General features: G+C 42.2%; 5 protein-coding genes and 1 pseudogene across 7 annotated transcripts; 1 reads left to right on the top strand and 5 right to left on the bottom strand.

Moving 5' to 3' along the window:
* Positions 1-8,732: 8,732 nt before the first annotated feature.
* On the bottom strand, positions 8,733-14,895 carry LOC142098612 (uncharacterized). The gene is made up of 4 exons (XM_075181448.1): positions 14,566-14,895; positions 12,720-12,842; positions 11,994-12,338; positions 8,733-9,863 (listed from the first exon to the last, which is right to left on the bottom strand). The coding sequence occupies exons 2-4, from the start codon at positions 12,805-12,807 to the stop codon at positions 9,661-9,663; spliced, it is 636 nt and encodes a 211-aa protein (XP_075037549.1). The 5' UTR covers positions 12,808-12,842; positions 14,566-14,895; the 3' UTR covers positions 8,733-9,660.
* A 131-nt stretch (positions 14,896-15,026) lies between these two features.
* Positions 15,027-27,766, top strand: LOC142097310 (NFATC2-interacting protein-like). Of its 2 annotated transcripts, XM_075179039.1 has the most exons (10): positions 15,027-15,105; positions 16,436-16,657; positions 20,706-20,816; positions 21,709-21,796; positions 22,527-22,638; positions 22,718-22,795; positions 24,552-24,714; positions 25,010-25,154; positions 26,598-26,716; positions 26,942-27,766. In XM_075179039.1, exons 1-10 carry the CDS (start codon positions 15,079-15,081, stop codon positions 27,095-27,097), a joined length of 1,221 nt encoding a protein of 406 aa, XP_075035140.1. In that variant the 5' UTR covers positions 15,027-15,078; the 3' UTR covers positions 27,098-27,766. The 2 variants fall into 2 exon arrangements, with proteins under 2 accessions (XP_075035140.1, XP_075035141.1); XM_075179040.1 differs by lacking the exons at positions 15,027-15,105; positions 16,436-16,657 and adding an exon at positions 18,980-19,032.
* Positions 27,767-33,585: 5,819 nt separating this feature from the next.
* LOC142098611 (arylamine N-acetyltransferase, pineal gland isozyme NAT-3-like) lies at positions 33,586-36,358 on the bottom strand. The gene is made up of 2 exons (XM_075181447.1): positions 36,175-36,358; positions 33,586-34,589 (listed from the first exon to the last, which is right to left on the bottom strand). Exon 2 carries the CDS (start codon positions 34,572-34,574, stop codon positions 33,759-33,761), a length of 816 nt encoding a protein of 271 aa, XP_075037548.1. The 5' UTR covers positions 34,575-34,589; positions 36,175-36,358; the 3' UTR covers positions 33,586-33,758.
* A 3,724-nt stretch (positions 36,359-40,082) lies between these two features.
* LOC142097309 (arylamine N-acetyltransferase, pineal gland isozyme NAT-3-like) lies at positions 40,083-48,642 on the bottom strand. Of its 2 annotated transcripts, none has more exons than XM_075179038.1 (2): positions 48,572-48,642; positions 40,083-41,057 (listed from the first exon to the last, which is right to left on the bottom strand). In XM_075179038.1, the coding sequence occupies exon 2, from the start codon at positions 41,040-41,042 to the stop codon at positions 40,227-40,229; it is 816 nt and encodes a 271-aa protein (XP_075035139.1). In that variant the 5' UTR covers positions 41,043-41,057; positions 48,572-48,642; the 3' UTR covers positions 40,083-40,226. The 2 variants fall into 2 exon arrangements, with proteins under 2 accessions (XP_075035139.1, XP_075035136.1); XM_075179035.1 differs by lacking the exon at positions 48,572-48,642 and adding an exon at positions 44,000-44,104.
* On the bottom strand, positions 45,245-48,622 carry LOC142098445 (arylamine N-acetyltransferase, pineal gland isozyme NAT-3-like; annotated as a pseudogene).
* Positions 48,643-51,129: 2,487 nt separating the features above from the next.
* LOC142098609 (arylamine N-acetyltransferase, pineal gland isozyme NAT-3-like) lies at positions 51,130-53,398 on the bottom strand. The gene is made up of 2 exons (XM_075181446.1): positions 53,323-53,398; positions 51,130-52,061 (listed from the first exon to the last, which is right to left on the bottom strand). Exon 2 carries the CDS (start codon positions 52,044-52,046, stop codon positions 51,201-51,203), a length of 846 nt encoding a protein of 281 aa, XP_075037547.1. The 5' UTR covers positions 52,047-52,061; positions 53,323-53,398; the 3' UTR covers positions 51,130-51,200.
* Between the last annotated feature and the right edge of the window lie 468 nt (positions 53,399-53,866).

Genomic DNA, 53,866 nt, shown 5'->3' with positions numbered 1-53,866 from the left:
TCTAGAGGCGGGTTTTTCCAACTTGCCTCTCTACCTAAGGCTCGCACTGACACCTGTACAGTGCAACTTCTTTGCCGTGTTACTGACTCCTGAGCTGCTCCCTGTATGTTCCTTTTTCCTGATCTCCTGTGTACCAAACTCTACCTGTCTGACCCAGATCTGCCTGATCTCCTGTTTACCGTACCTGGCCTGTTTGTCCGAGTGCTGCCTGATCTCCTGTGTACGAACTTGCCTGTCTGACGATTCTCCACCTGATCTCCCGTTTACCAGTTCCCAGCGAGTTCCTGTTTACGCTGCACCTCAAAGGTACTTCTCCCTTATATTTTCCCTGTTGTTACATGCCAAGGCAGTCCAGGGGGCCGTAACCTGCGAGTTCTGCGCAGTAAAGCCCATCCTGCCTTGCGGTAGTTCTTGGTGAAAACCAGGGAACTCGATAGCGCCCCTGGTCTGCTAGTGCCAATTGGGATTGACACAGGTTTCCTTAAGATTGCAACAATTGTTTTAGAAAGATTGAGTTTGAGTTGGCAAGAAGACATCCAAGATGTGATGGCAGAAAGACAGTTAGTAACGCGGTCTAACACAGATGGCGATATATCCGGAGAGGATAAATAAATTTGGATATCATCAACATAGAGATGTTACTGAAATCCAAAGGAGATTATTAGTTTTCCAAGAGTAGTGGTATAGATAGAGAAGAGAAGAGAACCTAGAACTGAGCCTTTTGTTACTCCAATTGGCAAAGGAAGCTGAGAGAAGGTGGATTCAAATAAACTAACACTGAAAAAGAGCTATTGGACAGGTAGAATGAGAACCAGGATAGGACAGTGTCTTGAAGGCCTTTTAGCGTTTTTTATGAGAAAAAAGTGGTCAACAGTGTTGAATGCAGCAGAGAGATCCAGGAGAATTAGAAGAGAGTAATGGCCTTTAGATTTTTCAGTGATCAAATCATTGACAACCTTTGTCAGTGCAGTCTCTGTGGAGTGTTGGGAAAGAAAGTCTAGAGAAGTTTGGAGGGGCACAGGAGCTGAGAAATGGGGCGGTAATTTGAGAGAGAGTTAGGGTCAGATTTTTTTTTCAGAATAGGAGTAATCAATGCGTGCTTGAATAATGATGGAAAGATACCAGTAGAGAGAGAGCGAGACTACAGATTTCAGTTAAGGTTGGGATGAGCACAGGAGACTGAGATCTACTGATTTCTGAGGGTATGGGATCAAGAGGACAGGAGGTAGAGTAGGAAGAAAAGAAGAGAGTAGGTACTTCATCTTCATTTGTGGGATCAAAGGAAGAGAGGGTGTCAGGAAGAAATTGAGCTGATTGTTTGTCGTGGAAGAAGATACCATTTCAAGTCCGATCTTGTCAATCTTCTCCTTGAAATAGGAAGCAAGATCCTGGGCACTGATAGCAGTCTGAGGGTTTAGGGTGGGAGGATTGAGATTTAAATGCATTTGGGGATAGAAGCCTGAGCAGAGATGAGAGATTGGAAATATGTTTGTTTAGCAGTTTCCAGAGGCTTTCAATAGGAGCGGTAGATAGCAATATATGTAAGGAAATCACTAGAAGTATGATATTTACACCAATGACGTTGTGCATTGCAACACAGAATATGAAGAGTAGATGGAGTTACTTGATCAAGGCCTGTTGCAAGGGTTTGGTAAAAAATGTGGTGCTACCATATCAGGAGAGGAAAATGTAGAAACTGGGGATAGAAGCTGTTAAAGAGTGGCGGAAAACTGTTGAAGATTAATAGAGTTAAGATTTCTGCAGGTATGAGGAGGCGTGATAGATCTTGACAGCATAGAGGTTAAAGTACTGGGAGGAGAGCTTGTAGCTGATAAGGTGATGATCTAAGAGAAGAAAAGGTGTGTTAAGGAAATCAGAAACATAGTCTAGAGAAAACAAGATCATCCCAAACTGTTCAGAGGAGCCAATCCACTGGGAAACGCCAAGAGAGAAAGTTAGAGAGAGCGTAGCACAAGAAAAATCTGCATTACCAATGAGGATGTTAAAATCATCCATGGTGATGGTGGGGATGTCAGAAGATAAGAAATGAGGGAGCCAGGCAGAGATATCGTCAAGAAATTGTTGGTATGGTCCAGGAGTGATAGATCTAGAGCAATTCATATAGAGAATGGGTTGAAAATTTGAATAGCATGTACTTCCAAAGATGTGAATGTAAGTGATGGGACATTTGTTATCACTGTGAAATGTTGGGAAAGAAGTAGACCTCCTTGTCTGCCTCCAGGTCTGGGGGTGTGGGTGAAGTGGAGGCCACCATGTGAAAGTGCTGCAGGTGAGGCAGCGTCTGATCAGGTGAGCCGTGATTCTTTTATTGCCAGAAGGTTGAGATTGTTCGAGAGGCAGGTGTTGTGTATGGATTTAAGTTTGTAACAAACAGAGCGAGCGTTCCAAAGGGCACATTTACAGGACTTTGGAAGAGATGGGTGGAAGGTGATGTATTTGACGTTAGCTGGATTTCTCTAGTGTTCTGTAGTGTAGTGACCTCCCCAACCTATTATATAAAGTATATTATAATAGGATCTCTTTGTGGAACTTAAAAATCAGGTCTAATGTACTAATTGTTGAATCTTATCTGTACATGTTGGCTATTTTTCAAAATAAACAGTTAAAAAAAAATCAGGTCTTCCATATAGAATGAAATATAATGCAATGATATGGAAAAGGGGAACCTTCACTTTTTTTTATTACAGAATTGATTTTAAGAAGCTTTTTCTTTTATTTCTTCACAACTAAATTACTATATTTTAATATATGAATTTACCAATATTTAGCTCTGATGTTTGAGAGGGGATTGGAGGAACTGTGTTAAAGCATTCAAATAAAGTGCATGTTTCAATATTAACAGAAAGTTGGTTACCTTTTTATTATTAGGAATCAGATTGTCTCCATATATGAATACTTTCTTTGACCTGTCGTCCAACGCCGTCTTGATGGTTTTCCATGACACTCAGGCCTTCCTGTCGCTTTCATAGTGAGACACATCATTTTGTTTTAATAGAAGAGAGAATTGTCAAAAATAGCAGAAATAAAATAGTTTCCATGATTCGTGCCAAAGTTACCATCACCCAGTTATAATAACCACACACACTTTTTGTTCTCCTAAATAGTGGGATGTGTGTACTTTTATGCGCAGTCTGGTACATTTAATTAAGGTAAAATATGCGTGCGCACACAGCTTTTCTCTTTGACCAAATACACCTATTTTACCGCATGGTGCACATATAGGTTTGTGGATTGTGCCCAGAAAGTCAATCTGCTCCCACTTTTCACCCATAGGGCAAAAAAGCACAAACATCTATTCAAAGTCCAAAATACTAAAACTTTAGGACAACACACTTTGTTCATTTAAACTTTTTCGACTTTTCACCTAAAATACTGCTCAGATTCACCTCATTTACGTCTTGAATGAATCATGTAAGCGAGGGGACATAGGGTCTTAATTTAACGTCTCCGCCACCTCCGAAGATGTGTAAATATGTCAAACAGAAGAGAGACAATTGAAAAGTCCCGTTATATGTGTCTTCTCCACCATTAGAAACTCATTTAAATAATCTCATCAGGCAAATTAAAAATCTTGTTTTTACCTGCGGACCTGGCTTGTACTCTGCAAAGAATTCCCGGATAGGTCCCGCTTCTGTCATCGTAAGATGCCCACCATGGCACCCCACAGCCATCACCACCTTGCCAAGCAGACGGCAATTTCCCTACTTTTTACACATTTTTAAATGATTTCCTTTGTGTATAGAAAATAAAGGTAGGGCCTGTTAGGTTTTATTTGATTATTTTTGTTTAACCAAAGGGCAGGGATTAATGAATTAATCTTGGGAACTTTTCTTTGTTGTCGTTTGTTTTCAAACACAGCTGGTTTAATTAACTCCCTGTCCATTTTGCCGGTGCCAAGAGAGTCCTGTCTGGCACAATGAAGCCCAGCGGCAGACTACTGGTTTCTCCCATGCCGGTGAACTCCTAGAATTATATTGCTATATACATATATGGGCCTGAAATGGGCTGATTAGTTCATTGGGTTATGTTTTCTATTAGCAGCCTAGACATATCGGACCTGTGAGGAAGGAGGGCTGAACACATTCTACAGATTCTCCTTTGATTGGTGGCAGTAAGTGATGGCGGCCTGAAGGTTCCAACAAGACAAATCACCAAAGTTCAAGTCATTGGTTAAGATTGGGCCCAAAATAAGACTAGGAAGCTGTGTCCTGAGATCTTCTGGCTGTGGCTATTCTTGCATTGAGGACTATAGACATAAACTAGATACTGGCGACTTTCAGGACCCCATGCAGCCTGCTTGTGACTCACAAGGGCCATTACTGGTCTTCCCTAAAACAGACTCAAACCCCTACAATCTATTTTGCATGCTGCAGCAAGATTGATTTTCCTTGCAAATCGTTATTCCTCTGTTGGATCACTCTGTATGTCTCTACACTGGCTGCCTGTTTTCTACCGCATCCAATATAAAATACTTTTACTAACCTACAAGGCCATCAACAAAGCTGCACCAACATACATCTCCTCTCTTGTCTAAAAATATGTCCCAACTCAGCAACTCCGTTCTGCACAAGATCTGCGTCTCTCATCCACCCTCATTACATCCTCCCATTCCTGGTTACAGAACTTTTTTCAGGCTGCACCCAATCTATGGAATTCTCTCCCTCGCACAATAAGACTTTCCTCTGGTCTACAAACTTTCAAGCGTTCTCTGAAAACCCACCTCTTCAGACAAGCTTATAATATTCCTCAACCACCCTCTTAACCTCACTACATTACCCTATTACCACCCGTTACACAATTTCACACAAGACAACTACCTCTTGACCAACATTGTTATGTGACAGGATCATTTAGCTTATGAGTCACTTTTACCTTTGCAGTCTGGCTGGGCCGAAATGCAAAATGTAGACTTAACCTCATGTGTCAATCTCCCATTGTCCCATAGATTGTAAGCTTGCGAGCAGGGCCCTCCCACCTCTTTGTCTGTTTTACCCAGTTTGTTTATTAGTTTACTATATTTGTCCCCAACTGTAAAGCGCTATGGAATAAGTTGGCGCTATATAAATAAATGATGATGATGATACACGTGATCCTTTTTTGTGAGGTACCAAATTCTAAAAGAGGCCCTGAGTGTAAAACTGTACTCACCAAGGCATTTCCTTCTTCATTTACCACACTACCACAGCTAAAATAAAATTATCTGTAAATCATGAGCACTGTATATGGTGACATCACTTCTTCATCTGCCAGAGTTTTTGGAGAAAGCCCTATGACCAAGTGTCTGATGATGTGAATTGCATCATGGTCCCTCCATCATTCTTGCATCAACACATCCACCGAAATGACCCCTTGGGACTCGACATGCACACATCAGTACACTTTTTGGTGAAAAAAAACTCTACGCTTATGTTCGGACAGCAAAACATGTCGAACTCTAAATAAGGTCCATTGTGTTCTAAAAGGAACGTGACACATGTATACTGTCAGGTAGGTACTTCCAGCAAGGGATCTATTGATCCAAGCCCCGTGTCTTGTCATACGCAGCCCACATGGAAGCAAGTGCAATAAAATTGTCACCACATCATTTTCTGGCAGTGTCCTCCCAGCCTTCTATATTATTTCTGTAAGTTTGTATGTTCTCTCTGTGCTTGCGTGGGTTTCCTCCGGGTGCTCCGATTTCCTCCCACACTCACAAAAACATACTAGTAGGTTAATTGTCTGCTATCAAATTGTCCTTAGTCTCTCTCGGTCTGTGTGTGTGTATGTTGGGGGATTTAGACTGTAAGCTCCAATGGGGCAGGGACTGATGTGAGTTCTCTGTACAGCGCTGCAGAATTAGAGGAAATAAATAGATAATAATATTCATAACTGGTCTGTGTCATTAAGGAAAACAAGGCAAAAAGAAAAGGGCACTCAGAAGTCTTATCTATATAAAACAAGTTTACAGTAATATAGTAGTAAAGTTTGTAAACATGTTTTATAGAGATAAGACCTCTGAGTGCCCCACTACACACATTTTTTTTCTCCTCTGTAAAATTTTAGCAACTCCCTCTCGGGCTGATAACATTCCTTCATTCCTTTCCTTGAACTTCCTCACATCCCCCTCCTGGCTCAGCTCTGCTGTTTACATTACAATTACTTCCCACTTCATAAACAACGGGAGAGCCAGGATACAGGGGGCTGCAGGAAAGGGAACTTTCACTGTCCCTGCAATAAATCAATGTGTGCAGCAAACAACTGTAGCAGTGATCACATTCTGTGCTGCCAAACACAAACCTCCTAATATTTGAAAACATTTACTACAAAATATTGATAGATAATAATCAATATGGCAATATATTAAGTAATATAATAGGCCTTAATTGTTGTATCAAATGTATTCTTCGTAGAAGTTGCACCACGTGACTTTTGGTGAGATACGGGGTGTAGCTAGTTTTATGCCTTTTCAGCAAAGCGTGACCAGGGATATTAGCCGGATAAGCAGAAACATTTGGTAAACTCCAACACATGATATAACGACAGGTATAGGTGACAGCTGGTCTATGGTAATGGATAGCTACTAGTTTTAATTTCAGATTTATAGACACATGCCCTTACACCTATTGGAACTAATGATAAGAAGATAATTATTTGAAATATGTAAAGAAATTACTTCGTCTGACGGGACAGGTATGCTTTCCTGGAGCTCGGTGCTACGCAGCCTGTCTCCATGTGTTGGAGGGTCGACGTGAGGATGGTTCTCCAACTGGACCACTGGTGTCTCCCTGCAGCTCTTGTTGTGTCTGTGGTCATGTTGGGGCCTGCCGAGCTCCTGCTTGACATGGTTGTCTGGAGCCTCTCGTGGACAGTCTTCCTCTGGGACAAAGGACTTCTCTGGTTCTCAGTTGCAGCCAGACTCCCTTTCATCTTTGATTCAGACAAATGAAGACCTACGCTATGTTCTATACCAACACACACACCATCTGAAGCCAGGTGGCTCAGCTCTTTTACCTGTTCCTTACTGAATCAGGCTGCCTTTTTTGTGGCAGCTTGTGTGCTGGTTCCTTACAGAGAGGTGCTGGTGCGTCATTGTTCTACCATAATGAAGCAATTTGCTAAACAGCTTCTTTTTTAACATGGGCCTGTGACCTGTTTATTTATTTCTGTGTTCCAGGCCTGCATCATATTGATGACAGTCCCTAGTGCAGGGGCGGTACACCTGTCAAACCGTAACGCAGGTGTCCTAAGGCGAGCTCAGGCAGGACAGAAACCTCCCGTGGAGCAGAAAGGCAAAAGCTCCACAGGAGGTTTCTGTCCTCCCTGAGCTCGCCTTAGGGCACCTGCGTTACGGTTCACATGGGTGCGTTATTATGCAATGAGGTAATGACACACACCACCACCACCACCACCACCACCACCACCACCACCACCACCACCACCACCACCACCCCCCCTGTGAGCCTGCCATCAATCACATTGTTCTTTAAATCTCACATGAATGCACTTAATGAGAAAATGCTGCACAATGTATAGGAGAGTATATGTGCTACTTCAGATATCATGCATTGTGGATTTTCCTCACCAACAGTACAGAATTAATAGTCAACGTGGAAATATTCAGCGCAGTTGCTGCATTTGTTCCCAACTCTGAACCACCCACAATCTGTTTACTGAATTCCTTCCAGACAACTGTCACTGTGCAAGATACATATAGTGCACGTGTGAAGTCAGTATTGTTCTTAGAAACTTGGGTGCTACAGGTCTTCTGTGATGAACATGCTCTATCCAGTCTAGTTAGTGCCTTTATGAGTATGCATATTAATTAGCAATGCTGAAACTATACGAACCAATCACAAAGTATATACACAGGTACTTTTGAAACTCTGCCAAAAAAGTCTATGCGCTAGATTTACCAAGCTGTGGGTTTGAAAAAGTGGGGATGTTGCCTATAGCAACCAATCAGATTCTAGCTTTCATTTATTTAGTACTTTCTACAAAATGAAAGCTAGAATCTGATTGGTTGCTATAGGCAACATCCCCACTTTTTCAAACCCACAGCTTAGTAAATCTAGCCCTAGGACTCAAGACACATTATTTAAGAAAATAAATATCACACAACATATTGTTAAATTAAATACTTTTCATCCTTGTGGGAAACTATCGGCCAGATACTCGTGCAAAACTGGAATGTATGGCTGCTTGACATTTTTTTTTTGTTTAATTATTAGTATTGTCAATTTTAGTATTGTTGCTATTTATTCTTTTATTTTTTGTTAATGATGGTTTCCTACTAAAAAGGATTTTATTATTTACATACATTGTGGCACAGTACAGAGTATTACAGCGCACTATAGTATAGTGCTCTGTAGGATGCAAGAGGAACTGCAGGCTTAATATTGTAGAACTGGGAGTTCTGTTATTTACTGTGCATCAGGCAACATTAGTACTCTAGGACTGGCTAGATCAGAGATGACTGATACTAATCAGCTAACATATTGCAATATGCATGAACCAACCTGACTTGACTCATATTGACCACATATGTCAGCCTCCCCCAAGAACCAGAGAGAAGGAATGTGACAATGACAGCTATTTATCAACACTGCTCATAGGCACAAGTTAGCTATTATCCGCCTCGTGCAATTTAAGCAATGAAAGAATAAAGTTAGGCATGGTATGGTTTTAGTGCAGATTTTCAGCTTTGAGCAAAGCAAATATTCCATTGTCTAGTTTTAGTGGTGCCTATGTACGCCGGCATCCACAGTTTATTCATAACTTCATTTACACCTACAGTCATTGCTGCCATAACAGAGATAGACCATGCAAACTGCAGCATAAAAAAAAAAGAAGAAAATAGCCAAAATTAAATGTATGTTCTACGACAAAAATACAGACTAATTTGGATGCCAGAACAGATTAGAAGGAGTGGAGGCAATCATTTTGTGGACCGTACCAATATTCATGCATACACCACCAACCCATTATCAGCTAGGAGCTGGCAACATCAATTAAATATTTTCAACTACACACATTTATAGATGTAAAGACCAATATTCTCAACATTTATTTATGAAATGCCAGAATACATTCCCAGCGCTTTACAATTGGAGACAAACACTGTAATTAAACAAGATTCTGCATTAACAGACATTTAGGAGGCTCCTGCTTACAATCTATAGGACAATACAAGTTTTACACACGAGTGTAAGTGCTACAGATTGCATATTGGTCCAGCTAGATTGCAATAAGAAGAGTGCTTAGAGAGGGCTGTATGATCCAGTCACACAGCAATGTCAGTGTGGGGGTCAAAGGGTTCAGAATAGAAAAAGAAAATGGAAGTAAAGAGGATTCAGGAATTTGATAAGCTGCCTGAAGTGGGGAGTTTTCAGGAAAGCAAGGGAGGAAATTCCAATGAGTGGGTGCAGCTCACAAAGCAGCTGTAACCGGGAATAGGAGCAGGTAATGTGTGGATGAAACAGATCTTGTGCAGAACAGGGATGTTTTACACATTGAACTATATTGGTTGTAGAATTGCCCACAAAATCCGGTGACGGCCCACACTCAAAATAATGCTGTAAACTCTAAATGTCTTAAAGTTGACCCGTCCACTGGACCAACGTATAAGCCTATTACAGGCAGTGTGTGGCATACCCTCTGCCGTCAGAAAGTGGAGAAGAGATCGGTGAAGCCGGAGAAGAACCGCGTGATCCGTATCCTGTACGACCTCTGCTCTGCGCCTCCACTACAGCTTTCCAGTTTCTCGTACTCTACCCACTGCTTATATACCAACCCGTGCAACACCAGCAGGGTGGCGAGGAAGACTCCTAAAGGGCAGCAGGCGACCAGCCGGTCGTAGTTTGTGGCTGAAAATAAAGCAGAAGAGGAGACATGAATTATAACAACGTATTATAAAGTACCAGCTAGGTAACACTGTACAACAGGAACGGGTCAATGCTTTGAAAAAAATATGTGAAATATTACATTTGAGTGTACTGCGTCGCAGCTGTCCGCACAATACACCGTGAGACATACTTTGTACAATACATGACATAGGGTACAAGACATCCTACACTATACATCAAGTACAGCACTAACCATGCATCTCACTTGGGTCTCCCTCCCCTCACCCCCCCTGACAAAGTTACGCAACACATCCTGGGCGGGGCCTGCATTCCAGAGGCAGACTGCTTGGCCAAACCCCTTTTGTACACATAATGGGGCATCCTGCTTATTAACAGCCCTGGTTAAGAGGTATTCATCAATATTTGCAAAAATTTTGAATACGTTCCCATGTGACCATTTTGCAAAATAAAAAGTTTTGCAAAGCAACTGTCCCAGGGAGTAGTTCCCCTACATGTAGGTTCAGGATTGTACAAGCTTATAGGAAGGAATCAGACAAGACATACAGGACGTTTCCTCTGCAAACTTGTCTGATGTGTGGCACGGGATCTGACCAGCTGTGTAGGGGAATCTATAGCGTATTTATATAGCCACACAAGAGCCACAGGTCAGCCCAGTGCAAAACGTGCCAGATTTTAATGTATTATCTAAACCTGACACACACGACCGTGCTATAAGTTCCATAGAAATATCTCATTAATATGCATGCCAGATGGAGAAGTAAGATGTAATGGGGAAGTTAAGTAGAGTAATAGTGGTCATATAAAGTCTTTACCCAGTATAGTACAGCTTTTATCTGTGGAATCCCCCATCCAATATATTGCACTTGGCCCTGAAGCCTTTCCCCCAGACTCGCTGCATTATTTTCTTCAAGGAAACCATTTTAAAGACTTTAAACGCTGCAATGGACACTACATACTGCTAGTAAGGACTGTACCATCACCCCAATAAAATCATTGTTAGGTTGCAGCAACGCCCCCCAGTGTGAGGGGTCATATGATCATTATGAGGCTCTCTGGGCCAGTACAGGAAACGTGCACACAGGTCAGACAGGGCAGAAAGACACAGGCAAGTGATGTGAATATAGGTATGAACTCCTGTAAATATCTGTATAATAGCCAAGTTCTGATGTCATCACATCAGTGTTCAGTAGGAATAGTGCATCCCCTACTGGAGGTTTATAGATATTAGAAGCCCTCTTGGATAACCAGGACCTGTATAAGCATTGGCCTCAGTCATTGCACCTTTACATGGTCACAGCGAAATGGTTCAATACAATATGTGGCTTAAAATCATTGATATTCCCAACATGTTAAATAATGCAAAAATAAAGGAAAATGGGCCGCAGTACAGAAAGTCTCTAGTACAGGTTGGGTGTATGAACTATATATCATAGATTCTGCAAACTTCTTTCATCAGTGTGACAGGAGCAACACATCACTACTCTGTGCTGCTGAGGACCCTGCTCCTTCCACTATATAACTGTCAGTCTGTGGCTTCCTGCTGCCTCCATTCCCCTCCTCACATCATGTCACTGCCCTTGTCACATGTAACCCTGCCCTCACTAACACATCCCTCATCTCCTGATATACTCTGTGCTGCTGAGGACCCTGCTCCTTCCACTATATAACTGTCAGTCTGTGGCTTCCTGCTGCCTCCATTCCCCTCCTCACATCATGTCACTGCCCTTGTCACATGTAACCCTGCCCTCACTAAGAGACAAGATCAGCACACACTGAAATACTCTGTGCTGCTGAGAACATTCAATTATCTGACATGCTATAAGTTGCCATATCTTTGCCTGCTTCAGACCTAGGGAAATACAGATGAACAATAGATGAAGATTGATATAAAAAAATAAATAAATAAATACTCAGAATGTAGTCAAATAGAAAAGAAAATCATTATATAAGTGTATTAAGAGCGGTCTATAGCTAGACGGGTACCCTGTCCAGTAGTGGTTACAGTGTATGGTACTGTGTGCAACACGATCACTCCATTATATTAGAATAGATATGGCAATCAGTGATTTATTGCATTTAAAGGGAAAGTTCAACCCGAACCAAATCCATTGGGCTGTGGTTTGGAGTTACCTTGGATGGTGAGATACGTTCCTTTTCCTCTGCACTCCTTGGATACCCCACTGTCTTGGATGGTAACACAACAGATGTACACCCCCGAATCCTGCCTTCTCAGATCGTTCATTACAATCCCTGCATCCTCAAGGTTTTTGAAAGCCTCAATGTCCACATGAAACCGGACTGAGTACTTGTAATTCGGGTAGATTTCTAACTCTCTCTTATTCCGGCCCATTTTAATCCACCTGAGCGAAGGTTTCTGCTTGAGAAGAGACTCATCGAAGCTGCAGTTTAGTTTCACGGAGCCTTTGCGTTCTATAGTGAGGTCATCAGACTGCCATACCAGCCGGTCCGGAGCGCCTGGGGGTCAGAAATCAGCCCTATTAATATCAGTTACTTAGAACAATTTCACTCTTCACACAACACGAAGACAGGACCATAGTGTAGCCCAAGATCAACCACACAAAGCCACCACAGACCCCTTCTTAGAGAAACACATGGCACTAGTGGAATAAGCCAATGAAAGCAGCAGGGTAGACAAGCAGCAGAAACTTTACTGTTATTTCTATCCGTAAAAGTATTTATGGGCCTTCAACCTTTTAAAGTTGACCCTTCAAACCACTTTAGTCTTTTAAAAACAGATATTCAGGAACCTACAATGAGAGAGGGAGAGCGGAGGATTTCTGGCAGAAGTCTTCTCATTAATAACAGATTACTGACATCAAGTGATTACTTTCTTACCTCTCGAGGTGTTTATGAAGAAGAGGAGGGTTAGGAGAAGAGCTGCAGACATCTTGGTGGACTTTGGAGCCCAATCCAAGGCGATCATTGAACCGAAGCCCCCGGCTGAGCGTTTCTCCCAGGCTGCGACTAAGGAGGAAGCAGGTAATGTCATCTCACTTCTGTCTACAGAGCACCTTACAGGGAACCAAAACCAACACTTCCTGTTCCAGATATTAATATCTATATGGAATAAGACGCAAAACATTTATGAAATGCGGGGTCGGTGCATACTAAGCAAAGCTTCCACCTACTGCACCTCCTCCCCCCCATACTTTTTGAAAAATAAAAATAACTCTTACCACCTCCTGGCCAGCAAAGCTGCAGCCTGGATACACTGATGTCTGATGCAGAACGCTGTCCCAAGGGCACACAATCATTTAGCCTCATCATAACAACCCCTTAAAACATCATTAACCATTTTAGTTATCAACTTCCTCATCCCCATAATTAATCCCTGCTGCCTGTCAAGAGAAGCCAGCAGCATGGAGGTAGGGACCATGCTCCCTGTGTGGAGCCATTAGCCCTGAGCTTTTTCTTACACTGAGGAGCAGCAGACCACAGAACTTCAGCGACATCCCCAAAAGTCTGGAGCCCTAGCAGCTGGCTAATGCTTACGCCAGATCTGATGAGACGTGTTGCCAGCAGACCTATTCTCCTAGAAAGTAGGTCACAGGTGATCAGAGTAGGGAGTAAGTATATGGTGCTCTGTACAGCACAAACGTGAAAAGGTTACATTTCATATAATGCTTCTAATAAAGTTATTTTAGTACAGCAGGGATTTTCACTTTGAGATGAGCAAGTTATAGGCTTATACTCCCCTCCTGCAAGTTTACCTTTCTTTAATCTATTTGAAATCTGTGTGTAACCACCATGTATTTCAAACATCAGACAATTTGGTTTATTTCTGTGGTGTATGTAGGTCTGAGTAAATACTCTGACCGCTTAGGAACAGCCAGAGCTGAACCGTTTACTTCTGTGGTCAGAGGACATTATAGTAATACATTTCTTAGAAAAACAATCCGAACATCTACCGCCGCCAAGCTATAAAGTAGTCCGCATATATATCGCTTTCCATTGCTGTGGGATGTGGTACAAAGCGGCCCACCGGACACAGCTAAGGCAGACCACACAGCAACGGTGACTTATCCCAAACATTGTGCTCTTATGTGCAACCAACAGACACAAAGCAATGCATGTAGTGAGAGATGCAGGAGAGCAAGGTACAGGCAAATTAACCCCTTCAGGGTAAAATCTGCTAAGTAAATGGGAATTCTAAAGAAAAAAAAAAAAAGGCAAAAAAATTAATTTGCAGTCAAATTTTACATTTTTTTTTTTTTTTTTTTTAGTTCTATAGTAAGTGATAGGTCATATACATATCGGGGTACTGTACAAACTGGCAGCATAGACTTAGTAGTTTGCACAGAGAAAAAAAACTTCCCTTGTGAGAAGCAGAAGTACAGGGTGTTGGATGGCAGTGCTCCCATACACTTCCCACTATTGCTACTCACAGTGTTTGATAAGAGGTTTCCAAAGTCCCTGCAAACATCAGTTGCTAAACTACTATCATCCCTCCCCCCAAAGTGATCCCTGATAACAGAGTAACAGCAGTGGAGATTAAGCACTGGTTTATAAAGCTTGGTTTCCTGGACTAGGTTAGTTACATTCTCAAGATAAACAAACTAATAAATACTATGTTGCAGAACTAGAATAGAACACTGATTCCAGCTGCCATTTAACCCTTGCCTGCATCAAATGAATCTTTACATTGTAAATTACAGAGTCACAAAGACAACAAAATACTGACCTCCTGCCTAATGCAGCTCCTGTCTACCACCCTCCACTTCTTACATTGTAGCACACTTTCAGTTCCTGCTATTTCTTCCCACACAGAGCTGTGGGTCTTGTGGTCCATGTTTGTGCACCTGATTACCAATCTGACCTGCTACATGCTTTTATATAGGTTATCAATGGATCTGGTCAGTCTGCATTGCTCACATATGCACTACCAGCACCTGTGATTAATCCGAGAGATCACGAAACCCCCCTCTCACCTGGAACTGACCCTCAATACCATTGGCCCTATACAAATGTACAATGATAGAGGTGACTCCGTTCCAGCATAAAGCTGATCCAGCCAGGCCTGGTTTTCCAGACTGCTGGGGAGTGGGGGGAGTGGGGGGAGTGGGGGGGGGGGGAGGGGGGAGGGGGTGGCTCTCTGATTCAGCCAATCACAGTCAGTGATTCTAATGTGAGAGTTTATAAAGGGGTCAGAGACAGACAAGAGGGTCAATGCAGGAGGTCTGGGAATGAGAGAGAAATGGCTAAAAGGAAGCAGAGGAAACCAGTGAGTAAATGCAGAGGATTGTTATAAAGAAATAGTTAGATTCAGTGTGTGCTCTTGTTAGGGCTTCTGCTTGGTTAATGCAGCAGAATCTGGTCTAAAAAAAAAAATTGCATCTAATTGTCTTTGTTAATCTATGAATGTGTTGGCATGTTACTCTGTACTGTACAGTGAAGGGGTTATAATACAAACAAATTATGTATAGTTCCAAGAAACAGAAGATAAAGATGATCCTGTCCTAGTGAGCTGACAATCTAAGCGGTACAGGGAACAATTGATATATAATGTAGCGGAATACAAGTGCAGATTTTGATGGGGGAAGTGTATGTGGCTACTGTAAGGTAGATAGAAGCATTATCAGCTGCTATTAATAAGGCAGTGATTGGCTATAGTTGGTGTGGTACAGTTAGAATGAGCAGAGACCATGGACGATGTAGATGTATTAAATAAACTAGTAAATCTAGATTTTTAAAGGCATTCAGCTCCTGGCATCTGTTACTGTCCTTCACCATTTACATTAAGTAAACTTTCTTCCCCCTCTGGTTCTGGAAAATGCTTTTGATTTTTGCATGGGCGCCCCTGTGGTTATTCACTAGATCAAAATAGCTGCGTTCCTAATAATGCCCTCAAAACAGCCAATATTATTATTATTATGCCAATAATGCACCACCCGGCTTTGCTTTGAGCTGTCAACACTCCCAGGCATGGAATTATTGTCCGCTAATGCCATATTTGTATGGGTTTATTACTATTAGAGGCTAAGCTTTCTGTTTACAAATAACCTCTGGTTGGACAGAGGGCACAGGCTCCAAATCAGACCGGCTCAATCCTCCGCCTTATATAATCCTATCCGGCTGAAGCTGGTACCATTTAGAGTCACATTACACCTACACATGGCTAAGTAAAATGTATGCGTTACCGCTGGTTGGCCTTTTTCAAGAGCAGCACCAGTGGTTAACGCCATCCCGTCACTACCGTGGTACAGGGAGAACATCCCTGTAGTCATCAGGTAATGAGTTATTGTGGCTGATGCCCACTATGTGTTGGCTGATGCCCACTGTGTGTTGGCTGATGCCCACTATGTGTTGGCTGATGCCCAAGCCTTCTGGGCATTATTGGAAAATTTGCGTTCAGAGCTGCCAACAATAAGCCAGCCTATAATTAGTTTAAATTTGTTGAAGACTGGTATTTACATCCCTACTGACACAGTGCCTATGCTGTTGCCATCTTGCCCAGCAATGCCCATGCACGTTCCCATAAACCTCTGTGTGCGCCATTCATGTTCATGCCTTGTTATACAGTAAAGACTGATTAATCTCTCTTCTGTTACCAGCTACGAAGGACACAACCCCAGGATGTTATGGTTACCGATGTAAAACAAGAGGTAGAGGAGATCACCATTGTGGGTGATGACACTTCAGGAACACTGACCGAGACTGCTGTGGAAGATCAACTGGTAGAAGCTGCCCAGGAACCGCATGGCTGTGTGACCGAGCCGGTGCTGAACGTGGCGTCCAGTACCTGCATAGAGACCCTATCTCACAGGTACGAGGCGGTAGGTAAATGAGGATCCTTTCCTGCTAGTTACACCCAAGGTGTATGTCTCATCCATGTCTTCATGACAAAGGTCTTGCTCATCTCATGGGATTTGATATCACAATATCGTTGGTTTGATAGTTCCTGTAGAAACTGCTCATCTGCAGCGGAATCCTATTGTCTCTGTATTGTAGCTATGAATTCCAGCGACCTTCTATAGCTATGTACCTAATACACAGTCTGATCTGATGCTGGTGGTTTATGTGACCAGACTGTTCACAATCTGCAGGACTCCCTGTACGTATCTGGTGTAACTGGTTTCCATAGAATAGCAGGACGCTCCCCCCAATCCAGTTATATTCACCCTTTTAAATTCTGTGAAGTCACGACACAACACTGCTAATTATTTAATTGGAATGGCTGCCATAAATGTCAACATAACATGTAATGGAGTTAGAGGAAGCTTTTTTGGGATTTCTAAGGAAAAGCTCAAACTCTTATGAGCCATTTTCTTTGGAAAACTGGAGTTAGAAATTTAAATCTTGAGTCTGCAATTGGCTACCTACGCTCCCTGTAAGGTGTGAGCCCAGCACACGGGTCACCCAGAAGGAGCGGCCCAGTACTCTCCCGCACCAGGTTTTTACCTGCTAAGCAGTCTGTTTACATCTAACTTGTAGATGTAATCTGCTGAACAGTGCGTGCAAACTATCATAAACCACAGTGATGCCCAAGACATTTGTGTAGCTGGATCTGTAATAACCTCAACTTCTGTTTTTGTTTTTTTATCTTTTGCTACAAATATCAGTTACTTGTATGAGCTGCACATCCATTTACATGACCCAAGGTCTTTGCTCCTTATCTGTGCCTAGCATATACTAGACAGCCTAATCTCTGTACATGCAAGGTGTAGACCTTAGGCGTTGTCTGCCTCCTCTGTCTAGTTATCACATAGATTAAGCTGACCACAGGCACTGATATTGCCTCCAATATTGGGCAATTGGCTTCATATTGTAAAATGCGTGAGTTTCAATAATTTTATCGGAGTGTATAGGAACCTTTCCTGGCACGTTGGTAAATGAGGTCAGAAGATCACTATGGACTTCTGTGCGGATATCTTCAAAACACCAAATTAAGCCGGACGTGTAATTGCCACTAACCCTGAGCACCAAATGGCTGAATCTCATCCAATCTTGTCCATTACCTTGTAGATAAATGTCTACCACTGTATAAATATGCCCCACAAATGTTTCTAAATCATACTGTGCACTTTCCCTGTTGCCTTGTATAGGAGATATGACTTCCCTCACACAATGCAACTTCCCTGATAAAAAGTGATCTCATGAGGTATGTAATTCTCAAACATTTCCAGACTGGGCCACAAAAATGGAAGTAGTGTCAGACATGGGTGTCCAGAGACTGCGGTAAACAGAAGTGAGGTGTAGATGTCGGCAGATTCATTTTGGCAAGTGGGAAAATGAATACCATAAACATCTGTCAGGAAATTCTATGAGCTCCCAGAACATGAAGGGTGACCCAAGCCCGATTCAGAATATCTTTCTATAACCCATCAGTGTGAGCTAACTGCAATGCAGCCCTGCAGTGTGTATTTAATGCCCAGCTGTTCATGGCAGACCCAGCATCCCTATCCATGTAATGCCTATAAAATAGAATGGGCTACAAACCACTTCCAGTCATGCAAGGGTTAACCTGACTGCAATACACTGTCTGAAATGGCTGATAAATGAAATATGCACAGATCAAATGCAAAGACGATATCACCTCTATTTCTGAATGGCAGTGTGTTGGGAGTTATGATTTGCCTGCAGATAATTACCTTGGGTTTTTTTTAAGTGCATAAATATCAACATATTGCAACAAATAAAACTAAATCTGAATGTTTGAAAAGCAAGTAACTTAAATGCAGCTAATTTTTTTAATTTATAAAAAAGATAATCACCGTGGTATACAGTAAACTGATCGCAGGAGTTTTCCATGTTTCCTTTTGCATTCCTGTAATGCTCATGCATACATAATGATGGATAATCTCAGTACTGTGGGGGTCCTTTACTCATTATATTATAAACTGCCCTGTTACTGTTCTACTGGGTAAAAACAAAGGGGGGGTCAGAGTTACAGCAGCCCCCACCCCCATTACCCTGATCCTGCATTACACAGCCCCAGGCTCTCCTGCTATCTGTGCATGCTGCTTCCTGTCCCCAAGACTACAACTCCCGGCATGCGCTCCGGCCAGGGAGGCGTGTCTAGCACAGAGCGGCCAATAGACGTCCCGTTGCGGCCGGATGCCTGTGAGTGGCAGCTGGCTCAGCCAGTGAGCGGGGGAGCGGGAGGGGACTATAAGAGGAAGAGATGGCGGATGGAGCAGTTGTAGTTGCTGTGAGTATGTGACTTATATGGGGGTGTTGGGTAATAACTCCTACAGGGGCAGAGCCTGGGGGTATAATACCCCAGGTGGAGGCAGATTTCTTGCATGGCCCAGGGGAACTGTACAGATAGTCACAGTAATGGAGGCTTTGGGCTGACTTCTGGCTCTCCAGGTGTTGTGTAACTACTGGCAATACTCTGCCATCAAATACATGCTGGGACTTGTAGTTCCACAGCACACTGAGAGCCCAAGGTAGCCTAAACTTGGCAGTCCACATTTCCTACCTCTGTTTGTCCCCAATTGTAAAGCGCTACGGAACATGTTGGCGCTATATAAAGAAATGATGATATTGTGGGAAATGCGCAGGTATGAAGAGTTGGAGGTGCCTCAATGGCACCATTCATGCCAAGTGGGTAATGAAATACGTACGATGACGCTAATTTTATCATAAGGACGCTGGGCTCTCTGTGGTTACTGAGGTGTGCTTCGCTTGCATGATTTGCGTCATCATGGCATACCCCCGCCCAACTTTCAGTTAGGTAAGGGTCGGCCTGGGAGAAGTGCATGCTCTACCGGGAGGTCTCTATCCTAATTCAGGAGTCTCACTGGCATTCTGGGAGAATATTGACTATTGGCCAAGAATACCCCCCCAAATCCCCCTGCCTCACTTCTTCCTATGTGCCTCTTCTGATTCTAATGTATAAAATAAATACTTCTGTTGACTTTGCATGTGGTGGATGCCATTGAAATGCTCTGTGTAGATAACATGAACTGTACGATAAAAGCTAGAGCATTATCTGCTTTACCATGTTCCATCATCTGCCCGTGTGTATCCCACCGCCATCTTTTCAATAGAAATCTAACTCTAGTCTCCATTCTCCAGCTGAAACATTAATCTGTCAGAACATAGAGGAGACTGATATGTGCTTTATTGTGCCCAGGAGCTGCATACAGTTTAAATTTTAGATTTCTGTGTGACAGGGTGGTATAAGGAGGGAGTACTGCTTTCCGCTTCCATTAAGCATCATTGTCTTCATTGCCCTGGGAATATTCCACATTTACCTGATGTAGACACCTGTTGAAATCCTAGGATGCGCTTCTCACTTCTGTGTGTTCAGTAAAAGTTGTAAGAGGGGCGACCTCATGTCAAAATGTGTCCTCTGAAAGTGGAAGTCAGCTCAGTAGCCCTTTGCAGACCATCAATTTGGGGGTGTGGATCACTTGAAAGGGGAACTTCACATATGTAAAGCCCCCATATTTTACAGGGGGGGGATTCCTACTAGTGTAGTCAGTGACTTCAAAAAGAACTAAAGATTCCAAACAACAATGGACACCAGCACCTGAACTAATAGCAGAGGATAGAGACGGAGCATTTTCTCACATTGCAATTTGGGGAACTCCTAAGTTTTACTTTGTGTGAATTTCACTAACAAAGTATATGGGGGAGGGGGGCTTCTGCTTTGTAAATTGTTGTTGTCCAAATAAAAGCAGCTGCATGATTGGAGCTTGTGCAGATGATGTAAGTGCGGACTAGATGTAGAGTTCTATTGGGGGCTGTATAGAAATGTTTTTTCTGGCTTTATGTAACGGCTCAGATCTGTGGTGGGGGTACACCTGAACATAACAGTAGGGTAACTGTAGGAAGTTATCTTTTGGTATGACTGTGTCTCCCCTTGTCCCACAGAGTGATGAGAGCAGCGACAGTGATGTAGCCATAGTGATGCCACAGCGAGCGAAACGCCGCAGGATCCTGAAAGGGACTGTTCCCACCACCGCCACGGTGTACTCCAACAAGGTATGGCTCTGTCTGGCGCGGCTGCGTGCCAGGTGCGGCTCTGTCTGTCGCGGCTTCGTGCCAGGTGCGGCTGCGTTCTAAGTCTGGATGTAAAAAATTTTTTTTATCCACAAACTAAACGTCTTGCATGTGCCCCCTATATTTGTACTACAAGTTGTTTTATGGATCTCTAGGAGTTGGATCATTTAAGTATTGACTGTTTTTTGTTTGTTTTTTTTTGTGCTAGAAACCTTCACCCTAAACATGAACACTTCTTAACTCTATTCCTGTAATTCGTTTCTTTCTGTGTTTCACTGCCACACTTGTGATTTAAATGTGAGGTCTGGAAACAGCACGTTCAGCCAGGGTTCCTTCAGAGGTCATCTGTGTAGCTTTACCATAGATCATGTGTTTTAAAAGCCGATGCAGACGACTGCAGTCAGTTTTTGGCCAGTACAGCATGACAGGTTTTCATGTTTACCTTGTGAGAACAAGCTCTTAGGTATTTAGTGCTTAAGTTTAACAAGTTTGGGCACGATGCAAAGAATCTCTAAAACAGTCTGAGATTAGTTAGAGGACTGCACTAGATATATATTCCTGAATCCTGTCCATGCATTTAACAGACTGTATTACGGAGCACAGCTGGATTAACCACTGGCTCAGCCGGCTACATTGTTTCCACCTGTGCTCCATGAAACGCGTCTGGGTGGCTGGGATCGGAGTACAGGTAACGTCTTGGCACTACATTATGCCTAAATGCAGTGGTACAAGTGGAAATTTAGAAGTGGTGGTATGAAGAATGGAATGTGATCGTGTTACAATTAAGGCAGTAGAAGTGGCGGTATGACCGACCACTGTATACCCCACACTTCCACCACTGCCTAAATGTCAATGTGTGATTCATTCTCTCCAGGTGAACAGTTGTCTGAAGCTGCTCCCAGATGGTCCCAGTACCTTGGCCCAAATGGAGAAAGAACTGCAGATGAAACAGGGCTGTGATGGTGAGTTATGGCCTCACGGGATGGAGTTGGCAGTAATTGGGGGAGGAGACAGTCATGTGACCCTTCAGAATTAAGTTGGCAGTAATTTGGTATATCTATGGGTTTGCCTCATTAAAATGGCGGATAAAGCCGTTTACATGTAACTTGGCCTCCGTGTTTTTTTTCATTTGGGAGTTTTGGGGATGGTTGTCCACAGTGGTGCAGCAAGTGGGATTTGGAGGGGAGTGGTGGTATGCAATTTTTTTCCATATGAAATTCAGCTCTAGTAGTAAGAATATAAGACCCCCAAATTTCCAGATATGAAGGTAAAATACACCGTTCGATATTGCCCTGAGATTTCACTGCTGCACGGGTAAAAGGTAAATATTACCTCCCCCTTCCTATATAGAAGAAGATCCTCCCATTAGAACAATACTCTGCTGGGATGTGATATTTTGAAACCTGCTAGACTGGAGCCTTAACACTGCTGTTCCTGCCCATGTGTATGAATCCATCAATCCATAGTGCAGGTTTGCATGTTTGTCACTCACTCTGTGTCTGCTCAGAGAAGCTCCTCCTTCCTAACAGCAATCTGCTGAAAAAGTAATGAGGACATAGTTGGTTTCATGTGTATTCAGTTCAGGAATGCAGCCTTTGAGATACATTGGGGATAAATAGTGACTTGGTGTGTGGAGCCTCTGTGCCCCTTCTTAATAGAAGCCACATAACTGTAATGTCTCCACCTCCTCAGACCTGGATAATGAAGCGATTGCAGAACCACAGCCCACAAAGGAGAAAACAAAGCCTTATGATCTGTCTGACTCGGATGCGGAGAATGAAAAAACAGATGTCTTGTGTGAGAGGTGACCGCCGGTTCTCAGTCTGTAGACTTGTTGTGTCTTCCCCTCGGTTCTGGTATTCAGAATTATTTTTCTTTCCTAGGATCCGCGACTCTTCTCCGTCTCCACCCCCCACCCCAAAGACGCCAGTAAGGAAAGGTAGCGTCAACTCGAAAATAAGGTACAGTAACCTGCGCTATACTCCGTTTCTGCAGAAAGACTTGTACATGACCCTGGCAGAAGATGCTTGACATGACTTCACAACAAATATATGTAGAGTGCAAGCTCTCTAGGGCATTAGTCTCCTTTCTCTACCGCCATAGTCACCACTTCCTAACGCACAACATTCTGAACCCTCTATGTATGTATTTGTGACTGTTCTTTCTGTATTATAAACCACCTTGTACTTTATGCTACAAGCTTAACTACAAGTCCCCCACTAATTTGAGTTTTGGCTTGGGGTACTGTGATTCCAGACCACTGGAAACACTGCATGTTATAGGTAGAAAAGCTCTCGCCTACATCACAATTGTTGGAATCGATTCTGCCCTATTGAACGCTGGGTGCGCCTACAGTATCTCCCAGTTCTTTCATATGTCTACTTAACCCCTTTATTGCTGGGAGATTATGCAGAGCATTAGTAAGTTTTATTTCTCCAGCACATAAAACCAAAGAATCGCCCCAGAAATAAAGGATAAGGAGGCCGAAATCAACTGAGACAGACTTACTGAATCCACTATTTCGGGATTTGGATGAATTTTCGAAGTTGATTCATCTGAATCCTAAGAACAACAAACTTCACTGGTGTTGTCTATATCAAAGTATACATACATGTATGATCCAGCCTATTACAGCAACTCATAACTAGTCATGCCATATTCTCCCACGCGGCAAATGATCACCATCGTCTGCCCTTTATTGCACAGGGATTGTCTCCACCTTATGAGTCCTCTTCTGAGTCTCCCAGTCGCTCAGGGCTGAGAGCTTGTGTGTTCTTAGATCAGTGTAACGGAACGCACAGTTCTCGTGTCACAGCTTATGAGGGCTTAGCATATATAAACAAGGATGACCTTGGCGCTGTGACAGAGGGTGGCTGTCGCCGTCACCCAGTACCTGGGTCCTTTGGATCAGTGTACGGACAGCTGTGCACCTGGAGTCTGTCTGATGTTGAGAATATAATTATCTGGATTCAAAGAAGAAAGCTCTGTGGGTCATTACATGCTATAAATGTGAGGGGGGAGGCTGGCACTCGGGAATGGATCGAGGTACCAGTATGTACAGAAAGATCATTTACCCAGGAAGACTTGTCAGAGACCTGCAGAAAAAACTAGCAGATGGTTCCCCCATCCTCTGAGTAAATTGTTGTGGCCTTTTCCCCAGTATAAGGAGGGATGGGTGGGGTACGGTAGAACGGCCATGTAAAACCCGACGTAGTTTTAAACGACGGGAGAATAACGATGGGTGTAAGCCCGACAGTAATAATATCACTATTTACCATATATGAGACATGAAGCTTCTTCGAAGGTTTAAATCACCGTCCACTTAATAATCCAAATGCCCTAAACGGCTACAGTACCAAATGACGTCATTTACTATGGACACGGTGAAAACAGCGCTTTTAAAGCAGCAATACTCGGAACCCACGTCTGTATTCCATTATATATGGTGTGGGGTCTGGGTATTGCCGCTTTAAAAGTGACATTTTAAAAACAGTCGGGTTTTACATGGGCGTGTTAATGACTACCAACCGGTGGGGTGCTGAAATATATCACACATGGTTTGGCCTTTCATACAGTTATGTAAACTTCACTTCCTGTTCGTGAGTTCTAAGTAAACTTCTGTAAAGTGCAATAAAGACCTCCGACTGCTAATTCCTCCCCCACGTAGGCAGCCAAGTGCTCCGCTTGCTTCACCTGTCTACGCTTACTCTTTGGCAGGGAGATGGAAGCTCGTCTGCAGGATTTGGGCACTGTCCTGTCCCCATTCCGCAACTCCGTCAATGATGACAACGATGTGATCATGGTAGGGAGCAGTCCAGCTCCGGAGCTGACCATAAAAGTGCGACGGAGGGGGAAGATCTTCCGATTAAACATCCGACCGGTGAGTAGTTGCCATTAATTATTTCTCCTTGTTTCATTCAAATGACTGGGAGTATTTTTTTTTATTTTTTTTTTTTCTTTGGGTGTATTTGAAGTGTTAACGTACTTCAGATACTCTCCAGTCCATCTAGATGTAGCCTTAATATTCTAAAGGACTCTTGGTACATACATATGTAGATAGCTTTCATTTTTTTTCCTGCATATGTAAATTTTTTGTATTAAAAATCACTTCTAAATAGTCTGTACTGAGTAATGAACGTGGAGGGTGTAATTAATTTGAATTGTGTTCTGTTCAGACGGACACCTTGCAGAAGCTGGTGGACTCTATGGCATCTCGTCTGGAGGTTGAGCCTTCACAGATACTATTACTGCAGGGGGACAAGGAACTGGACACCAAGGAGACTCCGCAATCCCTAAATCTTACCGTGGCTGACATCATTGGTAAGGCCTCCATATCTTTCTGCTAATAAGGATCTTTAATTTCCTGGCTTCTCTGTACTCTGAGAAGAGCATTGAGGTCTATAATTGTGTTTATTGGCTACAGAACAACTCAAGCCATCTTGGAGCAACACTATGGGGGAGCTGAACCAGGCAATGTCAACAAGTATCCCCCCTTTTTTTATTAAGTTCAACTTTAATATTGTCATATAAAATACATGAATGGGTTATTTATTGACTCAAAAACTTTAAAATGAGTCAAATGTGTATGTAAGCAATATCCATTGTATATGCTTTATTTCTACAGACTAAGCAGTCCAGACACGGTCCAACTTGTCTGGCTGTTAAAATCACAGGCGATGTCCCCTTAAATTGGGTTCTAAACTAGCTTGCCCCAACATGATTGGTCCCTCCTATCAGAATGCGAAGTCCTGCCTGATCTCATCCACCTCTGATCATTGGGTCCCTTGTATTTTGGTTGCCCGCTACCTATCCTTGTATGGCCAGAATGGTCACAGAGCTATTTGTTCAGCAATTGCACCAAGCAGCCGGGAGGTGTCATGTGACAGGAAGAGTAAGACTGGGAGGAGCCATGTAGAGCTAGTTTTCTCCTATATGGTTTAAGGGGTTAACCATTACTATTAATTGAGTGTTCCGGATGTTCAGTCTTAAATACTCGGTTAACACGCCATACGGAATTCTGTTGGTATAATGAATGCTGTGCTTGATTATCATTCCACCTTCGGCTTGAAATGCAATGGCGGCTCCTTGGCTCATTGACTTTGACAGTGACCATTCACATGTTTGGCTTCTTAGCCGTCATTTACAGATGGTTAAATAAAACCTAATTAGTAGTTTCATATCCATTAAACACTATAAATCGGGTATATTTTGAATCTACCTTCCTATGGTGCCCCAGATACCAAGTTATCATAGTGCGTGGTGACATATTTGTAGTAACCTGTCAGTATTCACAGCTGATAAACTGAGCTACTTGATGGCCGTTTTAACACAGATTTGATTTTAGTCCTTCTCAAACCCCCTAAGTAAAAGAATACAGTGCAACGTTACATGTCTTACACCCCTTCTTTGACAACACACCCAACGTCCTTACATCTCAGGTTGAAGAACTGTAACAAACCATCCCCCACAATTGGTAAACTCAAACTTCATCCCCAACAAGCCTGTTTCAGCACAGGCTACACGACTTGAAGAATAGTCTGAGCCACGTACTAAGAGGAGCAGGACAAAAATTGTATCTCAAATGGCAACTTGCTTTGCTAGTTTCTGTGCACCAAACTGCAGAGCTGTGTCTGGAGTGAACAGGTCCCAGTCAGGGTCAATCCACTAATGGAAGAGAGTAAATATATTTTTGGGTGGAGAAATTTATGGACATGAGAACTCCTATTCTGTCCAGTGATTTTGGGGTGTCTGTTGTCGTTCCAGACTGCATGATTCTCTCTGCCTCTAGAGAGCAGGAATCTGGTGATCAAGCAGATGAGAAGATCTGTCTCAAGGTCCAGGGCAAGGACAGACAGTCCCACCTCAGTGTCACGATCGGGAAGGTGAGAGGGGATGTAAGGGCAGGGAATGTCATTAAATGTTATCTGTACACAGTGGAGGCAGACATCTTGTGGCCTGAACCAATCGACTTGAAACCAGTGACCTCAAACCCTTCTTGGGCAATATTTCCTGCAAACTCGTAGGCATGAATATCGTTCCAACCCACAAAACAGGTAACTGCTAAACTTTAACCTGGTCTTGTGCTTAATGGAACTGATTCTTTACAGAATGAGCCACTACAGTCCCTGATGGACCAGTACAGGACCACATTGGGTCTCTCGAAAAAGGGCTGCTTCATGTTCGAAGGGAAGAAGCTGAAGGGGAAGACTACAGCTGAGGAGCTTGGCTTAGAAAGTGATGACATTATAGAGGCGTGGACATGAGCTGTCTGTAGGATGAGCGTGCAGCAGGGAGAAGTATCTCCAGGCTTTCTGGCTGACTTAAGACCACCAGCTTCAACTTGACTTGTTTGGAAACTGCTGAGAGTTGGACAATTGTCTTCCATGCATAACGAATGATGGTTTGTGGACAACTTGGATCTTGACTTGTTTCATTTTAGAACATCAATTTTCTTATGATCCAGCCAACCATATGCAAATCTTTAACAAGCCGCATCCTCCTGTTTTGAGGCTCAGTGGTCTGAATGCTACTTGGGGTGCAACGGGTGTGAGCAAGCTGTCGGTACAATCTGACAGTGAGTCTCCCGCACCTTTAAAATGTCTGAGATTTTGTGTAAGCTCATCAGATGTGTAACGATGAATGATGTCCTGTTAAATGATACAGCTGCAGCCATTTAAAACCGGACATATATAGAATATAGACTCTACATTGCGATAAGTTGCAATACATGCTGCGGGCCCTTTCTCTGCAAGCATGTGATCTATAAACTACATATAAATTGCTGACGACTCTCGCAGCCAAAAAAGGAAAATTTGTCTAACAAAACTTCTTTTTATATTTGCTACTTTTGCATTTAATATATTTCAATTTTAATATTAAATGTTGAATTTTTATATGCAATAAACAGCCAGGTCCTGAGCTGGTCAATGTTTGTACTTGGTGCATGCCTGTCCTCTCTCGGCCAAGAGCTGCAGGTATTAAAAGGTGACTTATTTGTAATGATTAAGGGGGGGAAAAAAACAATTTAAAAACTGCAACATGCAAGCTAGGAGAAACCGATTGTAATAACCACTTATGGACCAGACATTAAATTTGATGTTGGGTTTTTTGGAACACTGTGTATACTTCAGAGAGGACATTAGAGCCTCTTGCAGAACATGGTTCTGGCAGGAAGTGATTGTACCATCGATGGTGTATATTCAACCTCTGAATAAGATGAGACGTTTATTTTTATTATAAATTCCTAATTATAATTTCTGCCGATGCACATAGAAGGCAATGTTTCTTTCATTATACTGGCTTAGATGATTCTTTTTGTTGATTTGTTTGGGGAGGGCTTGTGAGAGGCCATGGCAAATTGGTTTGTATCTTAAAGCTAAGTTTGACATTTTCTTGAGGTTGTCTTTCTGTATTGATATAATCTTGTATAGTTGTTCGGTATCGTGGTGTTTTCTACGTAACCATCTGGGATTCACTCCAATCACTGCCCATACACTGATCAAATTCTCTTCTAGAACTTTAGGACAATATAATATCAACTGTCAGTGTAGACCATCTTTCCTTGTAAATAATACTACTTTTGATGCTCAGGAATTGAACACACTTTACTCTCACAAATGCGAATCCTTGCTGGCAAGCGTCTTAACTCCCCCTTAGAAAAATGCTCCTTGTTGTTCCACACTCTCAACAAACTAAAGACTGACATAATATTACTTCAAGAAACCTACTTCAAGGTTCCAAAGCATCGCTACTCCTACTGTTGCAAGAGCTGTGTTAACAAAGGATATCCCTCCCTTAAAGCACTAATGGATCACAGGTTAAGCGCTCATTGACTATCAGTCAATATGAATATGGTTGGTATTTATGAACTCTAGTGTCTAATAATATGGCCAAATGGCTGATTGGTCCAATAATAGGCTCTAGTTATATATCAATCATAAACGAGATGCAATGATTCTCAATGGGCTAAAATCAATATGAATTTATTGCTCATTGTAAACTACATAATAATATTACATATAATATGCTCGACTCTACTGATATACTTGAAGCAGTTTACTTAGGAGTGTATATTGGTTTATATGTTTTTAAATTATGTAATTTACAATGAGCAATAAATTCATATTGATTTTAGCCCATTGAGACTTATTGCATCTCGTTTAAGCCTCATATTTATGATTGGTCCAAAAGTAGACTCTAGAGTTATATATCAATCACCCATTTGGCCATATTAGACACTAGAGTTATTATTAATACCAACCATATTCATATTGACTGATAGTCAATGAGCGCTTAACCTGTGATCCACAACCTTTATAGGGTGCCATATGAGGTTTGCAGCGTCCTATAGCCAGATCCACTGTAACCAGTGATGCTATCCCACGTATCCTTTCCAAGATTCTTAACAAATATATGAACGACCAATCCCTGGTCTGACCATTCTGTAGCCATAGCCTCACTCGACCTTCTATTGATACCTAATGCTGTAAATGGCTGCAGGTTAAAGTCACTTTTTAGTAAGAATTCCAAACCACAATCAGATTCCATAGCTGATTATTTTTCCAATAATTAACCAAGTGAAATTGGCATACCCACGGTGTGGGTAGCACATAAAGCTGTAGTCAGAGGTAGATGTAATTGGTGATGTTACTCATTGACAAAACCAACATTTAGAAGACCTCACAACCATGGTACAATTTCTTCAACCACTCCATAAGGAGACACCCTCAAAGAAAAATGACCAAACACTGCCGGCTGCCAGAGGAGAACTTACTATATTGTATGAAAAATAGAAAAATCTCTCCACTGGATCTGCCAGCGGTTTTCCTAAAAGAGCAACAAAACTAACACGATGCTGGCAAACAGATTTAAGACTAAAAGAGCTTCCTGCGTTGATCAATCCATAAAGGAGGAGAAAGAGTCCACAATATGACCCCAGCAAAATAAAATAAAGCTTCAAGAATTATTATAAGTCATTATACAACCTAGAAAATCTTAATACAACCACTGGTGAGATGTGAAATAGAATCTGTGATTACCTAACCTCCGGCAAACTAACGAAACTAGATACTGCAACGTCCAACAACCTCGGTGCAGAAATCGATGAGGAAGAGATCAAAGATGCCATTAAATCTCAAACGCCTTCTGAAACCCCAGGCCTGCCGGATATTCCATGTTATACTATAAAACATTCGCACCTGCCCTAATTCTTTATCTTAAGATGACCTTTAATACCGTATTTTAGAAGGCACCTACTTTCATCCTGATACCACTAAAGCCAAAACTGTTATTCCCAAGCCAGGTAAAGATACCGGTGACTAGACTATCGTCCAATTTCCTTCTCATCAACTGAAGCATTTTTAGCTAAAGTGCTGGCCAACAGGCTTAATCTGCTCCTACCTGGCCTCTTACTCCCAGACCAGGTGGGCTTTTTCCCGTCCGGACAGAAAGTTGACAACACAAGAACAACTGACATAATGCACTACATCAACAAAAATAAAATACATTCCTTGGCGCTTGCTTTGAATGCGGAGAAAGCCTTTGACAGGGCTGATTGGCCATTTATGAAACAAACATGAACACACTATAGGTTCAAAGATAATTTTCTGCAGGCAATTATAGAATTGTATTTTAATCCATCCACTACTGTTCTCACCAATGGTACTGTCTCTGGAGCTTTCACCATAACCAATGAAACTCGACAGGAATGTCCCCTCTCCCCCCTGTTATTTGCCATGGTCAGTGAACCTCATACCAATAGAATCAGACATACCCATGACATTTCAGGAGTAGTAATAAACATTGGAGAATTTGCCCCAATTTCATTCACAGAGATCCAGGAGAGACACTCGTTTCCCAAAACGAAATTTTACCAATATCTGCAAGTACGCCATTTTGTTCACTCTAGTCTAGAGCCGTCTCTCTCAAACCACCCCTCGGCAACTTATACTTTGTTTTATGACCAGATATTGTTTTATAATACAGTCAACAAATCACTAGAGCCACAGCACAGGCACACTAAACGCTTCTTAGGATTTATTCTCTGGTTTTCCTTTTTCCTTCCACAACTCCAACACAAATGTTAACAACTCTGTTTTGCAACTTTTTTATTCTTTGTTCCTCTATAATCTGTAACCTTAAGTGATAATAATTCTGTATTTTGTCAAAACATTAAATAAAAAGATTTAAAAAAAAAAAAAAAAAAAAAGTACCGTCTGGACACCTCAATTCATGAACTATAAAATCTATATTTCCTCTAATATTTGCGGGATATAAAATTAGCAACCCTGCAACATTTATATAAAACCACCTTATAGACCCATTATTTCTTCAGTGCAGTCATGTTATTATGTCAGGACACATGGGTGTAATTGGTTTGCGGTTGTCTTTGATTGGTTTCTGGTGCTTGGGTGGAAGATAAATAGACTTCTTGTGGGCAGGGCAACCGATGCCAGTTAGTGACTAGGCAGGTGAACTCTATTTAGTTAGGGCGAGGGTCGCTTGGTGTCATCCTGACAAGTCTGCTATGCTATTTGTGGTATGAACAGTATAAGCACCGTTTTTCCAAACAAGAAGTTGTTTGTGTTTCATAAGCTGGGTGTCGGTATCACACACATTTTAAATTGACATATAGTAAAGATCAGCAACTCTAATCAGTATATAAAATGTCTAGGTTACATATATCCTCTTATTTCCTTGATATTGTTCCTGGTATACTGTACATGGCTATATACATAAATGCACTCTCCACCTGTCAGTCCTGCGTGCTTGTTGGGAGCAGAGCACCCTCCTATGTTTCTCTTCTAATACACATTATACAATCGATATTCCCAGCGCACAGCACACTTAAATGCCTTTAAAGAACAATTCTATGAGGAATATGTATGAATTATAAAGCGGCCTTAATGAGTTTAATTGATAACATACAAATATATAAAAATTGGGGGGTATCCTCCAATATAAAATGGCTATTAAAAGTCCTCTAATAACACACCTGTATAGATGATAGTGATATTCCACTCGTTGGTGTTGAACTAGAATGTCTATCCTGCACCTCCATGTATAGATCTTCCGTGTGAAACATATATATATATATATATATATATATATATATATATATATATATCTATCTCAGGTGAACACCACTCACTACTCCTGACGGAGCTCAGGAGACAAGACTCTGGTCACAGCGGGACATACAACATCAAAAACAGGGATCGTCATATACCAGGACCCACCCATTACCAGCAAGGCTGCCCGCATTATACCACCTTAGAATTCTGGCGGTAATTAGTACATACTTGGTTCGTGTTCATGCTCAATTGACTTGTTACGCTCACTATATACGTTTCACATGGCAGATCTATACACGAAGGTGCAGGATAGACATTCTAGATGTAAGCTTGCGAGCAGGGCCCTCTTACCTTTCTGTCTGTATGTATTACCCAGTATTGTCTTATTAATGTTTGTTCCCAATTGCAAAGCACTACGGAATCTGCTGGCACTATATAAATAAATGATGATGATGATGATGATGATGAACACAAAGGACTGGAACATCTAGTTTCATCTATACAGGTGTGATAACTAACCACTATTTTAGAGAATACAGTTATGGGGAGTCATATGTTCCAAATACATGTCTATTCATTTTAGATTGATACACATGAGCAAGCAAGATACAACATCTGGTTGAACAACGTTAAAGGACTTTTAATAGCCATTTTATATTGGAGGATACCCCCAATTCTATATATTTGTATGTTATCAATTAAACTCATTAATGCCGCTTTATAATTCATATATGTTCCTCATAGAATTGTTCTTATAAGGTATTTAAATGTGCTGTGCCCTAGGAATATTAATTGTATAATCTTATACATGGCTGTCTACATGACATATGTCTATTGATTGATGCATCTCTCTCCATCAGACCAGGGAGCCAACATCTCATCCTTTGGTACCAGTTTTCTATTCAGCACAATCCCAAACTTCTCTCTGAGCTGACCAGGTATCTCGTCCTCGGGGAGTTCTTGAGTGGTCTTCACACTCCCACCACCCTTGGTATACTCCTTGCTGATCAGCCTGTGTCCCATGTACGTCAGTCTGCCGCCTGGTACTAGTAAGGAACAGAAAGATTTACAGATAAAGAAAAAAACTTTGTGTGGTCTGGAGATAGTCACACATCTCTCTGAAGTCCTCATATCTCCTCTTTTCATCGGTGAACTTGTACAGACTCTGCCATAGCATGTTTGCCCTGGTCATTGAACCCTTGGCCAATAGAATCAGACAACCCCGACATCTCAGGAGTAGTAATAAACAAAATGCATTATACAATTGCTCTATTTGCAAACGATGTCCTTCTAACCCCAACCAAGCGACACACACCAGAGTAATACTAAAGGCTTTCATTCTTTCTTCCTCTATAACCTGTACCTTCTGTGATGATAATTGTACATTTTATTGAAACATTAAATAAGAAGATTAAACTACAAAAGTGTACACCACAATACGTGAACTATAAAACCTTTGTTTCCCCAAATTCTATTTGGTGGGTGTAAAATTACCAACCCTGGAACATTTCTATAAAACCACCTTATAGACTGATTGTTTCTCATAATGCTATTATATGTCCTCAAGGCACTTTGTAGCAGGTCTGCAGGAAGCCCAATTTTCTGTTTAGATCAGTTTACATTCCTGGACATTATTTAGTGGATGCAAGACCCCCAACCCTCCACATAATCAGACAAAATTCTATATCATATTTTTTATTGATGTATAGTAAAAATCGGCAAATCTTACGTCTAATCAATACATAAAATATATAGGTTACATATGTCCTCTTATTTCCTTGATATTGTTATTGGTATTCTATACTTTGCTGTCTATATGACATATGTTTATCCACTGATGTTTCTGCCTCCATCAGACGGGAGGACCAACATCCTTTGGTACCAGTTTCCTATTCAGCACAATCCCAAACTTCTCTCTAAGCTGACCAGGTAACTCGTCCTCTGTAAGTTCTTGAGTGGTCTTCACACTCCCACCACCCTTGGTATACTCCGTGCTGATCAGCCTGTGCCCCATATACGTCAGTCTGCCACCTGGTACTAGTAAGGAACAGAAACATTTGCAGACAAAGAAAGAACTTGGTGAGGTCTGGAAAAAGTCACACATCTCTCTGAAGTCCTCAAATCTCCTCTCTTCAAGGGTGAACTTGTACAGACTCCTCCATAGATCATCGTCCTTCCTCTCCAAGCACCACTCCTTCCCTTCCACCTGTAACCGAAACACACCACTATCCTGCTCCTCTTCCCATCCAGCCTCCAGGGGAAATGGATCCATGATTCCTTCTCCAAAGCCAACATCACAAAGCCACCGCCTCCCCTCCAGCTTCACAGTCAGTATGATGTGGTCAAACGGAGATCTGAACACACCAGTCATAGGATCCTTCACACTGGCCGATAGAACCAACGGTTGGTACCCAAGTTCTTGTAACACCCACAAGAAGAGGCCGTTGTTCTCAAAACAGAAGCCTCCACGTTTTCTCAGAACAATCTTTTCGTAAATCCAGTTAGTGTCCAAGATAATTTTCTCCCCACTGTGCATACTGAGGCTCTCGAAGGGTACAGAGAGCACATGATGACGGTGTATCTCCCGTAGCGCTGAAAGGGACGGTGTGGAGGAATCTGGTGTAAGTTCTGTGAGTCCAACACGCTGGAGATAGAGGTTCAAATCCATCTTGCAACAAATGTCCTGAAATACAATATAGAAATATCCTATATATGAAAGCACTAGTCTATAACATAAATATTTCATACTACAGAGGCATTAATCACAATTTAGGGGGATCACTCTGATGTATATCACAGTGATATGTTATTACATGTTACAGTTTATAATAGAAAGAATTATATCATTTTTAGTCGTGTCCAGTTTCTTAATAAACCTTCATGTTCACTGTACATATAATATTGTAATGCTGACAGCTTTTCATTAATATTGCAGTCCTTTCACTAATCTGGTCTATTTTTTTATAACACTCCTCCCCCTTAGAAAGCGTGATTCAATTATTCAAATTTACGAGTTCACTTCCACATGTCACCACAAGGGGGCAGTATGATTTACTATAATACAAATATTTTATATTCACTGCCTATCCCATTCCTAATCCCATATAATTTATGTCTGCACACCCTAGATTAATAGATTGTGCAGTGATCGCTCCTGATGTGTTTTAATATAATCTCCAGATTTACTGTCTTGTCTATTATTTTTTGTTCCCATATCTATGCTATTCTGATACTACTATCAGCCCTTATGGCACAGAAAACCGTAAGGTAGGTGGGGATGGCAGCTGGTACCATATAATATGGGATATACTGAGCAATGGCTTATTTTTTCTCTGGTTTTATAACCTGTAAAATGTCTAATCCTACATAAAAGAGGCCCATTACTTCTCAGTATACTGTTAATTATATATTACAGTGCATGGCAGATATAGCATAAACCTCTGGCTGAATAATCATAATTTGGGCAGCACAGTGGCCTAGTGGTTAGCACTTCTGCCTAAGAGCAATGGGGTCATGAGTTCGATTCCCAACCATGGCCTTATCTGTGTGGAGTTTGTATGTTCTCCCCGTGTTTTGCGTGGGTTTCCTCCGGGTGCTCCAGTTTCCTCCCACACTCCAAAAACATACTAATTGGCTGCTATCAAAATTGACCCTAGTCTCTCCCTCGCTGTCTGTCTGTCTGTGTGTGAGTATGTCTATTAGGGAATTTAGACTGTAAGCTCCAATGGGGCAGGGACTGATGTGAATGAGTTCTCTGTACAGCGCTGCGGAATTAGTGGTGCTATATAAATAAATGATGATGATGATGAAAGTTCCAGGATAACAGAGTCTGTTTTAGTTACGTTATATATGTTCCCAGGGGCGGGCTGGACCGGGGGGCAGCGGGCGGGCACCCAGGCCGCTCAGTCTAACGGTGTAAGGTTGTCCAAAGCATTTATATTATCAACACTAGGTGACAGCTTTTCTGTACTAAAAGGTAATCTACTTACCACACGGTGTACACCATTCTACTCTCTTATACTCTCTCATACTCTCTCACACTACAGCTGCAAGGATTAAGCACCAGATGAACCACAGAAGCGAAGCTGTAGGCTCCTCTCTTCCTGGCTGCTGTACTTCCCTCTATACATCTTGTCCTTCGGCACTGGTTACTTTACTGTTATATTTCTCTCTGTACAATGACTTACGTTTTACTGAAAATTTCTATAAATAAGCTTCACAAAGTTGGGATATTCTCTCGATAACTGCAGACAACGATCACAACTCACCTTCCTGACAAGCCTGAGTCTCCTACGGCTGTGTATGCTGCAGGCACTATGTGCTGGAAACGATTACAGGATCCATAGGTCGTGTGTTACATTAACATTCCTGTGTTTAACACTTCCACTGCCAGGTCACACACAGACTCATCCTGTCAGCTGTTCTGAATAACTTCTGCCCTGTTAGTGTGGTAGGAAGTAGAAATGCTCACTATCCCCTTGAAGTGGTTTTGGCTTTGGATCTGGATTAGCTTCGTGTTTTGGTTTTGTTTTGGCATAACCGACCTCGTGTGTTTTGGTTTTGGTTTTGGATCTGTATTCTTTTAGAAAAATTGCTAAAATATGTTAAAATAACATAATTTTGCTCTTTTTTTTGATCCTACATTATTATTAACCTCAATAACACTAATTTCAAGTCATTTGCAGTCAATTTTGACCACCTCACAGATCACAATATTATTTTCATACACTTTCGGACAAATACTGCAGCGACCTGGCTGGATGGTAAGCGACAGAGCAATGACTCATACACACGGCAGTTCCTAGCACATCTAGGACACATTGGCACACAGCAGTGGCAGAAAAGAAAAGGGGTGCAAGATGGAATTGTCCTTGGGCCCGTCCGCCCTCCCTCCCACCCTTATGTTGGATCTTAAAAAGGACATGCACACTTTAACAAACCAAGCACTTCAGCCACAAAAGTGCCATTCCTTGTGGCTGAAGTGCTTGGTTTGTTTGGGCTCCCACAAAACAAGGTAACAGTGCTGTTAATTAACTCTACTGTGGCAAGATGTTGTCATCATCCTCTGCCTCATCCTCACCCTCATCAGTGTATACATCATCCTCACACATTATTGAATCATCACCGCTGGAATCCACCATTACAGAAGTCTCAGTATTTTGATATAATTGGCGGGAAAGGCCTTCCTTGTGGAACTTCAAGTTCAATTTTATGAACATCATCTTTTCCACATTTTGAGGCAGTAGCCACTTACGCCGATCACTGACAAGGTTCCCGGCTGTTTTAAAATCTCTTTCCGAGTACACACTGGAGGGTGGGCAGCTTAGTCAGTGCAAAGCGAGTTGGTACATGGGTCTCCAAATTTTCTTTTTTTCCTCCCAGTATGTAAAGGGACTGTCTGATGTGTCTATTTCTATGCTGTCATGAAAATAATCCTCCACCATCCTTTGGATGTTGATAGTAGGATCAGGTGGAGTTACGGCAGAGGTGTCACGTTTTTTGGTCAATTCTTTTAGACCCGACCAGTTGTCAAAATTTGGTGCTGAGTCATCTGCATCATCCCTGAATTTATTGCTTATTATAAATTACATAATTTTAAAACATAAACCAATATACACTCCTAAGTAAACTGCTTCAAGTATATCAGTAGAGTCGGGCATATCTTTAACGTTACATATTAAATCGAACACACATTTCATTCTAATTATGTAATTTTACAATGAGCAATAAATTCATATTGATTTTAGCCCATTGAGAATCATTGCATCTCGTTTAAGCCTCATGTTTATGATTGGTCCAATAATAGACTCTAGAGTTATACATCAATCACCCATTTGGCCATATTATTAGACACTAGAGTTATTAAATACCAACCATATTCATATTGACTGATAATCAATGAGCGCTTAACCTGTGATCCACAACCTTTATAGAGTGCCATATGAGGTTTGCAGCGCCCTACAGACAGAGCCACTGTAACCAGCGATGCTATCCCGCGCATCCGTTCCAAGATCCTTAACAAATATATAAAAGAACCAATCCCTGGTCTGACCATTCTGTAGCCATGGCCTCACTCGACCTTCTATTGATACCTAATGCTAGAAACGCCTGCAGATTAAATTCACTTTTTATTAAGAATTCCAAGCCGCAATCAGATTCCGTAGTGGATTATTTTTCCAATAAATAACCAAGTGAAATTAGCATACCCACGGTGTAGGTAGCACATAAAGCTGTAATCATCATCATCATCACCATTTATTTATATAGCGCCACTAATTCCACAGCGCTGTACAGAGAACTCACTCACATCAGTCCATCAAAGGTAGAACTAATGGGGGATGTGATTCATTGACAAAACAACATTTATAAGACCTCACAACCACCGTATAATTGCTTCAACTACTCCATAAGCAGACACCCTCAAAGAAAAATGACCAAACACTGCTGGCTGCCAGAGGAGAACTTCATATATTGTATGTAAAATGGAAAGATCCCTTCACTGGATCTGCCCGCGTTTTTACTAAAAGAGCAACAAAGCTAACACGATGCTGGCAAACAGACTTAAGACTCAAAGAGCTTCCCGCGCTGATCAATCCATAAAGGAGGAGAAAGGGTCTCCACAATTTGACCCCAGCAAAATAAAATAAATCTTCAAGAATTGTTATAAGTCATTATACAACCTAGAAAATCTTAATACAACCACTGATGAGAAGTGAAATAGAATCTGTGATTACCTAATCTCCGGCAAACTAACGAAACTAGATACTGCAACGTCCAACAAACTCGATGCGGAATCGATGAGGAAGAGATGAAAGATGCCATTAAATCTCAAATGCCTTCTAAAGCCCGAGGCCCGACGGGTATCCCATATTATACTAAAAAACATTCGCACCTGCCCTAATTCTTTATCTTAAGATGACCTTAATAGTATTTTAGAAGGCAACTACTTTCATCCTGATACCACTAAAGCCAAAACAACTGTTATCCCCAAGCCAAGTAAAGATACCGGTGACTACACTATCATCCAATGTCCTTCCTTCTCATCAACCCAAGCATTTTTAGCGAAAGTTCTGGCCGACGGGCTTAATCTGCTCCTACCTGGCCTCTTCCACTGAGGCCAGATGGGCTTTATCCTGTCCGGGGGGAGAGAAACTTGACAACACAAGGACAACTGACATAATGCACTACATCAACAAAAATAAAATACATTCCTTGGCGCTTGCTTTGAATGCGGAGAAAGTCTTTGACAGGGTTGCTTGACCATTTATGAAACAAACATGAACACACTATAGGTTCAAAGATAATTTTCTGCAGGCAATTAAAGAATTGTATTTTAATCCATCCACTACTGTTCTCACCAATGGTACTGTCCCTGAAACTTTCACCATAACCAATGGAACTCGACAGGAATGTCCCCTCTCCCCCTTGATATTTGCCCTGGTCAGTGAACCTCTTACCAATAGAATCAGACATAACCCTGACATTTCAGGAATAGTAATAAACATTGGGGAATTTGCCCCAACTTCATTCACAGAGAACCAGGAGAAACACTCGTTTCCCAAAACGAAGTTCTACCAATATCTGCAAGTACACCATTGTGTTCACTCTAGTCTAGAGCCGTCTATCTCAAACCACCCCTCGGCAACTTATACTTTGTTTTATGACAAAGTATCAGATATTGTATTATAATACAGTCAACAAATCACTAGTGCCACAGCAGAGGCACACTAAACGTTTCTTAGGATTTATTCTCTGGTTTTCCTTTTTCCTTGCTCAACTCAGACGCAAATGTTAACAACTCTGTTTTGCAACTTTTTTTTTTTTTTCTTTCTTCCTCTATAACCTGTACCTTCTGTGATGATAATTGTCTATTTTCTTAAAACATTAAATAGTAAGATTAAACTAAAAAATTGTATACCGCAATATGTGAACTATAAAACCTTTATTTCCCCAAATTCTATTTGGCGGGTGTAAAATTGCCAATCCTGGAACATTTATATAAAACCACCTTATAGACTCATTGTTCCTCAGTCCATTCATTCTGTTATATGTCCTCAAGGTACTTTGTAGCCCAGCACGTCAGCAGGATGCCCAGTTTTCTGTTTAGATCAGTTTACATCCCTGGAAATTATTTAGTAGAAGTAAGACCCCCAAACCTCCACATAATCAGACAAAATTCTATATCATATTTTTTATTGACATATAGTAAAGATCAGCAACTCTTATACATATGTCCATTTATTACCTTGATATTGTTACTGGTATTCTATACTTTGCTGTCTATATGACATATGTTTATCCACTGATGTTTCTGTCTCCATTAGACGGGAGGACCAACATCCTTTGGTACCAGTTTTCTATTCAGCACAATCCCAAACTTCTCTCTCAGCTGATCAGGAATCTCATCTTCGGTGAGTTCTTGAGTGGTCTTCACACTCCCACCACCCTTGGTATACTCCGTGCTGATCAGCCTGTGCCCCATGTACGTCAGTCTGCCACCTGGTACTAGTAAGGAACAGAAACATTTGCAGACAAAGAAAGAACTTGGTGAGGTCTGTAAATAATCACACATCTCTCTGAAGTCCTCAAATCTCCTCTCTTCAAAGGTGAACTTGTACAGACTCCTCCATAGATCATCGTCCTTCCTTTCCATGTACCACTCCTTCCCTTCCACCCGTAACCGAAACACGCCACTGTCCTGCTCCTCTTCCCATCCCGCCTCCAGGGGAAATGGATCCACGATTCCTTCTCCAAACCCGACATCACAAAGCCACCGCCTCCCCTCCAGCTCCACAGTCAGTATCATGTGGTCTAACGGAGATCCGAACACACCAGTCATAGGATCCTTCACACTTGCCGATAGCACCAACGGTTGGTATCCAAGTTCTTGTAACACCCACAAGAAGAGTCCATTGTTCTCAAAACAAAAGCCTCCACGCTTTCTTAGAACAATCTTTTCGTAAATCCAGTTCTTGTCCAGGATAATTTTCTCCCCACTGTGTATACTGAGGCTCTCAAAGGGTACAGAGAGCACATGATGACGGTGTAACTCCCGTAGCGCTGAAAGGGACGGTGTGGTGGAATCTGGTGTAAGTTCTGTGAGTCCAACACGCTGGAGATAGAGGTTCAAATCCATCTGGCAACAAATGTCCTGAAATACAATATAGAAATATCCTATATATGACAGCACTAGTCTATAACATAAATATTTCATACGACAGAGGCATTAATCACAATTATGGGGATCACTCTGATGTATATCACATTGAAATTTTATTACATGTTACAGTTTACAATAGAAAGAATTTTAACATTTTTAGTTGTGTCCAGTATCTTAATAAACCATAGTGACTTCATGTTGTATTGCTGACAGCTTTTCATTAATATTGCAGTCCTTTCACTAATCAGGCTTATATCTTTATAACATTCTCCTCCCCCTAAGAGAGGGTGATTCAATTATTCAAATTTACGAGTTCACTTCCACATGTCACCACAAGGGGGCAGTATGATTTACTATGGTACGGATATTTTATATTCACTGCTTATCTGATTGCTAATCCCATTTAATTATGTCTGCACACCCCAGAGTAATTGATTGTGCAGCGATCGCTCCTGATCTGTTTTAATATAATCTCCAGATTTACTGTTCTTGTCTATTATATTGTAGTTCCCATATCTATGCTATTCTGATACTACTATCAGCCCTTGTGGCACAGAAAACAGTAAGGTAGGTGGGGCTGGCAGCTGGTACTATATATAATATGGGATATACTGAGCACTGGCTTATTTTTACTCTGGCTTTGTTTCAAAATATTACTTTATTATCATAGCAGCTGTCTATCAAGTCTTATTTGGGTGTGGCTCACAAGCCAGCCCTTGCTAGATGTAAGTCCCTATACCTGGCAGGTGAGTACGTCTGATTTTAATTGCTTTGTAATGGTGTTTAAAGCATATATAGGTCAATGTAGGAACCTGCATATAAGGAGGTGCCCTTGATGCTGGGATGCAGGCTTAAATGTTTTGATCAAAATATGAACCAATACCTCATGTTTTGATAATGCTAGATAGACACAGATATGCAGTGTTAAGGATAAGCGCTAACAACAACTGTTTTACAGGTTTTGTATACATATATGGGCATTTATATTGCCACGCAGCTGGTACCATATACAATATGGGATATACCGAGCACAGGCTTATTTTTTTCTCTGGTTTTATAATCTGTAAAATGTCTAATCCTCTATAAAAAGCGGCACATTACTTCATATTATACTGTTAATTAGATATTACAGTGCATGACAGATACGGCATAAACCTCTGGCTGAATAATCAACATTGCAGCTTTTGTTTGTAGTAAGGGCAGGTATATGAAATAATAAGCTTCTCTCTGTACAATCTAGGTCTGAAAAAGAGTTAATTTCACCGCTTAATCCTTGAAGCTGTAGAGTAGCATCAGATAGAGTATAATAATGTACAGGTGTGATAAGTTGTAGTTGAGAGAAGCTCTCACCTGGTGCTGATAATATCAATGCTTTGGACAATCTTACACCGGGGGTTGTTAGACACAACTAAGCTGAATTCCGTGCAAACTTCTACAAGTTCCAGGATCACAGAGTCTCTTTTAGTTACGCTATTTATGTTCCAAAAGAAAAAGAAACCGTACCCATAGTGTACACTGTGTGATCATTAAGGGCGATATGAACGCTAAGTGTTATTGCACTGACCTGTGCCAAAGAAAAAAAGGATTTTTAACATTTATTACACTGATGTCCGTCAGTATATGTGATTCCGCATGTGTACAGGAAATATATTCTCAGAGAAGAACACAGGTCAAATTTAATTTGAGGCACAAATTCATTTTATTGTCTAAAATCCAATTTATTTAAAGGAAAAGAGACACTGTGATCCTGGTACCTGATGAACCTCACACTGAATTCAGCTTCGTTGTGTCTAACAAACACCTCAGTACTAAAACGTAATCTACTTACCACACGGTGTACACAATTATACTCTATCATTCTACACTACATCTGCAAGGATTAAGAGCCAGCAAAAAAAAATTCCTGAACTAGATGAACCACAGAAGTGAAGCTGTAGGCTCCTCTGTTCCTGGCAGCTGTCCTTCACTCTGTACATCTTGTCCTTCACTCTATACCTCTTGTCTTTCACTCTGTACACCTTGTCCTTCACTCTATACCTCTTGCCCCTCACTCTATACCTCTTGTCCCTCACTCTATACATCTTGTCCCTCACTCTATACCTCTTGTCCCTCACTCTTTACATCTTGTCCTTCACTCTGTACATCTTGTCCTTCACTCTATACCTCTTGTCTTTCACTCTGTACACCTTGTCCTTCACTCTATACCTCTTGCCCCTCACTCTATACCTCTTGTCCCTCACTCTATACCTCTTGTCCCTCACTCTATACCTCTTGTCCCTCACTCTTTACATCTTGTCCTTCACTCTGTACATCTTGTCCTTCACTCTATACCTCTTGTCTTTCACTCTGTACATCTTGTCCTTCACTCTATACCTCTTGCCCCTCACTCTATACCTCTTGTCCCTCACTCTATACCTCTTGTCACTCACTCTATACCTCTTGTCCCTCACTCTATACCTCTTGTCCCTCACTCAATACATCTTGTCCCTCACACTGTACATCTTGTCCCTCACTCTATACATCTTGTCCCTCACTCTATACCTCTTGTCCCTCACTCTATACCTCTTGTCCCTCACTCTATACCTCTTGTCCCTCACTCAATACCTCTTGTCCCTCACTCAATACATCTTGTCCCTCACACTATACATCTTGTCCCTCACTCTATACATCTTGTCCCTCACTCTATACATCTTGTCCCTCACACTATACATCTTGTCCCTCACTCTATACATCTTGTCCCTCACTCTATACATCTTGTCCCTCACTCTATACCTCTTGTCCCTCCCTCTATACATCTTGTCTTTCAGCACTGGTTACTTTACTGTTATATTTCTCTCTGTACAATGACTTATGTTTTACTGAACATTTCTATAAATAAGCATCATAAAGGTGGGATATTTTCTCTATAACTGCAGATAACGATCACAACTCACCGTCCTGACAAGCATGAGGTTCGTTCGGCTGTGTATGCTGCAGGTACTATGTGCTGGAAACGATTACACAATCCATAGGTTCTGTGTTACGTAAACATCCCTGTGTTTAACGCTGCCACTCCCAGGTGACACAGACTCATCCTGGCACTTGTTCTGAAAACCTTCTGCCCTGTTACTGTGGTAGGAAGATGATATCACTCACGGGGGGAGATGTTGATGAACCCATCATAGCGGCTCTGGCCAGCATTATAGAGACGTCACCCCATCACAGCCATCTGTATTATTATTATTAACTTATATATTTAAGTGCTAACATATTGCGCAGCGTTGTACACTGAGGGGATGACATAATATAGAAGTTAAAGTTATCTCTGCCTAAATTAAGTTACATTGTGAGAGGTTTGGGGAACACATGATAGCTAAGGAAGAAAAACAATTGTAGCTTGAGGTGGGGAAAGTGGGTACGGCTATTGTACGACAGCAGTATTGTCAGCCAGCAATAATAAAGCAGAGATTGGTGACTGGTACCTCTGTGCAGCTACCAGCGGTGCGGTACGGTTGGAATGAGGAGACAGGAGACATGAACCAGTCACGGTAGAAATATAGTTACTGGCAACCATAACTGTCCTTCACTAGCTGAGCGAGCAGAACTGTCCCTCACCGGCTGAGCGAGCAGAACGGTCCTTCACCGAGTGAGCGAGCAGAACTGTCCTTCACCGGCTGAGCGAGCAGAACTGTCCTTCACCGGCTGAGCGAGGAGAAAGGTAATTCACCGGCTGAGCGAGCAGAACGGTCCTCCACCAGCTGAGCGAGGAGAACGGTCCTCCACCAGCTGAGCGAGGAGAACGGTTCTTCACCGAGTGAGCGAGCAGAACGGTCCTTCACCGGCTGAGCGAGGAGAACGGTCCTTCACCAGCTGATCGAGGAGAACGGTTCTTCACCGAGTGAGCGAGCAGAACGGTCCTTCACCGGCTGAGCGAGGAGAACGGTCCTTCACCAGCTGATCGAGGAGAAAGGTCCTTCACCGAGTGAGCGAGCAGAACGGTCCTTCACCGGCTGAGCGAGGAGAACGGTCCTCCACCAGCTGAGCGAGGAGAACGGTTCTTCACCGAGTGAGCGAGCAGAACGGTCCTTCACCGGCTGAGCGAGCAGAACGGTCCTTCACCGGCTGAGCGAGGAGAACGGTCCTTCACCGAGTGAGCGAACAGAACTGTCCCTCACCGGCTGAGCGAGCAGAACGGTCCTTCACCGGCTGAGCGAGCAGAACAGTCCTTCACCAGCTGAACGAGCAGAACGGTCTTTCACCGACTGAGCGAGCAGGACGGTCCTACACCGGCTGAGCGGCCAGAGCTGTCCTTCACCAGCTGAGCGAGCAGAACGGTCCTTCACTGGCTGAGCGAGCAGAACGGTAATTCACCGGCTGAGCGAGCAGAACAGTCCTCCATGGTCTGAGCGAGGGGAACAGTCCTTCACCGAGTGAGCGAGCAGAACAGTCCTTCGCCGGCTGAGCGAGCAGAATGGTCCTTCACCGACTGAGTGAGCAGAACGGTCCTTCACTGACTGAGCAAACAGAACGGTCCTTCACCGACTAAGCGAGCAGAACGGTTCTTCACCAGCTGAGCGAGCAGAACTGTCCTTCACCGACTAAGCGAGCAGAACGGTCCTTCACCGGCTGAGTGGCCTTCACCATTTATCATAACTGTGTCCTTCCTCTGCTGGTTCTAGAGGAGGCTTTTGATTTTGAGCTGCACAGACTCTTGAGGTTCGCAGTTTGCAGTAACAGTGCTTAGTCCAGTGTTTTCCTTTAGTGTTATCATCGCTGCTTAAATCAGCCAGGACAGTTGTTAACCATGTTTGGTGGCAGCAGAGATCACCAATGGAAGAACTGAAATCACAACAGCAATGACAGTTCCCTTATAATTATCTCTCCCCCTATTCAACAAGTAGACAGCTAAACTCATTGGCTGTAGACCTGCTCAGCATATGGAATACATTCCTATACATGTAACGAGGGGTACACACGAACATCCCTGATCTGAGAACATGTACAATAGGCGCCAACACACTAGTATAGTGTGTCTAATAAGGACAGCACTTAGTGGGTAGTGCCACAAAAAGATGGTAGCATGCAGCAACTCACTAATACAAACATAGATATTGTAAATGTGTCTGATCACCACCCCCCTTCTGGAGTTCTCCATCCAATACTTGCAGACTACATCAGAGGCAAATGCAGGATTATTAAGGGGGGGGGGAAATCCAAATGTCTGAATCAAGAAAAAAGAAAAAAAAGTTCCACAATAAGCCTTCAACATACACTTTCTAGTCTAGTCAAACTGTTTATCAAAATACCATTGATACCGCACATCATACCGTACATCAAAACTAGCATTGATTCTGCGCATTAAAAATACCACTGATACTGCACATCAAAATAGCATTCATAACGTACATTAAAAATGCAATCTCTCTCCCCCTCTGCCCCCTTGGCCTTATCTACCAGTTTTCAATTCAGCACAATCCCAAACTTCTCTCTGAGCTGACCAGGTATCTTGTCCTCTGTGAGTTCTTGAGTGGTCTTCACACTCCCACCACCCTTGGTATACTCCGTGCTGATCAGCCTGTGCCCCATGTACGTCAGTCTGCCGCCTGGTACTAGTAAGGAACAGAAAGATTTACAGACAAGGAGAGAACATGGTGAGGTCTGGTGATATTCACACATCTCTCTGAAGTCCTCAAATCTCTCTTCAAGGGTGAACTTTTACAGACTCCTCTATACATCACCGTTCTTCCTGTCCAAGTACCACTCATTCCCTTCCACCCATTACCGAAACACGCCACTATCCTGCTCCTCTTCCCATCCCGCCTCCAGGGGAAATGGATCCAGGATTACTTCTCCAAAGCTGTCATCACAAAGCCACTGCCTGCCCTCCAGCTCCACAGTCAGTATCATGTGGTCAAACGGAGGTCCGTACACACCAGTTATACTGTTCTTCACTCTGGCCGATAGCACCAACAGTTGGTACCCAAGTTCTTGTAACACCCACAAGAAGAGGCCGTTGTTCTCAAAACAAAATCCTCCACGTTTTCTGAGAACAATCTTTTGGAAAATCCAGTTAGTGTCCAGGATAATTTTCTCCCCACTGTGCATACTGAGGCTCTCGAAGGGTACAGAGAGCACATGATGACGGTGTAACTCCTGTAGCGCTGAAAGGGACGGTGTGGAGGAATTAAAGGATGATCTGGGAGTGAATAAGTTATACACGGGGCTCTTTACATAAGAAATTCTCTGTGGAATTTATACTCTTATGTTTTTGGCACTTAGTGATTACAGCAAAGACAGCAAACAGTCATATTGATTATTGTCTGCAGTTATATCTTTAGGGCCTGATTCATTAAGGAAAGTAAGGCAAAAATTAGTAAGTTTTCTCCTGGACAAACCATGCTACAAGGGGTGCAAATTAGTTTATTATTTTGCACATAAGATAAATACTGGCTGTTTTATCATGTAGCACACAAATACTTGATAGCTTTATTTGTACACTGAAATTTTAAGTTGATGTAGGACATGCCCTACACCGGCGGTTCCCAAAGTGTGCTTCGCAGCTCCCAGGGGTGCCGCGGCGCTGTCACAGGGGTGCCACAGCCAGGAGGAGAAAAATAAAAAACTTACCAATCCAGCGGCGCCCAGGACCCAGCATCATCCTCCCTCCTCGCTTCTCACTGAATGTCGGGCGTGACATCATCACGCCCGACATTCAGTGACAAGCGGCAGGAGAGAGGGGGATGCTGGGTCCTAGACACCGCCGAATTGGTAAGACAGAAGAAAAGACAGAAAAAATAGAAGAAAGAAGGTCAAGTAGGGTAAGTAAAGAAACGGAGGGGAATGGAGATAGGGAACAGCAATGGAGGGGCAAAAGAATGAAGGAGGGTGCAGAGTGAGGATGCAGAGGGGGCAGAGTGAGGATGCAGAGAGGGTAGAGTGTGGATGCAGGGGGCACATAGTGTGTGGATGCAGGGGGCACATACTGTATGGATGCAGGGGGCACAGAGTGTGTGGAAGCAGGGGGCACAGAGTGTGTGGAGATGAAGGTGGGCACAGAGTGTGTGGAGATGAAGGAGGGCACAGAGTGTGTGGATGAAGGGGCACAGTGTGAGTTAGCTGTAAATTATTCTTTGACAGAAATATAATCAAAAAAAATATCTAAAAATATTCTTTTCCCTTGGATTTATGTGTATTATTTTTGCATACAACTAAATAAGCATTTCTGTCCTGACCTAAATACTTATTACATTGTTTTGACCCAACTACTTATAAAAAGGGACTGCTCAGTAATTATTTTGGAGGGGTGCCTTGAAAAAATTATGGAGACTCTAAGGGTGCGCGAACTTCAAAAGTTTGGGAACCACTGCCCTACACCAATTATAAATCTGCCATCACATTTTAAATTCACCTCCCCCTCCAATGCAACATGGTTTTGCCAAATTGCAAAGTTACTGTTTTTGCTTTACTTTCCTTTATGAATCAACCCATAGTGTTTCTCTCAACACGTGTCTCTGATCAACACTCACCCTATGGAGTTACTTCATCCAAAACTTGCAGATTCCATTAGCAGCAGTCATATGCCCTCCACCCGTCCCATTATGTCCCCACCCCCCCAAAAAAAAATTTGAAGAAAATAACTTTATTTAAAAAAATAACAATGTTGTCAATGTAAGTGGCATTTAGTGTCAGAGTCACTAGGTGGCAGCACTGTTACATACAGACAACAGGCTTTTCCAATGTTCCTGTAGTTAGCAATAATTAGTATATTTGCCCTTTTATGATGTCTACAGATTAGTTAGAGTCCGGTTCTCCCTCTAGCTGCAGACCATATACTGTGCACTGCAGGAACAGAGAAATTGACGTTGGCAAAAAAAATTCCTTCCCTGGCTGAGTCAGCATTTTTACGAAAACATCAAAAAAGCAGACACTTAGGCTCAAAGAGCTACCCGCGCCGTTCAATCCATAAAGGAGGAGAAAGGGTCTCCACAGTATATACACGACGAGGAAGAGATCAAAGACACTATTAAATCTCAAAAGCTGTCTAAAGCCCCAGGCCCCGATGGACATCCCATGTTATACTATTAAACATTCGCACCCGCCCTAATTCCCAATCTAAAGATGAACTTTAATAGCATCTTAGAAGGGAACTACTTTCATCCTGATACTCCTAAAGCCAAAATTACTGTTATCCCCAAGCCAGGTAAAGATATTGACAACTACAATCGACCAATATTCTTCCTTACCACTGACCGTAATATTTTTGCGCGAAAGTGCTGGCTTAATCCTCTCCTACCTTGCCCCATACACCCTGATGTTTTATCATTGTGTGTCTATAGTCACACAGGATTGACAGCTGCATGGCATTAGTATTCAGCTTTACATAGTGAGTTATTTTATCTACACCCCGAAATGAACATCCTGAAGTTGGACTTTTATTAATAAATTTTTTTAGCAACATCTTGAATGTTTTTGACTTTGATGTTGTGTATATGCTTTATCTCTTTTTATATGTCATTAGAAGAGTTAGGTTCTTAAGACTATACTTAGAGAAGTTCTCTCAGCTATTTCAAATATTGTATATTAACTTGGGGGTAAGTATTATAAACATGAGTAGCACTAGTTCTACAGAACCGTATACTCAGTAATCCATCTTTGAAAAGGTCCCATGCTAGAGACAAAACGCGTCAGTTGAACTAAATATAAGAAAGGTGGAGACAAGAACTCTTAAACCTGCATTTTGGACACATTATATTACTGGTCTCGGAGAAACGTTTGCTACCTAAAGGAGACTATTGAAAGTTAGTTGGCTACTTACATACACCTTCATTTCAGACTTATTGGTATACCGGATAATAGCACAAGAGGATACACTCGGAGGATCAAACCACAGGACCTGGCGCTGTCTGGGAATGGTTAGTACATTAAGATCTGTTTTATTCATCAGTGGTTTTTGTCTATCATCATATTATATACTGTGGAGATTGCAATTTTCCCTTATTATATATTTTCCGTTTCTCATGAAGTCGAGCAGTGTAACTATCTTTATACATGTTATATGCCTTATAGATTTAGAGGTCTCTAATTTCCTATGATTGTTATGCTGAGAGTTATTATTAGATTTTTACGACCTATACAGTGGTATTATTACTTCTTTATTTCTGCGACTGAATCCTCTCCCTATGTATTAAGTCTAATATTGCATCTGTGTGAGTGATGTCCTGCAATAGGTTCCTGTCCAGTTCCTCTTCCTGACCTGCTGGTCTATAGATCACCCCAGTATGAAGAACAGCCTTCTCCCCCGTATCTGTGGTCACCCAAAGGGCCTGAGTTCTTTTGTCAATACTTTGTATTAAAGTAGTATTTATGCTTTCTTTCACATACACTGCTACCCTACCTCCTATTTTCCCCACTCCGTCCTTCTTAAATAACGTGTATCTCAATATAGTTATGTCCCAGTCATGATTTTCATTGCACCAGCCATAATATCCAGATCATCCCTTGTCATTTTTGCAATTAGTTCTGGGATTTTATTTCCAAAGCTCCTAGCATTAGCTCACATAGCTCTAAGGGCTAGATTTACTAAGCTGCGGGTTTGAAAAAGTGGGGATGTTGCCTATAGCAACCAATAAGATTCTAGCTGTCATTTTGTAGATAGTACTAAATAAATGAAAGTTGAGATCTGATTGGTTGCTATAGGCAACATCCCCACTTTTTCAAACCCGCAGCTTAGTAAATCTAGCCCTAAGAGTTTTGTTTGTACATCTCCTATTCCTAGCGATGTTCATCTCTCTGCCTAGATTTATTTTGTTTTGATCTGCGTTGTTTTCTGTTGCTGTGGATATGTTTTCTGTTCTATTAGCCTGCAGAGATAATACCTCTTGGTTGGGGGAGCAGATTGCTTTATTCATATTTAGTTCCCTGCCCCCTACCCTTGCTAGTTTAAATAGTTCCTGATGAAGCTTCCAATCTGTTCACTTATTATTCTGGTTCCCCTTGAAGATGGGGACAGGCCGTCACTTTTGTGTAAGCCCCTATCTTGCCATATTGCATGACTGTGGTCTAATGAGTAAATAAAATGTCTAGGTTACATATCTCTGTTTATTTCCTTGATATTGTTACTGGTATTCTATACATGGCTGTCTACATGACATATGTTTATCCACTGATAATACTGTCTTCATCAGACCAGGGAGCCAACATCTCATCCTTTGGTACCAGTTTTCTATTTAGCACAATCCCAAACTTCTCTCTGAGCTGACCAGGTATCTCGTCCTCGGTGAGTTCTTGAGTGGTCTTCACACTCCCACCACCCTTGGTATACTCCGTGCTGATCAGCCTGTGCCCCAAGTATGTCAGTCTGCCGCCTGGTACTAGTAAGGAACAGAGAGATTTACAGACCAAGAGAGAACATGGTGAGGTCTGGTGATATTCACACATCTCTCTGAAGTCCTCAAATCTCCTCTCTTCAAGGGTGAACTTGTACAGACTCCTCCATACATCATCGTCCTTCCTCTCCAAGTACCACTGCTTTCCTTCCACCCGTAACCGAAACACGCCACTGTCCTGCTCCTCTTCCCATTCCGCCTCCAGGGGAAATGGATCCACGATTCCATCTCCAAAGCCAACGTCACAAAGCCACCGCCTGCCCTCCATCTCCACAGTCAGTATCATGTGGCCAAACGGAGGTCCGTACACCCCACTGGTAGTATTCCTCATTCTGGCTGATAGAACCAACGGTTGGTACCCAAGTTCTTGTAACACCCACAAGAAGAGGCCGTTGTTCTCATAACAAAAGCCTCCACGTTTTCTCAGAACAATCTTTTGGTAAATCCAGTTAGAGTCCAGGATAATTTTCTCCCCACTGTGTATACTGAGGCTCTCAAAGGGTACAGAGAGCACATGATGACGGTGTAACTCCCGTAGCACTAAAAGGGACGGTGTGGAGGAATCTGGTGTAAGTTTTGTGATTCCAACACGCTGGAGATAGAGGTTCAAATCCATCTGGCAACAAATGTCCTGAAATACAATATAGAAATATCCTATATATGACAGCACTAGTCTATAACATAAATATTTTATACTACAGAGGCAGGTGATTGGTGGCTTTCTAGCTGATGTAGACTGCAAGAGGAAGTGTGATGCTCTGGGCAATGTTCTGCTGGGAAACCTTGGGACCTGACATTCATGTAGATGTTACTTTGATACGTAGCACCTACCTAAACATTGTTGCAGACCAAGTACATCCCTTCACGGCAATGGTATTCCCTGATGGTAGTGGCCTCTTTCAGCAGGATTATGCAGCCTGCCACACTGCACAAATTGTTCAGGAATGGTTTGAGGAATATGACAAAGAGTTCAAGGGGTCGATCAGATCTCAATCTGATCGAGCATCTGTGAGATGTGCTGGATAGACAAGTACTAGCCATGGAAGCCCCACCTCGCAATTTACAGGACCTGCTGCTAACATCTTGGTGCCAGATACCACAGGACACTTTCAGAGGTCTTGTGTAGTCCATGCCTCGATGGGTCAGAGCTGTTTTGGTTGCACGAGGGGGACCTTGACAATATTAGGAAGGTAGTTTTAATGTATGTTTGTATTAGTGAGTTGCTGCACACTAACATATTTTTGGGGCGCTGCCCTCTAAGTCCTATCCTTTTAAGATGCCCCATATTAGGGTGTTAACGCCCATGTAATGTTTACATTATACAGTTAGCATGCGTAGACTGACAGGGCATGATGGGACATGTAGTTCCACAGTACAGCTGGAGTCTACCTTTAAATTTGCTATACTCGAGAGAGATCACTTGAAGGGGGTGTCAAGTTTACATCCCAGATCCTAATTCATTCTAGCATTGAAAATTCACAGTGCATGTGTTGAATGGGGGGAAGGATCATCGTCGTCATCATCATCATCTATTAATATAGCGCCACTAATTCCGCAGCGCTGTACAGATAACTCACACACATCAGTCCCTGCCCCCATTGGAGCTTACAGTCTAAATTCCCTAACACACACCAAGATTTGGACACTGATCCTGGCACTCAGACCAAGCACCTGGCTGAGCCTGTGTGTCATCTGGGAGTGAAGGAGGTAAACACTGAGCTCCTTACATAAGAAATTATCTGTGGAATTTATGCTCTTGGGTTTCTGGCACTAAGTGGTCACAGCATAGACAGCCAACAGTCCCGCCCATCAGGAAGTTGAGTTGCAATCATTGCCTGCAGATATAGAGAGAAATACTGTAGATATTGTAAGTGTCCCTGATCAACACCCACCTTCTGGAGTTAATTCATCCAAGACTTGAAGACTCCATTAGCAGCAGTAATGTGACCTTCACCCAGTGACATTATGCCAAAGAAAAAAAAAGAAAAAAAAAAGAAATAACTTTATTTAAAAATTAGAATGTTGTCTTTCTTGATGGCAGTTAATCCCAGAGCCACTAGGCGGCAGTGCTGATACATACAGACAACAGGCTTTTCCAATTTTCCTGTAGTTACCAATTATTAGTTTCTTTGCTCATTAATGATGTCCACAGATTAGTTATGAATCCGGTTCTCCCCTCCAGCTGCAGACCATGTACTGTAGGAACAGAGGAATTGGCTACCAAAGGAGACTATCTGAAGTTAGTTGGCCATTTACATACATCCTCATCTCAGACTCATTGGTATACCGGATAAGAGAACACACTCAGAGGATCATATCACAGGACGTTGCGCTTGTCCGCTACGTGGACATTTCCTGACTATACATCAAGTCCGATACAAAAAGGTTTGACTGGGACTGCTTAGTTCTTTAAGATCTATTTTATTCATCAGTTCT

The sequence above is a fragment of the Mixophyes fleayi genome, chromosome 7 (assembly GCF_038048845.1).
Source record: "Mixophyes fleayi isolate aMixFle1 chromosome 7, aMixFle1.hap1, whole genome shotgun sequence".
NCBI classification, from domain to species: Eukaryota; Metazoa; Chordata; class Amphibia; order Anura; family Limnodynastidae; genus Mixophyes; species Mixophyes fleayi.
The sequence above is the reverse complement of the archived record's forward strand: the minus strand, read 5'-3'. Positions and strand labels throughout refer to the sequence as shown.

Bases quoted from the DNA above. Each gene is read 5' to 3' on its own strand.
- LOC142098612 (XM_075181448.1), bottom strand. From the start codon at position 12,807: ATGATCGCCTTGGATTGGGCTCCAAAGTCCACCAAGATGTCTGCAGCT. The intron at 12,339-12,719 runs GTAAGAAAGTAA...TCTGACCCCCAG, and splicing joins CTTCATAAACACCTCGAGAG to GCGCTCCGGACCGGCTGGTA. The intron at 9,864-11,993 runs GTAACTCCAAAC...CTTTATTTTCAG, and splicing joins AACGTATCTCACCATCCAAG to CCACAAACTACGACCGGCTG.
- LOC142097310 (XM_075179039.1), top strand. From the start codon at position 15,079: ATGGCTAAAAGGAAGCAGAGGAAACCA. The intron at 25,155-26,597 runs GTAAGGCCTCCA...TTGTCGTTCCAG, and splicing joins TACCGTGGCTGACATCATTG to ACTGCATGATTCTCTCTGCC. The intron at 26,717-26,941 runs GTGAGAGGGGAT...GATTCTTTACAG, and splicing joins TCAGTGTCACGATCGGGAAG to AATGAGCCACTACAGTCCCT.
- LOC142098611 (XM_075181447.1), bottom strand. From the start codon at position 34,574: ATGGATTTGAACCTCTATCTCCAGCGTGTTGGACTCACAGAACTTACA.
- LOC142098609 (XM_075181446.1), bottom strand. From the start codon at position 52,046: ATGGATTTGAACCTCTATCTCCAGCGTGTTGGAATCACAAAACTTACA.